This window comes from Phoenix dactylifera, chromosome 1 (assembly GCF_009389715.1).
Source record: "Phoenix dactylifera cultivar Barhee BC4 chromosome 1, palm_55x_up_171113_PBpolish2nd_filt_p, whole genome shotgun sequence".
In the NCBI taxonomy this organism is placed as follows: Eukaryota; Viridiplantae; Streptophyta; class Magnoliopsida; order Arecales; family Arecaceae; genus Phoenix; species Phoenix dactylifera.
In genome coordinates, this window is record NC_052392.1 from 29,371,068 (window position 1) to 29,442,562 (window position 71,495).

The 71,495-nt window shown below is 39.7% G+C and overlaps 5 protein-coding genes across 7 annotated transcripts in view; 3 read left to right on the forward strand and 2 right to left on the reverse strand.

Moving 5' to 3' along the window:
* The first annotated feature begins 10,724 nt into the window (after window positions 1-10,724).
* Window positions 10,725-11,426, forward strand: LOC120111699. The gene is made up of 3 exons (XM_039129554.1): window positions 10,725-10,910; window positions 11,019-11,294; window positions 11,379-11,426. Exons 1-3 carry the CDS (start codon window positions 10,725-10,727, stop codon window positions 11,424-11,426), a joined length of 510 nt encoding a protein of 169 aa, XP_038985482.1.
* Window positions 11,427-19,264: 7,838 nt separating this feature from the next.
* Window positions 19,265-26,702, reverse strand: LOC103722413 (DNA replication licensing factor MCM3). The gene is made up of 16 exons (XM_008812964.4): window positions 26,569-26,702; window positions 26,368-26,480; window positions 25,901-26,109; window positions 23,790-23,920; window positions 23,457-23,695; window positions 23,088-23,324; window positions 22,795-22,949; window positions 22,513-22,721; window positions 22,213-22,375; window positions 21,890-22,095; window positions 21,406-21,465; window positions 21,213-21,305; window positions 20,813-20,973; window positions 20,020-20,088; window positions 19,792-19,933; window positions 19,265-19,595 (listed from the first exon to the last, which is right to left on the reverse strand). The coding sequence occupies exons 1-16, from the start codon at window positions 26,632-26,634 to the stop codon at window positions 19,539-19,541; spliced, it is 2,310 nt and encodes a 769-aa protein (XP_008811186.1). The 5' UTR covers window positions 26,635-26,702; the 3' UTR covers window positions 19,265-19,538.
* A 6,650-nt stretch (window positions 26,703-33,352) lies between these two features.
* LOC103722414 (S-adenosylmethionine decarboxylase proenzyme-like) lies at window positions 33,353-36,801 on the reverse strand. The gene is made up of 3 exons (XM_026810524.2): window positions 36,669-36,801; window positions 35,656-35,672; window positions 33,353-35,530 (listed from the first exon to the last, which is right to left on the reverse strand). The coding sequence occupies exons 1-3, from the start codon at window positions 36,795-36,797 to the stop codon at window positions 34,465-34,467; spliced, it is 1,212 nt and encodes a 403-aa protein (XP_026666325.2). The 5' UTR covers window positions 36,798-36,801; the 3' UTR covers window positions 33,353-34,464.
* A 12,890-nt stretch (window positions 36,802-49,691) lies between these two features.
* On the forward strand, window positions 49,692-53,726 carry LOC103722421 (protein STRICTOSIDINE SYNTHASE-LIKE 10-like). The gene is made up of 3 exons (XM_017846500.3): window positions 49,692-49,963; window positions 50,055-50,321; window positions 53,074-53,726. The coding sequence occupies exons 1-3, from the start codon at window positions 49,692-49,694 to the stop codon at window positions 53,582-53,584; spliced, it is 1,050 nt and encodes a 349-aa protein (XP_017701989.2). The 3' UTR covers window positions 53,585-53,726.
* Window positions 53,727-61,758: 8,032 nt separating this feature from the next.
* LOC103722415 (probable inactive ATP-dependent zinc metalloprotease FTSHI 3, chloroplastic) overlaps window positions 61,759-71,495 on the forward strand; it is a 16,895-nt gene continuing 7,158 nt past the window's right edge. For 2 of the 3 annotated variants that reach the window (XM_026810523.2, XM_008812969.3), the window contains exons 1-5: window positions 61,759-61,903; window positions 61,999-63,076; window positions 66,339-66,662; window positions 66,750-67,050; window positions 68,978-69,193. In XM_026810523.2, coding sequence (XP_026666324.1) covers window positions 62,033-63,076; window positions 66,339-66,662; window positions 66,750-67,050; window positions 68,978-69,177 — 1,869 coding nt within the window. In that variant the 5' untranslated portion in view covers window positions 61,759-61,903; window positions 61,999-62,032 and the 3' untranslated portion in view covers window positions 69,178-69,193. Of the gene's footprint in view, window positions 61,904-61,998; window positions 63,077-66,338; window positions 66,663-66,749; window positions 67,051-68,977; window positions 69,294-71,495 lie in introns of those variants that run through there. The other variant, XM_008812967.3, reaches the window with a different exon arrangement.

The window sequence follows — 71,495 nt, forward strand, 5'->3', positions numbered from 1 at the left end:
GTTATTGAGGTAAAGAATTGAATTTGCTTACTATCACAATTTTATTTTTTGATTTAACATTGTTATAACATTCTTTAATTACTTTGGTGTAGAAAAAGTTTTTGCTCCCTAAAGAGAGCCATGATTGGGTGCTGAAGTCCGTCAATCGCAAGTGAAAAGAATATAGGGCCAAATTAAAGGCGGACTGGAAGCACGATGGTATGACAGAAGAGGTGGTTGCCCATGTTTGTCCTTCTGATGTAATCCCTCATCAGTGGAGGGAACTTGTCCACTATTGGTTTCCCGAGAAAGCTCAGGTTGTATATATTTTTTCAATACCTTAGATTGTATTTACTAATAATTTAGATTACAAATTTATATTGCTTATTCTTTTTTTGGGAAAACATATTCCAACATTGGTAGAGTTGCACGAGCCTCTCAGGCTGTTCCTCATACTTCAGGCTCGATGAGTTATGCTCGACGTAGAGCTGAATTTGTAAGTTTTTTTGAAACTCTTTGAAACTATTTTAAATTGTTCTATCATATAGCATGTATCATGATAACTAGCTTGCCAATATACTTTTTGTTGTAGATGGATGATAATGGGAGGGAGCCTGGTAAGGTGGAGTTTTATAAGATGACTCACACCCACCGAGATGGCAGTTTTATTCGAAATGAGTCAAGAGATATAGTTGTATGTATTCATCTTTGAATCTTTCAACGATAGTTTTATTAGTTCTATTATTGGCATACATTAATATGACTTTTTCTTTTGAGAATATAGGACAGGACAACAACTCTTATTTCAGAGCGCGTCGAAGAGTCATCATCATCCGACGCGACCAGTCATGTCGAAGCTCAGGTGCTCGCTAAATTATTGGGCCCAGAGCGTTATGGTAGAGTGAGGGGTCATGGTGTTGGAGTTACCCCCACTCAGTTGTCTGCAGTGGGCATGTATACAAGAAATGCTGGAGAAGGCAGTAGCAATGCAGAAGTTAGTAGACTTCGGGCAACAATTGAAGATATGAAGGATCGCCATCAGGCAGAGTTGGCAGAGTTGAAGCAGAACCAACAAACTTTGCAGTCTCAGCTTGAGCATATTTCATCTATGTTACAGCGATTTCTCCCTCCTCAGGTAAATAACTATATGTATTTGATGACTTTGCATAATTATCACTTATTTTGCATAAGTTAATGATTTTCATATTCCTAACTTTTAAAGTTTCTTTTTTTTTTGTTGTAGATTCCTGATACTTCAACAGCTCGTAGAGATGATGATGGCGCTAAATCCGGTCCCTGATATTTTTTAGACTGTTATTTAAGGAGTTTTATATGTATCTTTTTTATATTTTTCAAAGAACATTGTAATTCTAAACTTATTAATCATATATGACAATATGAATGTTTTGAATGATCTAAATATTTGTGTTGATATAAATGTAATGCAGGTTCATATTGGCATAAATGTTGATTTATGATATGCATGTGTTTTTCTAATAATTTTTTTTAAAAAAAAATTCCACTCCCGACGCTTTAAAGCGTCGTTAAAAACAAAACTTGGCATGGGTTTCTCCGACGCTTATAAGCGTCGGCAAAAAATCGCAAAAGTGGTAGTCTATGCCGACGTTAAATCGCGTCGGCAAAGGACCTACACCGACGCTTTTTAAAGCGTCGGTAAATACAAGGTTTTGCCGACGCTTTCCTTTCGCGTCGGCAAAAACTTTTCCCACTCAGGTATCGTCGACGCGTTTACAACGCTTGCTCTGGCGTCGGTGGGGTTTTTGCCGACGCTAATAAGCGTCGATAAAGGCCATGAAAAGCGCCGGTAAAAGTTACTATTCCTGTAGTGCAGCCGTCTCGTGGTGCTTATCCGTCCATGATTCTTGCAGGCGGTGCAACCACTCAACTATTCGAAAGCCTATAAAACCTCTCCCCCTCATCCCTCTGAGTGCACCGAGCCCTCTCCTCCCTCTCCTCCTCCGATGGCCTATGTGCCACCCTGGCCGAGCACCACCTGAAACTCTGCTCCGAGCTTTGTTCCGAGGTTGCTTCTTCCTCTTCTTCTCCTCCTCCCCCTCCTCGCCCCCGCCGATCTCCCTCGTCCTCCTCCTCTGCCGCCTTCTTCTCTCTTCTAAACTCGGACCGCATTTGGTCCATGGACCCTGCCGCCTGCGATGCTCGGTGGCGCTCCCTCTACGACCTCTCCTATCCTCTCTTCGCGAAAATTCTCGCAGAGTTCCGGCCCCTTCCCCTCCCCCTCCCCGTCAACCATTCCCTCGCCCTTGCCGTCTCCCGCCTCTCCTGCAGCCTCTCCTCCCCTGCACTCAAACCTTAGATTTTTGAGAAGGAAAGGGGTCACTCACGGGGGAAATCCTAATCCTAATCACCGAATAAACGGTTATTTGATCCAACCCAAGCCATATATTAAACAGGTCAAACAGGTCAGATATTTAAAATATGTATCTGATCTAATTAATAAATAGGTTAAACGGGTCAACCTGTTTATGACCCAAACCTGTTTAGGCCAAACCCAAATCTATTTATGGCGGGTTGAATATGGGTCGAGTTAGCGGGTCGGGTCATATTTTGCCACCCCCAGCTTTCATGATATATTCAGATTTCATGATATACTTAGGGTACTTATCTAGTGTTTTATTTTACCAGAGACACTGATAGGAGTTGGAACTCTAGGGCTAAGGTTTAACTATAAATATCTTGTAATACTTGTTATTTTTGAGAGAGAGTGAAATTATAACCGTTTCGCTCCCATATACGTAAGCATATTGCCGAACCATATAAAATTTTTGTGTTTAATTTTTTTTCTTTTTTTTATTTAATTTTTTCATTCTGTTCGTCGTTTAGATCCTACGATTTCACCAACAACTGATACCAGAGACCATCAAAAAAAAAAAAAAGGTTTTGGGCTGCCGCAGGTGCTATTCTTCGTGTTGGCGTTTCTCTTCACGTTGGGGGCTAGAGCGTGGGTTCTCTCTCGAAGGCCGCGAAGAGCCAAGAGAAGAGAAAGGGTCGGGAGGCTTGCTTCACGTGGGGGAATGGGCCATCCTTTCCATGAGGGTTCTTTTGTTCTTCACGTGGGTGCTCCGTGCTGATCTTCACGTGGCGCGTTGTCTTTTCCCCAAAAGCCGAAGGAGAAATCTCTTCCCGTGGGTGCAAGTGGGTCCAGCCCACTTTGGGTGGCCCAGAAAGAAAACTAGGGCATCTCCTTTTATGTTTTTTGGCAGAGTCGCATGGGAGTGCGCACGAAGGAAAAGAATACCCGTTAAGAGAGAACAAAAGGGAGGCTTGCGGCTGATGAAAAAAAAAAGACTCAAAAACAGAGGCTGCGGCTGAAAAAAAAAAAGAAGAAGAGGGAGCAACGGCAGAGAAAGTAAAAAAAAAAAAAGCAGATCGCGAGCGAAAATCTAAAGCTTTGTGCGCGCTATACAGAAGAAAAAACGGGTTTTTTTTATGTGATATTGGATTTTTTCCAATTTGTTGAGAACTCAAGTTTTGAGCATAAATTTGAGTATTGTAAACTCTATATTTATTATAGTGGATTGATCGAATTTGTTCTGCAATTTTTTTTCCTCTACTCTGGAGGATTTTTTCATATAAATTTGGTATGTTTTCTTTCTGCTCTTAAGGTGTTTGATATATTGTTTGTGTGAATATTACTTTTAGTTAGTTTTGGTTTTGGCTTAGTTTATTCTACAGTATTCCTGTTTTTGCTACAACAAGTAGTATCAGAGCCAAGATTGTATGGGTGTAGAGATATTATGGGAGTAGATGGAGAATTCTTCGAGTACCACGATGAAATTTAGTGCTTTTAATTATTCTATTTGGAAACCTATGATGGAGAATTCTTTGAGAGCTGCGGCCCTTCTTTAGTCCTTGCACGGCTCATTTTCTTCGAGCCCTGCTTCTCCCTTCCTAAGGATTTACATGAGCCCATTGAAGATGCTAATACCAAGCCAAAGAACATTAGTGATAGTGACTGGAAGAAGATACACAGAAAAGCTATTGGGTATATCAGACAATGGATTGATCTCAGTGTGTTCCATTATGTATCTCAAGAGATATATGTCTACAGTCTTTGGATGAAGTTAGAGGGTCTCTATGAGAGAAAGACATCCCAAAACAAAGCCTTTGCAATTAGGAGACTTGTGAATTTGAAGCTGAAAGAGGAAATATCTGTTGCTGAGTATTTAAGTGAGTTCAAAGACTTAGTGAATCAGTTGACCACAATTAAGATAGTGCTATGGTGAGTTGTAGACATTATTACTACTGAGTTCGTTGCCTGACAGTTGGGAGACTTTAATGGTGTCATTTAGCAACTCCGCTCCGATGAGGTGCTGCAATTTACTCTGATGAAAGATAACTCATTTAATGAAGAAACAAGGAGAAGATATATGGGTAAGGACAGTGCACATGCTCTTGTTATAGAAAATAGGTGAAGAGGTAAGAGCAGAAATTTTAAGGGGCGCGGTGTTTCCAGAAGTCAGGCAGTGCAAGAGGAAAAATCAAGTACTTCTACTGTAATAAAGAGGGTCATATGAAGAAACACTGCAAGGCTTAAAAAAAGAAATTGAAAGAGGAAAAGAATCAGAAGAAGGCCAACAATGAAGACACCACTGCTTGTGTTTCAGATGAAGTAGTGGCAGTTCTTTATATGGGAGAGGACCAGTGTTGTCATGCTGCAGATCCTAATATGAAGTGGATAATTGACTCAGCATGTTCCTGTCATATCACTCTAAGGAGAGCGCTCTTCACTACTTACAGAGTAGGTAATTTTGGCAGGGTGAAGATGAGAAATGATAGTTATGCTGATATTGTGGGAATTGGTGATATCTGTTTTGTTATCAATATTAGATGCTCTTTTACACTCAAAAATGTGCGACATGTTTTAGATATACATTTGAATCTGATCTCTACTAATGCTCATGATATAGCCGGGTATGAAAATTATTTTGGCAACAAGAGATGGAAACTATCGAGGAGGTTAATAGTATTTGCTAGAGAAAAGCTTTGTTGCACATTTTACAAAATACAAGTAAAGTTGTGCGGTGGTACAGTAAAAATGATTGAAGATGATGTTTGACCAGATCTGTGGCACAGACGGGTGGCTCATATGAGCGAGAAGGGATTGCAGATTTTGGAAAGAAAATCTCTCATTCTTTTCCATACATATTTGTCATTGAATCTCCGTGATTACTATTTACTTGGCAAGCATTATAGAATTTTTTTTCTATACTTGACGAGCAGTGAAGTGGATCTTCAGATACTTGAGAGGTAGCTCCAAATGTGCTTAACTTTTGGGGGCTCAAAACTAATTTACAGATGCAGATATGGCATGTGACCTTGATGGAAGGAAATCAACTTCACAATATTTGTTTACTTTTGCAGGAGGAGTTGTATCTTGGCAGTCGAAACTGCAGAAGTGTTTTGCCTTATCTACTACTAAGGCTGAGTATATTACAGCTACTGAAGCAGGAAAAGAGATGCTTTGGATGAGACGATTTCTCCAAGATTTGGGTTTGAAGCAAGATGAGTACGTAGTTCATTGTGACAGTCAAAGTGCATTAGACTTGAGCAAGAATGCTACATATCATTCACGCACGAAGCATATAGATGTGAGATACCATTGCCTATGCCAGGCAGTTGCAGAGCAGTTAGTACTGCTACAGAAGATTCACACTAATAAGAATCTAGCTGACATGATGATGAAAATTGTAACCAGAAAGAAGCTAAAACTTTGTGCCAGATTGGCCGGCATGGATTTTAATTAGCAAGTTAGAGTATAGTTTTCTCCCTCTGCGGGCTGGAGGGGGAGATTGTAAGTGGGTCCAACCCACTTTGGGAGACCTAGAAAGCCCACTAGGGCATCTCCTTTTGTTTTTTTGGCAGAATCGCATGGGAGTGCCGTGAAGGAAAAGAATACGCGTGAAGAGAAAACAAAAGGGAGGCTTGCGGCCGATGAAAAAAAAAGACTCAAAAACAGAGGCTGCAGGTGGAAAAAAGGAAGAGGGAGCAACGGCAGAGAAAGCAAAAAAAAGAAGAAGGAGAGCGCGAGCAGAAAATCTAAAGTTTTGCGCGCACTGTACGGAAGAAGAAACAGGCTCTTTTTCTTGTCCCTTTTTTTTGGTGTGGTTTTTCACACAGAGATTTAACAAATTAGGTTTTTATCTAAGAATTGTATTGGATGCTATAGAGAGTTGTAGTATTCATTATTAGGGATATCATTATATTCTTGGGTTCATCACATTGTGCTAGTTTGGGTGAGCTTATTGTTACTCTTAGAAAGGTGATATTGGAGTTTTTCCAATTTATTGATAACTCAAGTTTTTGGCATAAACTTGAGTATTGTAAACTCTATATTTATTATAGTTGATTGATCGGATTTGCTCCGTGATTTTTTTCCTCTGCTTTGGAGGGTTTTTTAATGTAAATATGGTATGTTTTTTTTCTGTTCTTTAGGTGTTTGATATATTGCCTATGTAAATATTGCTTCTAATTGGTTTTGATTTTGGCTTAATTTATTCTGTAATATCTCTGTTTTGGCTACAATAGTGGGTTCCTGTGTTTCTCTGTTTGCGGCGGCTCCCAAGGAAAGAGGAAAAGCCCCCGTGCACTACGCCACTGCCGAATGCCCCGCCGACGTCATCCAGGACCCGGTTCGTGTAGGGCTCGTGTGACGTCTCCGGCGTTCCCATACAGTCCAGACCCTAAGACATCTTCTTCCTTGTGTTCGGCGGATCCCGAGAGGCAGAAAGGGAAAAAACTCCTGAGACAAAACCGACGAAGACCACGCCTATGTCCGTCTGCATCTGCGTTGCCGCTGCAGCGTCCAGATCTCGTGGAGGAGGACAACTACATGAGTGTTTCCCCACGTCCATGCAGCATTGCCCACTTTTGATCAAGGAGCATGAGATAAGATGATAGGGGTTTCTTCTGCGAAATTCGATGTGATAAAGTTCGATGGAACTAGAAATTTTGGGCTATAGCAGATGAGGATGACGGATCTATTAGTACTGTAGAGTATGGTGAAAGCCCTGTATGGAAAGAAACCAGATGGCATGGGTGATGCAGAGTGGAAGAAATTGGAGGCTAAGACTGTTTCAAATATATGGCTTTGTCTGGCTGATGATGTGATGTATCATGTCATAGACGAGGAATCTCCGGCGGCAATTTAGTCAAAATTGGAGAGTTAGTATATATCAAAGTCGTTGATAAACAAGCTTTATCTTAAGTAAAAATTGTACGATCTTAAGATGGCAGAGGGTGCTAATTTAATCTAACATATCAACATGTTAAACCAGAGTATCTAGGATCTGCAGCATGTTGATGTGAAATTCGAAGACGAAGACAAAGCGTTGATGCTATTGCATTTTTTACCTGCTTCTCCTACGTACAAAAATTTAGTTACAACTTTAACATGAGGAAAGGAGACCCTAGAGTTAGAGGACGTCATTGGAGCTTTATTAGGTTTTCATCGGAGGAAGAAAACCAATGTTTAATTGGGGGCATGATGATGAAATTTATGATATTAAAATAGTTGCACCTGACCCGTCTAACTGAAGTAAAATTTTTGAGGCGACAAGAGGTAAGTAATATGTGAGAAACTAGTTTCAACACCGCACCACCGGTGATTAAAATGGTGGTATTTGGACACCATACTAGCAGTGATAATAGTGGTGTTTGGCACTTTGTGCGACCCATGCCACTGGGTTACGTGGCCATAGCCCGATTTTTGATTGCTGAGTTCTGTTTTTGGCATTTCTTCTGAAAACTATAGTATGTTTCAAAAAAAAATATGCATTATTCGAGAAATGATTTATTTTCCAGCCAATGCCTTGTGCTTTTAACTAAATTATTTGGCATGATTTGACTTTACTTTGGAGTATTATGTTTCTTACTGAACTAGTATAACTTATTATTATGTTTTCTCTATTTTTTCAGATCCACATGTATATTGCTTGGGACTTGGAGAGTGCGCTAGATCTTGTAGAGACCCACGTTTGAGTTGGGCCGGCCTCTGAGCAAGGGCGGCCCAACTCGTGAATATGGGGGAGGGAGTCTCCCGATCGTAACGCTCTCCCTTCCCTATTTTCGGAAAGTTTTCCCCCTCCTCCCGAATCCACCGGGAAGGAGGATCTTAGGGTGATAAAAACCCTAGCAATCGGGCTGAGACCTCCTCCTCTCCCTAGGGCATCAGCCGAGAGGCTTCCACACACACAAAAAAAAAAGAGAGAAAGAGATTGGGTTTCTACCGCGGGGAGGATCGGAGCTTTCGCCGTCGAGTCGGTCGGGGGAGCTCGCCGGAGGCAGGGTGAGCATCTTCTCCTTCTTCTCCTTCATCTTTGGCTATTATTTCCTTGGAAGTGAGGCCGGGAAGCCGCTGGGTTGATGGAGAAGCCGATGCCTTATTCTGCCTTCTCCTCTCTCGTTCCGGCCGGCCGTTGCCGGGCGTGGCACCGCCGGCACCACCACACAGGCCGACGACCAGGGAGCGTCGCCGGCCGTGGGCCGCCTACTGCCGAGCGCCCGAAGAAAGAGAGAGAGAGAGAGAGAGAGAGAGAGAGAGAGCCAACCCTTTCTTCTTTGATATTTTGTTGACAGAAGGAAGAAAGAGAGAGAGAAAGAACAATTCTTTGTTTTTCTTTCTCTCTAATTGCTCTCTTTTATTGCTTTGTTTTTTTTCTCTAGTTTAATATAGGGAAATCATGGACTGATGGTTAATCCTGGGGTGTTAGATACTGGTGGACCCTTAAGAGGATCCATCGGGAGTCTTGGGTTTTTATATGTCTTGGATAATTTTTAATGATAACTTGGTTCTGTAGGAGAACAATCTATTGGACGAGAAGATGCTGAGCAGAGTCCTGCGCATTCCGGTTCGTAGATCGCCGTGAGGGCGGGTGATTAGTTGTTTGAGTTTTTTTATAAAGGGTAAGAATCCTTGTACGCCAATCCTACATGATATAGATATTTTTGCACTATATATGTTTGATATGCTATGATCCAGACAAAGCAAAATAGTTTTATATTAAATTATATTTTGATCGTGTTAGCTTGTGATTGGTATTATGATGGATGCATGTATGTGTATAACCTATACCTGTATAATTGTATTTATGGATGTGGTGGTATGGACTAACCATGTTATATTGATTGCCCTGTCACGGGCCAGAAACGTGACCATGGTTAGTCTAGGCCGAAAATAAAGTGGAAAAGGGAATGGATGTGTGTTTGTGAATTGATTAAATGAACAGGGACTTTGGGCTTATCTCGTTATTATTGATTGCCCCATCACAGGCTGGAAATGTGATATTATCGATTGCCCCGTCACAGGCTGGAAATGTGATACTATTGATTGCCCCGTCACAGGCTGAAAACTGTGACACTATCGATTGCCCCATCACAGGCCGGAAATGTGATACTATCGATTGCTCCGTCACGGGCCGGAAACGTGACCGAGATGTAGCCCAAAGTCGGAAAGATAATTGATCCGGATCGAGTTAACATAGAATGGAAAGAAAAAGCATTGAAAACAGTCATAATGATTTATAAGCTATTATATACTATATCATTCTTGTGTGGCTGGACTTTTTTTTCATTGATGTTGGATGTACATAATTATATTGATTATTTGAGTCTTTTGGAAACTGTTTATGATTTCATGAAATGTGCATCGATTTGTCGTGGTTCTCAAATTCATATTATTATTGTGTTGGTATGGATGTGTAGAGATTCTTACTGGGCTGTAAAGCTCACCCCCTCTTCTTCTTTTCGTTTTCTCTTTTCAGAGTTGCAGGATGCATAAACATGGATGGGTTGGGCGCGGGGCGCGAGTATCAAAGTCATTAGCTAGTTAGTCAGTTTATCTTTCTTTGATGTCGATGTCGATGAACATTTGAAGATCTTGTAATTGAATCAAATTGATTATCTGGACATGTTGAATTTGTCAATTTGAATTAATTAATTAGTTGTGGATTTATTGGATTTTTGTTTATCTTAGGCCTCGCATGATCTTTAGGGCACTGCTCTAGGGCTCATGCGGCCGGTCACGTACCGAACCCGGGTGCTGGGATCGGGGCATGACAGAGTGGTATCAGAGCTTAAGGTTTAGGTTCAGGCGAGTGTGAGTGAGAGAAAAATATCTGATGACTTATTAAAGTACCCTCTAGATACATTTTCTTTACAATCTTAAAATGTTAAAAGTAACTTGTGTAGGTTGATATGGCACGAGGGAGTGGATGTGGGCGTAATAGGAGGCCGACTCACTTTGCTTATGGCTCTGCTGCTTGGACGCCCTCCGAACAACAAGAAGGTGCTCCACCCTCGCCGGCCAGGAGTATGCACCCGCAGGAACACCACGTCAACCCTATTGGTAGTGCTCTGGAAATGGGAACCCCAGAAACTCCAAGGACAGGAACCTCGGGTGAGCCTGGAATTCAGCCTAATGAACCACTGAGTGCTTCTCAGATGATGCAAACAATGATGCAACAACAAGCTACTTCCCGTTCAGACATGATGAGAATGATGGAGATGCAACAACGCTTCATGGAACAACAGCAACAATTTATGCAGCAACAGTTACAACATCAGCAGCAGCAGATGACTCCTCAGTATGTACAGGGGGCTAAAGTCGGCAAGAGCATCATGTTAGTTTGGCAGAATTCAAAAAGTTTGCACCTTCAGCTTCTAAAGGCACTTCTGACCCTTTAGAGGCCGAGACTTGGCTGAATGAAATGGAAAAGGTTTTCAATGCTCTGAGATGCCCTGATGAGGATAGGGTTACTTTTGCTACATTTATGCTGCTGGAAGAAGCGGATATTTGGTGGAATGTGAAAAGAGAAAAGATGGGACAGAATGCTGCATCTTTGACTTGGGAAGGATTTAAGGAGCTTTTCCGTGACAAGTATATTCCCCAAAGCGTGAGACGGTAGAAATTTCGAGAGCTTACCCAGTTAGAGCAGGGGAATATGACAGTCGTAGAGTATGCTGTAAAGTTTGAAGAACTGGCCAGGTATGCCCCATGACAGGTGGAGAATGAAAGAGAACGAGCTGAGAAGTTTGAAAGTGAACTTAGAGCCCGAATCAGACAACAGGTGTCTACCTTCGAGCTTTCTTCCTATAAGGATGTGGTTAACAAAGCTGTGGTAGTTGAAAGGGGCTTAAATGACACTCAAGAAGAGAGGGAAAGAATTTGGAAAAAAAGGAACAGACAAGCTGAGCTACAAAATAAGCATGGCAGAAATACTGAATCCAAGCCCAAGAAACAAACTACTGTGAATGATAAAACTCAGCACAAGGATACTGTAAAATGCTATAGATGTGGCGGCCCCCACTATCGAAGAGACTGTCACTGGTTTAATGGGAATTGTTTTTCATGTGGCCAACAGGGCCATAGGGCAGACACTTGTCCTAATCGCAGAGAGCAACAAACTTGACAGGCATCTCAGCCTATTCAGGGAGCTCCAACCAACCAAGCAACTCAGAATGAACAACAACGAGGAGGACAGCAGAGGCCTAGAACTCAGGGGTGAGTCTATGCTTTTACACAACACGATGCTGACGCCTCTAACACCGTGGTGACAGGTACAATTGAAAACTCATCCATGAATGCCTATATTTTGATTGATCCTGGAGCTACTCATTCTTTTGTATCTGCTGATTTTGTCGGAAGAAATAGTACATTGATTTCTTTGCCACTAGAGACTGAATTGTGTGTCTCCATCCCTAATGGAGATGTAATCTTAGTTAACTCTGTCTGCAAAGATTGTATCTTGAATATTGAAGGCAGAAAAATGAAAGTAGATTTACTAGTCCTAGAGATGAAGGATTTTGACATAATCCTTGGGATGGACTGGTTGGCAGCATATCATGCCACTATTGACTGCTTCGAGAAAATAGTAAAATTTCAAATTTCTGGTCAGCCAGATGGTGCTTTCGAAAAATTGTTCTCCCAAGTGCAGGAGAATCGCACAAGTAGTATAACTCGAAAGTCCGAGGTCGATTCCTCAGGGAACGATCTATGGGTTATTAGCTTAATTTCAGATTAATTGATTCAATAAACTTGTGGATTAAGATGATGGTTCGCAAATAGAAAATAAACCAGTCAATAGAGAATCGAAGTTTGGATAGATTAAGATGGTGTAGGGATCCAGAATCTCCTTTAATAATATCAAGTTCATGCGATAAATTCTATAATTCTTTTGTTTTCTTTTAAAAATTATAAGCAAATAAAATTTAATTATTGAGTATGTTCTTGATAACATGAATTCTCTTTTTAAGCATTCAACGTGCCTTAGAACGTCTACGATGAATCAAATAATTGAGGAAAACGTGTATCAATAAGCATAAATCATAAAAGAATTTTTAACATATAAGAATCATAACATAATCAAAAGATAGATCGTATAAAAAAAAGGATTAGAATTTACATCATGAACTTGGTACACCAAAGGATCTTCCTTCACCCATCACCAAGGACTTTAGCTCATCATCTTCCTCTCTCTTTCTCACTTTTTTTTTAATAACAGAAACAGGGCATCCCCTGTTTCTCTCTACACTTTTTTTTTCTTTCCACTGCAGCAGCCCGGCTCCACTCTTCCTCCCCCCCCCTTCCGTTTCTTCACCCGAATGAATGCTATATAGATGGCGTTTGATCCCTTCTGAGCGCACGCGGTGGAGATGGGCGGATGGAGGGGGATCTCGAACGTTGATCGCGGGCGGATCCGGCGCTGATCGATGGCTCACTTCACGGGATGCTGGGAACTTGTGAGACGAACAGGATGATCCGGGAAGAAGTTGGGCGGTGGATCCGGAAGCAAGGGAGCTGATCACGGCCGCTGGGTGGTCGCCGAGATGCTCATGAATGGCTGGAACGGAGGAAGAAGCGGCCGCTGATCTCGGTTTGCTGGATGGTTGCAGGCGGGATCAGCGGGATGGGCGTGGGAGAAGAGCGGGATGCTGGGGGCTTCACGGGTGGCTCGCAGGAGGATAGGCTGCACACGGTCGCTGTGAAGGAGGAGGGCGCTGAAGGATGAGGAGCTGAGCTGGGATTGGCTTGGACCATGGACGAGGCGGTGATCGCATGGACGGCTGCTGGAGCATGGGAGCGAAGGCTGGCTTGATTCGCGGAGAGGATTGGGCGCGGAAGGATGAGGAGCTGAGCTGGGATTGGCTTGGACCGTGGACGAGGCGGTGAGACGCGTGGGAGGACGAGGACCGGACACCATGGATGAAGCGGACGCTGGGACTGGGAGGTTGAGAACGCGGTCAAGACGGGAAGGGAGCTGATCACCGGTGCGGATGGAATCAGGATGCTAGGATTGGGTGCGGGAGATCAGATCACAGATCCTGGCTCACGGACGACTGGAAGCTTGGGTTGCATTGCGGAATTTGGGGAGTAGCTTGGGTGCACGGAAAAAGAGTCATAGACTCTGTTCTGCAGTTGGGAGGATGCATCCTTTTTAGATGAATTTATATAAAATAATATTAAAAATTATAATAAGTGTTAAGGATAAAATATTAATCATGCAAATGTTAACATCTATTATTTATCATTATTTTGCTAGCATTAGGCTAAGTTAATTGGTACTTAGATCGCACTTTTGTGCTCTCATCACCAGAGTTTACTTTTAGTGGCAACAGAGTGTTACCTCCGCCAAAAGTAATCTCAGCCATACAGGCCAAGCGACTCCTTCGAAAAAGTGATGAAGGATTCTTAGCCATGGTAGTGGGCACCCAGCTGGAAGAACTCAAACTAGAAGACATTCCTATTGTGAGGAAATTTCCAGATGTCTTTCCAGAGGATTTGCCAGGATTACCTCCTGATAGAGAGGTTGAATTCTCCATTGATTTGATTCCTGGCACTGGACCGATTTCTAAGGCCCCATACCGAATGGCTCCAGCTGAATTAAAAGTGCTAAAGGAATAACTACAGGAGCTGTTGGACAAGGGTTTCGTCAGGCCTAGTATTTCTCCTTGGGGTGCTCCTGTACTATTTGTGAAAAAGAAAGATGGCACTTTTCGGCTTTGCATAGATTATCGAGAAATAAATGGAGTAACGGTGCGGAACAAATACCCTTTACCGAGAATTGATGATTTGTTCGACTAGCTGCAAGGGGCACAAATCTTCTCAAAACTTGATCTACGCTCTGGATATCACCAGTTGAGAATAAAGGCTGAAGACATACCGAAGACAGCATTCAGAACTAGATATGGACACTATGAGTTTTTGGTTATGCCCTTCGGGTTAACAAATGCACCAGCAGCCTTTATGGATCTTATGAATCGGGTGTTCAAACCCTACCTGGATCAATTTGTGGTAGTATTTATTGATGACATTCTAATCTATTCAAAAAATCCACAAGAGCATGAGGAGCATTTGAGGATAGTATTACAAACTCTTAGAGAAAACAAGCTTTATGGCAAGTTGCAGAAATGTGAGTTCTGGTTAAACAGTATCACCTTTCTCGGGCACGTGATCTCCAAGGATGGCATCTCTGTTGACCCAAAGAAAGTGGAGGCAGTAGTTGATTGGAGTAGACCTACTAATGTGTCCGAGGTGCGCAGCTTTTTGGAAATGGCGGGATACTATCGGAGATTCGTTGAGGGATTCTCTCGTATTGCCATGCCTCTATCTCGTCTAACCCAAAAGCAAGTAAAATTTGAATGGATCTAGGAGGAGCGTGGGATGGCCACTTATCACTAATAGAGTTTGCTTACAATAATAGCTATCAAGCAAGTATATAAATGGCTCCTTTTGAGGCGTTGTATAGCCGGAAGTGCCGATCTCCTATTTGTTGGGATGATGTGGGCGAGAGGAAATTGTTGGGCCCAGAGATAGTACAACAAACTGTTGATAAGGTGCAAGTGATCAGGGGAACGACTCCGTACAGCTCAAAGTCGCCAGAAGAGTAATGCTGATAATAGAAGGAGAGAATTGGAATTTCAAATTGGAGATCATGTTTTCTTGAGAGTGTCACCCACAAAAGGTATGATGAGATTTGGGGTTTGTAGCAAATTAAGCCCTAGATATGTGGGTCCGTTTGAGATTTTGGACAAGGTTGGGGAGGTGGCGTATCGACTGGCTTTACCACCGACTTTATCCAGCACAATGTTTTTCATGTGTCAATGTTGAAGAAATATGTTCCAGATCCGAGTCATGTGGTAGCATGAGAACCATTACATCTTCAGAAAGATTTAACCTATGAGGAGTTTCCGGTACGAATTGTGGACAGAAAGGATCAAGTACTACAACATCGAACCATTCCTTTTGTGAAGGTATAATGGAATAATCATACGGAGAGAGAGGCTACTTGGGAGCTCGAAGAAGAGATGAAAATCAAGTATCCGCAGCTTTTTAAAACCCCAGGTATGAAATTTTTTTTAGGGGGGGAGAATGTAGAGACCTACGTTTGAGTTGGGCCGGCCTTTGAGCAAGGGCGGCCCAACTCGTGAAAATGGGGGAGGGAGTCTCCCGATCGTAACGCTCTCCCTCCCCTGTTTTCGGAAAGCTTTCCCCCTCCTCCCGAATCCACCGAGAAGGAGGATCTTAGGGTGATAAAAACCCTAGCAATCGGGCCGAGACCTCCTCCTCTCCCTAGGGCATCAGTCGAGAGGCTTCCACACAAAAAAAAGAGAGAAAGAGATTGGGTTTCTACCTTGCCGTGGGGAGGATCGGAGCTTTTGCCGTCGAGCCGGTCGGGAGGAGCTCGCCGGAGGTAGGGTGAGCATCTTCTCCTTCTTCTCCTTCGTCTTTGGCTATTATTTCCTTGGGAATGAGGCCGGGAAGCCGCCGGGATGATGGAGAAGCCGATGCCTTGTTCGGCCTTCTCCTCTCTCGTTCCGGCCGACCGTCGCCGGGCGTGGCACCGCCGGCACCACCACACAGGCCGACGACCAAGGAGCGTCGCCGGCCGTGGGCCGCCTACTGCCGAGTGCCCTTTCCCCCTTTCCGTCAGGAAGGAAGGAAGAAAGAGATAGAGAGAGAGAGCCAACCCTCTCTTCTTTGATATTTTGTTGACGGGAGGAAGAAAGAGAGAGAGAGAAAGAACAATTCTTTGTTTTTCTCCCTCTCTAATTGCTCTCTTTTATTGCTTTGTTTTTTTTTCTCTAGTTTAATATAGGGAAATCATGGACTGATGGTTAATCCTGGAGTGTTAGATACTGGTGGACCCTTAAGAGGATCCATTGGGAGTCTTGGGTTTTTATATATCTTGGATAATTTTTAATGATAACTTGGTTCTGTAGGAGAACAATCTATTGGACGAGAGGACGCTGAGCAGAGTCCTACGCATTCCGGTTCGTAGATCGCCGTGAGGGCGGGTGATTAGTTGTTTGAGTTTTTTTATAAAGGGTAAGAATTCTTGTACGCCAATCCTACATGATATAGATATTTTTGCACTATATATGTTTGATATGCTATGATCCAGACAAAGCATAATAGTTTTATATTAAATTATATTTTGATCGTGTTAGCTTGTGATTGGTATTATGATGGATGCATGTATGTGTATAACCTATACCTGCATAATTGGATTTATGGATGTGGTGGTATGGACTAACCATGTTATATTGATTGCCCTGTCACGGGCCGAAACGTGACCATGGTTAGTCTAGGCCGGAAATAAAGTGGAAAAGGGAATGGATGTGTGTTTGTGAATTGATTAAATGAACAGGGACTTTGGGCTTATCTCGTTATTATTGATTGCCCCATCACAGGCTGAAAATGTGATATTATCGATTGCCCCATCATAGGCTGGAAATATGATACTATTGATTGCCCCGTCACAGGCTGGAAATGTGACACTATCGATTGCCCCATCACAGGCCGAAAATGTGATACTATTGATTGCCCCGTCACAGGCTGAAAACTGTGATACTATCGATTGCCCCGTCACGGGCCGAAAACATGACCGGGATGTAGCCCAAAGTCGGAAAGATAATTGATCCGGATCGAGTTAACATAGAATGGAAAGAAAAGGTATTGAAAACAGTCATAATGATTTATAAGCTATTATATACTATATCATTCTTGTGTGGCTGGACTTTCATTGATGTTGGATGTACATAATTATATTGATTATTTGAGTCTTTTGGAAACTGTTTATGATTTCATGAAATGTACATCGATTTGTTATGGTTCTCAAATTCATATTATTATTGTGTTGGTATGGATGTGTAGGGATTCTTACTGGGCTGTAAGGTCACCTCCTCTTCTTCTTTTCGTTTTCTCTTTTCAGAATTGCAGGATACATAAACATGGATAGGTTGGGCGTGGGGCGCGAGTATCAAAGTCATTAGCTAGTTAGTCAGTTTATCTTTCTTTGATGTCGATGTTGATGAACATTTGAAGATCTTGTAATTGAATCAAATTGATTATCTGGACATGTTGAATTTGTCAATTTGAATTAATTAATTAGTTGTGGATTTATTAGATTTTTGTTTATCTTAGGCCTTGCATGATCTTTAGGGCACTGCTCTAGGGCTCATGCGGCCGGTCACGTACCGGACCCGGGTGCTGGGATCGGGGCGTGACAAATCTTTTGAAGATACTTTTAGTCATTAGAGTTTTAGTCAGTCTAGTTAGAATATTTTATTTGGTTTATGTTAGTAGTTAGTAATTGTTGACTTTTGTCACATTGGAGATGTTGTAAGAATTATTTGAATAAGATGTTGTCTAAATAAATTTTCAAAAATGATCATTGCTTTGATATGATTTGTAGCCTTGCATGCCTGTGTGGTTCGCCATACAGGTATGTAGCATCTTTCGTGCTCTGGGTTCGGGGCGCAACAGTATCTCTCATATGAGATGAATAGTCATACCATATAGTTGATCAACTTCTACTATTTGTTAATGATGGAATTATTTTATATCGGATTGAAATGATATTTATATTTCATAATTTTCAATGTTGTTGAAGTTCAATCTGTAGGTCTAGGGTCATGTTCTAGGGTTATGTGGCCATGTAACATAGCCAATCCAAATGGGCGGATTTGGGAGCTGACATATCAAAAGGCAATAAAAAATAAAGGAAGAAAAAATAAAAACATTTTGAGTCATTTAACTTATGAAGGAAAAAATCTAGTGAAAATATGGCACTAAAAGCCTTCATTTGCCTCTTTTATGATGTGTTTTTATTACATATTCATCTATATTATGTGGGTCGAAAGTAACTCTTTCCTTTGTCTTGTATACTGAAATGAGTTAGATTTATAAAATATAGATTATACACCTTATTTTATCTTGTCAGCCTTAGCATGTGGCCATAGAGAATTCGCTAAAACAAACTCTCCGCCCCCTCCCCCCTTTTTAAGTTGTGATAATGCATTTGGATATGTGAATTAATATGAAGGCTGTCAATATATTGAAGACAGATTTCCATTCAACTGATTAATTAGCATCCCTTTAAATCTTGTCCACAGGGCAGTGGTGGGCCTGTCTTGATGACAGAAAGCTGGTCCTATTGGATATGAAAATATATATAAATTTCTTCAACTTGGCTGTTCATTGTCAATATACCATACACCTTTTCCGCTACATATATATTGTTTACATCTCATCCTAACCAATTTGTATAGCTGATCTAGGTGTATACCACATAAATAAACTAGATAGTTTGGATGATTTGAATAGGTTGTCATATGACATCTAATAGGCCAAATGGAGCTCAGGTAAGGTAGACCGGATGATTACAAGAAGAATAAAGGTTCAAGGCAAACGATGCTAGGACATTAGGTTTGAAGTCAATCCATCCTTGTAATGATTGATAACTAGATCTTATTACTTTCAAACCATGCATTTCCCCATCTCCAGACTTACTACTTTTCTTTCATATTTCTTTTCATAGCTTTTATGATCATCTTTTAATTAAGTCACAAAAATAAACGGCAGTAGAGGTGGCAGCTCAATTTCAAGTGGCGTCAGCCCTTGCTTCACCCGATTTGCACCCAATTTGGGCCAAGTTTCCACATTCTGTCAAGGCCTTCTGCCACAGCATCGGGAGGCAGAAGCTTAAAAAAAAAAGTCCTGTTTGGAAGAATAAACTCCAGCAGAGTAAACAGCTTGTGAGAGACCAGAATTGGAAGATTGAGATAAAGAAGACCCCAAGAGGCTTGAAAATTTCTTGAATAGGTAGGACATGGCTGCGGTTGCATAGACTAAAGCAAACACTGAGTTAATGCATTCAACACTCAGCAATCAGGTGAAGTTGGAATTCCAAGAGCAATGAGCATAAGTAATGCTAGAAGATGAAACACCCTTAATGAAAGTACCCGATTGGAATGAAGGAGCTGCATTACCCGCCTATCCATTATACCGTGCATCTTAAAGACCAAGTATAAATTACAACCATGACAAAAGTCTTACAAACAAATGGTTTGGACCTTGGCAAACCCAAGCTTATCCAATTTTCTTAAAGAACCGCCGAGAGAAAACAGAACAATTATATATTAGATCGACAAGTTAAGATATGGATAATAACCAATTAAATCTTATGTCAAGCACCACACTTCACTCTACCATTTCTGATAGTGATGAATTTCGTTGCTACTCAGATAATTCGAACTATTCCATCCCTTATCATTATTCTGTTAGAATCCTGCATTCTCTGCAAAAAAAAAAGAAAAAGAAAGAAAAAAGGTAATGAGGAAACTGGGGAACAACCAAAGCTACTTTGGAATCAAGCCACAACATTCGTTATAACGAATAAGACTAGAAGATATTTCTTCATAAAACAGAACATGATTGCATTTGAAGCAGGATATACCCAAGCCAGTAGTACAACACTCTGTTGAAGTACGTACCTCCAAGATAGATGTTATCTGGCGTCTTGTGTAGGGTGCAGCTGCTTCCCGGTTAACTACCTCCTCAACTTCAGCAATAGAGATTTGATCCAAGTGATTCGCAAGCACATGCTGACCCAGGATGGACTCAAACGATTCTATCCTGCATGTAATAAAAACGAAGGCTTAATTTTGCTCATAAGAAGGTACATGTCTGAAAAGATCCTAACGAGAGGTGGGATAGGGAACCTTTCTGGAGAAATGTCATCACTTGCTGAAGCATGGTCTACATCTACATCCATAGGGTCCATTCTTGTGCTGATTACAAACAGAGAAAAAAAAGGAATGAGTTTCACTTCTAAAATACCGGCCAGAAGAGAGTAGAGGTAACTTTTTAGTCTTTCAGTAATGGAGTCCTTAACAGACATTTATGAATGTCAGTTCTCCAAAATATAAGAAATCTTAACATGGTCCCTTCGATGAGGCCATCTTAAGGGTTAGATTAGAATAGACCAAAACTGAAGACTCTATTTCCTGTTATATATTCTTTATGGTGGGCCTTTTCCTTGTAAAAACACAAATTTTTGCCTTGCAAAGTTGATGGGAGATTCCCTGCTATTATAAATCTTCTAAGACAAGTTGCAACACAGCAGAATTTTAAATCACAGAGACATACTGGATGAGCAATGAGAATTATTAAGAAAAAACCTAGAGGTTTATTAATCATTGAAGTATTCAATAATAAAACAAGGATTTAGTCGCTTCATTTTTACATTAGTTTACATTGACCACTCTTGACTAGTATAGCTGATTAGATGAAAAGTCAAGATTAACATGTCCTTTTTTGTAAGTCACTCTAGCGAGCTGCAGAATAAAGGAACATACTAGTGTTATTTGTGAAAAGAAAGGCATGTCACCATGTTGATTAACCAGAACCTCAAAGATCAAGGTTTTCAGACATCTAATCTAGTGGATGTTAAGAAATGAATTAAAAGCATGTATTGGAAAAGAAAAGAATGATGGTTTAGTTCCATGAGCTCACCTTCCACCATCAACATTGCCATCATTATTGACAGCATCATGATCAGCTTTCTGTTTCATCTCCAATTCTCTTTGTTCACGTTCTTCCATGTCAGTCAACTCTTTGTGATATATAGCAAAATTAAGAACTTGCAGAGCAGCTTCAACATCACACTTCAAAACCTACATTAAGAGAGTAAATTGATTCCTCTACCATAAGTTGTTTGGAAAGGTGAAAAGTAATAATAACTACTTCAAAACCAAAAAGGTGCATTGCTAAAATATGGCTGAGGTGATTTAACTGTACAAGAAACGAATGGCGGGGAGCAAAAGAAGCACCAAAAAATTAGCTACTCAAATAACATAATTTCAGAGTATTAGATTCTACTTGATTAATTAAAATAACTGGTTGAGACAAACACCTCATTCCTCAACTTCAGTTTGGCATGAGCAGTTGAAAGACGAATTATGGTCTCTAAGGTTCTTGCAGTGATTGGTAGTGTACCACCTCCAGCCTGTAAATAAAATATAATATGAGATACAGTTTGGAAAACATATAAATACTATATTCAACAACAAAAGTTAACCACATCATCTATTTTTTGCATATCCAACCTTTGAATTTGCACTTGCATCCCTAAGTTCCGCATATGAAGTTGCAATATGGTCAGATGCCTGAGCATAGACAACAAAAGAATGCAACACTGGACATTAGAAATCAAACAAATTCTAAATATTCATTATTGTGAACAGCAAGATGAACTCCAATAGGAAATATTTAAATGAGATTTGAATAGAAAACAAATTGCCAACTGCACAGACAGTAGGCAGCCATCACAACAGGAATGCACAACAAAAAATTACAGTGACAGTCAATTTGACTTAAAGTTGACATCCCCTGTCCCCTTCCATCAGACTACCATTTACCTGAGGGAAATGGTAATACTTGTTTGCTTGGAATATTTCCAAATGAAAGATGTTACTTGTATTGCATTGCAGGCGAAGTTTATGGAACTTAAAACATGAACATAAAGAGTTACCCTTTTTCTCAGAGAAAGAGAGAGAGAGAGAGAGAGAGAACACAAAGAGGGCACTTTACCTCTTCTGTGAGTTTTGGCTGAATCCTATTCTTAGCATAATGGATGTACTTCTTAAGAAACTTGATTGTGAGTTTCTCATGTTTTGATTTCTTCCCTCTTTTCCTTTCTTGCCCATGAAGCACACGATCATATTTGACAAAGATAGATGCATTAACATCACCATCATCTTCTTCAGTATATCTTGTTTTATCAAGGGTTCCCATGCCTGTAACACATTTGAGCTCTTTAAGGTGGACAAGTAGTGGTAGTGGAACATAATACACACACACACACACACACACACACACACACACATCCAAGATAATCTGAAGTACAGCTATACCTCCATCATTTGCACAATATCTGTGGATGCGAGAGACATGCTCTGAAATCTGACGGTCGATTTCAGGATCCATTTGATCAAGGACGATGAAAAGCAAATCGAAACGAGAAAGTAAGGAATCTGGAAGTCCAATATTCTTTGTTGGAGTCAATGAGCGATCATACTGTTGTTCGTCCACAACAAATTGGAATCAGATAAAAAAAATAAGAAACAATTTTCTCAAAATAAGAACAAAAGAAAGCAAATACTAAGTTTGAACTATCAGATAGCTCTGGAAGATGTAACTGAACAAGAACTTACAGTCCCATATATAGGGTTTGCAGCAGCTACTACACTACATCTAGCATTTAGTGATGCATGGATTCCTGCCTTGGCAATTGTTACTGTCTGTTGCTCCATAACTTCATGTATGGAAACACGGTCTTGATCATTCATCTTGTCAAACTCATCAATGCAAACAACACCTCGATCAGCAAGAACCATAGCACCAGCTTCAAGTCTTCGTTCCCCTGGCACATGAACCTAGTGAGAATTCTAGAAACACACGGAAAAGAAATTTTCTTGCACTTTTTCAACATGTACCAGTCTCCTGATCAGAAGTAACAGCAGCTGTCAACCCCACACCAGAGGAACCCCGACCAGTGGTTGAGATAGCCAATGGGGCAATATTCATAACAGCTCTCAAAAGTTGGGATTTGGCAACCGATGGATCACCAACCATCATCATGTTTATATCCCTGTAAAGAAGAAGAAAGAAATTAGACTTAAACATTGGGGCATATGAGAATGAGTGAATGATAATAGACAAAGAACCAAACTATTGAAATCAAAGAAAGTAGTTAGCTAGATCATGATAAATTAAAAGAAATTCGTACCCTCTCAAATGGGTTCCGTTCTTTAGGTTCTTTTCCACCCCACCAAGCATCAGCAAGATAACCGCTTTTTTAATCCACAGATGGCCATATATGGATGGTGCAAGTGAATTCCCAAGTAAATCGAATGTATCATTTCTCTTAGCTATTTCTTTCATTCTCTTTAGGTCTTCTAGAGAATATATTGGAGCATTTGCCTCTTTGTTGAGAAGAGAAATGTTGTTGGCTATAAGAATGGTCCTATAATGAATATTAAATTTATTCTTCGTGAGAGAACGAACTCAGCTATAACAGTATATGCTTTGTTAATATATATGTAGGAAAATATAAGAAGGCAAGCTGAGACAAAGCATATATAATAATTTAGCCCACCTAAATACCCCGTTCAAGCTACCCTTGCTTTTACCAGGCAGAGCCTTATATACCCCAACAATTGCAACACGATCACCAGGCTTGCAAGAATCAACTAGGTCATCTTCTATGATGACATCAACAGTTCTTGGTAGTTGACCAGGAGCAGAATTTTCAGGTACCTCCTGCATTGATAGCGTTTGATGGTCCTTGTATTCACACAGTCCATACTCAGTGACCAGCAAGTTTCCATTTTCATCCTGAGCAAGAATGTTAATTTAAAGAATACATTAGGGCAACAATTATTGGAAGAAAAAAATCATTACTCCACGGGTCCAAATAATAAGTATTTACCCTTGTTGGATACACAGAACCTGTAGGCAAGCCCACAGTGGATGTAATGTCCCTATATTCACGAGTAGTGAACTGCCCTGTTATAGGGCAAAAGTGAACGCTTTTAACGACCTTTGGCCTTACAAGAGAGCCTTCAAAGTAAAACAAATAGGTGGTCAGATATATGAACATAATGTTGGTCTTTCTAGGGCTACGTACAAGACTATGATCTAAGCGTTCAAAAGAATGAAAAAAGTGTAGAGATGCCCTTAAAATAGTACTAAGATGAAACATCAAGCAAACATGAGCATACAACAAGAACTCTGTTATGAGTGACCAAATAGTAGGTTACCAAGCCCAACAAAATAGAATAAGTCCGAAGACAATTTCATACATGTAACTTGTAAGCTACCATACAAAGAATTTAGTGATTAAATTTCTTTTTCTAATGCTTAATTGGTCAATATAAATGGCACAGGCTACACAAGAGCATACATCAACATGCAAGCATGCACATACATGAACTAATTTATTCTAAGGCATTCTCGCAGCAAATGAAGAAAGCCTCCTTTTCCTATTTTTTTGAAAATAGAGTTGCTTATAACTGGTTGTGACCCTATGGTCTCAAAATGAATCCTTCATCTGGATTTTAAACTAGCATGAATTAATTTATTCCGGGGCAGCCTCACAGCAAATGGAGTAAGTCTCCGTGGTTTTTATTTTTCGGAGAACACAATAAGAATGCCACCATTTGGGTTCAAACCTAGATACTTTCCCAGCAAGATGGGGGTATCAACCAGGTGACGTAAGTCTACTGGGCTAATTGAGGAGTAATATAAAATTTGATTATATCTTCAAAATAGTTGACAAATGCTTCATAGACATAATGATGATAAAATGAAACACTTAAGATGTTATAATATAACTGCATGGGCATTTGTCATCTGATGATTAACGCACCTAACTTGTAAGAGACAGCTTTCAAGTAAAAGAATAAAACACAAGGCATAACCAGTGTAAGGCAAGTAGGATATGGTGCAGCAGAAAATTTTAATATTGCATCCATCCTTGGTTTTACTAAAAGCAAATCTGTTTTTTGAAGAACTCAAGCACCTTCATGATCGCAACTAATAAACTAACCATCAGATGTTTTTATATCTAAGGCCATAAATTACTTAATGGGTAAGTTACATTGATGGACTTTATATGTTGTCTCCCCAAAGCAAAGTGTCAAAAGCATATACAGCAAATAGGGATGGTCCCACTTTCAATTCTGAAATGTGTGAAGCTCTTTTCAATGACTCTACTCTTCATTTCTATGCACTTATAAAGAATTCGTAGTTGCATACTCTCAAAACTAGATTGAACTGTCAAAAAATATTGAGGAAAAATGTCCATAAATAAATAAAAACCAGCTAAGATCTCGCTAAGCAAAAGAGAAGCAAAGATGGAAGCTTCTTTTCCATGAGATCCTGCCTCAATAATGTGGTATGGTGATCAGAGCAGTGGTTATATAATGGTCCTCAATCTTCATAGAGCAACGAATTTCATAGTACTACCCCAGATTAAATAAAATTTTAGGATATTCCTAAGCCTAGAAGCATAGTAAGGGATAACATGCAATCACATTTGTTAATAACAAGTCATAAATAATGATGAAAACATTGGCTTTGTATTGCATCACAACGTACAAAGTTGATGCCTCAATCTCTCATGCTATAAGATTAACTAGTTTTGGGATTATACAGATATGCAAGGTTTTTAAGAGCTCAAATATACACTTTGAGGGAGAAAACGAGTCACCATCTTTTTCAGATTGAGGATATCCAGAATTTGCTCCAAAAGGATTCTCTTTAGCCTACATTGAAGACTGCAACATCTACCTCATGGTGACACCAGATTCCCAGTTATCATCATTTGTCATCTATTAGAAAATTTTTAGAATAGACACTAAATAAATAACTTAACACATAACAGGTGTAAATGTCATCTGATTATAGGTTAGAGGCCATCCAAAAATCCAATAACTTAATTAATAAAAGCAATCCATTTTGCATACTATCAAGGCATTTGATTTTGAAAAGGCATGGAACTACAGATAGCGTTTAAGGATTGGGATTGGAAATAAGTACATTTCGTGACAATGCCTTCGACGCAGACCATGGAACCAATGAAGGAGGACATGAGATCCCTAGGAGTGACTTTGTGGAACCCAAAAGGCCCGCTGAAGCCAACAAGCACACGTTCCCCTTCCTTCAGGTACTTCGGATCCACATTTCGAGTGACCTCCGTCAGGGCATCAGAGATCGGCTGCATGTACTCCCCAGGGTTGCGAATCAGCCTGAATACAAATCAAACACCGTAAAAAAAATTCCAATTTACCCGTTAAATTGGTACCATCGCAGGGTTTCCACAAGATCCAATGAACCAGAGTGCAAAAAAGATTTTAAAAAATAGATTTTTTGTGCAAAAGGGAATCAAACATAGATATACTACGGTAAAATGGCATCGATTGAAAGGACTGGAGGAAACAAGCAAAGCAATTTTAGAGAAAGATTTAAACAGAGATCTAATAGGGTAGGGAAGGGAAGATTTTGACCTTCGGGCGAAGTCGAGGCTGAAGTTGCGAAGGTCATCGATGCCGACAATGAGGCGGCGGCGCTTGTTCTGGATCATGTCCCTTATAGTTTTCATGTAGAACCCCTTACCCACCTGAATATTTTACGAAATTTGCATAAAAATTACAGAAAGAAGTCATCTTTAGGGTAGATCCAAACAAGAAAACGAGAAGGAAACCTACGTCCTGATCCAAGAAATCCAAGAAGGCTCGCTTGTGAGCGGCCATGGCTTCCTCGTTGACGTCCATCTCTTCCAATCGCGAGAGATGCTGGTGTTGGGGGGGGGGTGTTGGGGGGGTGATGCTGGTGGGGGATTCGTCTCTTGCCGCCGGAACTAGGTTTTCTGGGTTTATGTCTACCCTTCCGTTTTGGCGGGAAATGGAAGGCGACGCGAGTGATTTTGGCGGGAAAGCACCTGGGAACACCGATGGCGTGGTCCGCAAATTTCGACCATCGATGATCGTGTGGATCGCGGGGCTGATATTGGAAGATCCTGGCCGTCCAAGGATGGATTCACATGAATCCCAATACACCAGCGTCATGTATCATTACTTGGGGCGACCGTATTCCATTTTGTGGTCGAGAGCGTGGAATTGGGGCTTGGTTCAAAAAAAAAAAAGGGCAATGCTGTTTGAATTTGTTAGTGTTATATAAGTATTCAAGATATTGGTATATAGCTGGCGTAGGATAAAAGTTTTTACAAATTTTTATATATTTTTTATTAAATTCTATAATTTTTGCTAGAGTCTAAATCTAGCCAAATTCAATCACAAATGTTATAAGTTCAATTATAAATGCCATAATCAGCTCATGATCAGTTTAAATAAGCCCGTGCAACAGTATCTCTTTCTCGCCAGAACCACTCTGATACCATTTATTTTAATCTAAAGCTTCAATAAAAAAGAATAGCCATAAGTTATTTTTTTTTAGATTTTTTTGACTATAGGTAAGTATCTAACATCCATAGATGTGGGACTAAATACATAGTTGCATGGATCCTCACAAGTTCATGCTAAGTATAGACCAGTTTATCTTGTGCATTGAGGTGCAATGTATTCTAAAATGGTAAAGGTTATAATTATTTATTTTAAATCTATAAAATCCTATCAAACCATCAACTAATGGAGACGGTTTGGGAAGGGCTAGTATTGATGATTCAAAAATCAAACTCATTTAGACAACGTGGTAAAGAATGATTCAAAATTATTACTCCTGTTGAAAAACAAATAAGGTTTTGACCTTGTCAAACCCTTGCATCCACATGTCTTTGGATCTTAAAAACGTGGTGTCATGGTTGGTTATAACAGACCATAAACTTCTTTTGGATTTTTTGAAAGACTTCTGAAGTGAAACATTCCCATCTTCGCTCTTTTAAAGGCTCTATAAAAAGAGATCCTTTATACCAGTTTAATAATGACATATGAATTAATAGTGATTCAAAGATAGAGAGTTAAAGAGAGAGATAATGTGGCATTGTGAGACAATCCTCTTCATTGAGGGATCATCTCTAGGGTAACCATTCTCGACCCCAGGATTTGAAGAGTGAAATCAACAAGAAGACTCTAGTAGCCTTTTAACCAACGTGGAAAGGACATCTAGATCGTGATTATGTGATGATCGTAAACTGTAAGACAAGCAACAGGTCCGAGTAATTTATTATTTTGCTGCATAAGATAAGCACTGTGATCTTCACTTGTTTGATAATTTACATTGGTATCAAAGCCATGATCTGCTTGTTTTCACCCTCATGGATGTGAATGAACGATTTCTTGTGCCATCATTTGCCTTTTGGATGAGTTTGTAATAAAAAATTTGCATAACTTATGTATTCGGATTTCTTATTTGAGGCTCCATTATGGCATATTTTTGATGAAACTCTTTACATGTTTATGTTCCTTATGATGTCAGTAACATGATACTAAACTATCTTGAAGTTTCATGCTCCATAGAGGGAAAAATTTGAAACATTTTTTTTTTGATTGCTCATATGAGGTTGAATGTTTCAAACTATTTTTAACATGATAAATGTTAAAAAAACAAATGATTTAATAGTTTGATAGAGGGTTTCAAGAGCTTCAAAACAACATATCATATGCGTAATTTGGACTTGAATTGAGTAAGTTATGGCTAATAGAATATGCGGTCGAGATAAGGCAAACCGAAAAAAAAAGTGCTAGAGGTTGAAGACGATAAACAATGGCATTCGCTCTATTTTTTTCTTCCCAAGTGGGAGAGCGGACGTCATGTGAGCATCGCACTCTATTTTTCCTATGTGGGAGAGCGTTGTGGCACTATAGACAAGTGGCCGATAACTTGTGAATATGGAACAGTGGCACTCACTCTATTTTTTTTCTTCCCAAGTGAGAGAGCAGATGTCATGTGAGCGTCGCGCTCTATTTTTCCCATGTAGGAAAGCATTATGGCACTGTTGACATGTGGCTAATGGCACTGTAGTGTTAGATGTATGCCCTAAAAGCCAATCTAGCTGATACATTACTTTTTCTAAGATATAGTTTTATACTTGATTTTGTTATTATTTAATAATATTGGGCATCTTTTCCATTCATATTGTGTATATGTCCATGAATCATCCAAGGAATTAATAAGATGATGATACATATTCTCAAAAGTTGAAAATTTGAGGTATGTGTCATTGGTGATTAATTCCTAAATGCTCTTGATCGATGGATCATCATGAAGATGGTGATTGATCCGATTAGTGCATAGATCGCTTCTTTTTTTGGATGGACGAGTCTCGGGTCGACAGTGTAGGGACACTGGAGTGGTAGTGCAGGTGCTTGTTAGAGAACAAGGGTACCGAGCGTGAGCAATGAAAGAAGTCACTTGGATGTCTATCCACTTGTCAGTAACTTACTTGATGCTGCAGTAGTATGACTGGTCTTTTGACATGCGGTGCCTCGGCTATTCACAATGAAGTTATTGTAGTTTGACTACACATATACATGGTCTCTAGCCATATAGACCATGTGGTACAGATTAGCTGCAGTAGGTTTACTGTAGGAGTAGAGTGTGCACCTACATGGAATCCATCGACGTTAGTAGATAAAGAGTGGTCCTATATAATTTATAAGACTGAGTTCGAAGGACCTCGGTCGGGGCAGTATGTACAGTGAAAAAAGAGTTTTCTACTATCGAACTAAAGTCGAATAAATCTTGATATATGACAGACGATGGGGTTTGATGAGTTGTCCATGACCTCCGTCTTGTCGAGATCCATGATAGAAGGACTGTATCATACGGTAACTGCACCTAGAGATTCATCTGCTCCATTCTGTTGGGTTGCCACTATATGCTGCTAGGTGTTACTGGTAGATAGTGAGACACACAGGGATTATCTTGATGGTCAATGATCCCTAGTGAGATGAGTTGGAATTGTTCCAACCCATTGAAAAGAGTTTCAATAATATTGTAATAGGGATCACAATATATCTCACTAGCAGACAAAATATAACCTATGAGATCACACACATGAGAGATTTTGATCGATCTGATGGTTAGATTGCGATTTGGAATCGCAATAGATCATGATTATCAATTTGATTGATAGTTGGTTTAACCCACTAAGAGTTAGTGAGTTAAAGAAGAAAGAATTGCAATTTGATTGATTCAATTGGGTTAAATGAATTGGGCTTGACCTTATTAGATAAGGTTTAAGAGTCTTACTTGGAGTAGGACTCCTAGAGTCTTAATTAGATTAGGACTGAAAATCTTAATTGGAGAAGAATCCAGATCCTTATTAGATAAAGATGAAGAATCTTAATTGCAATAGGACTCCTTATTAGATAAGAATTAAGAGTCCTAGAGTCCAAAATTGAGTCATGTTCTAAAAAAAAATCAAGAGTTATACTTGAGCCACCTAATCCTTCGTAGAGGAGGATTCATGCATGCAAAGAGGAGGGCCGCACGCCCTCCTTATTTTTCCTTTAATTGGCGTGCGTGAGCTCTTAAATTTTAGGAGCTCCACGCTTAGGGTTTAAGGGGGCGGCCTCTTCCTCTCCCCTACTATCCTTCTTCCGCAAGAAAAAGAAAAAGAAAGGGGCAGCCCTCTTTCTCTCCCTTTTTACTTTTTCTTCCTCTTGAGAGCAATCAAAAGTTGATTATTCGAGAAAGAACTTCATCCATCAAAAGTGATCATAGCACCCCGGTGAGATCTAGGTGCTTGGATCAGTCTATTCCTTGTATGGATATCTGTAGAGGTCGGACGCATGTGCGGCTTCAAGTGAACCTTTCAAGTTTTTCACGGTCATCAAATTACGGTAAAAATTTACCCGCGCAAGGTAAAAATACGATCTTTTCTTTTGTTTTAATTTAATCTATCCACGAACGATTTTTGAGATGAACAACCGTGCACGCATCTTCTGCTGCGATTTTTGTAGCATGCATGGTTTTCCAATAGTAGTATCAAAGCCATGGTTTCGTAAATTAAAATTAAGATTAAGATTAAACGCATGTTAGATCTGAATGTTTAAGGATTAAGCTTGCTGATATTTCAGCTTACTGATTTTTCTGCATGTTGATTTTTCTGCATGTCTTTGCCAGTAGTGCCATCCTCCCCGCAGGCTGTCTGTATGGGTGGGTTGTCCCTTGCTGCTACGTTCTGTTAGGCGCCGTAATCTGCGTTGATGAGATTACGAGCAATTAGAATCATGTCTTATATGATTAGCGGATCATATGATGACACAGTCAATTAAATATTCAGATCTGTGTTTTAATTCATGCATGAGATGCATGTGATGATAATCATTGATGAATCCCTTTGTTCTGCAATTTTCTGTGATGTTGTGTGATAACATGTAATTCAGAAATTCAGATGCCTGCGTGCATCTTGCATGGCCCATTAACCAAATCAAGTCTGCATCAATAACCGCTCTACTACATGACTAAAATAATAAAGCCTAAATAACCATATGATCACAAATTAATGGGCTTCTTAATATTCATTCAGACAAGTAACAAATTAAATTAAAATCAATTCATAATCAATGGAAACCTATTTTTATGATTAATTCCAACAGATGCAACTGTAATCTTGATTACCTTGTGAAGGCAACATGACTGCAGGTTAAAAAGAAACTCAAATTAGAAAACTGTGATTTTTTTTTTCAGCTTTAAAATGACCTACGGTCATTGTCAACCCGGTTTTGCAGCCATGAGCGTGCATTCAGGACTTTTTATGAGGTTTGCATGGATGGTTTATCCACGGAATTACCAGCTCCTGGCTCGCCATGGCCCTCATGAATCGTTTCAGCTTTATCAGTTATTGGTCGGGCAAAAGCCCAAGGTATTTATATTGTTTCTGCGAAGCTCTCTGAAGGGATTGACTTTGTTCTATATCCGAAAGTTAGTGGTTGCCACTGGATGTTCGTTTGACCTAGTAGTGTAATACTAATTTTTGTTGCCCGATACTGCCATGCCATGGATCTTGTTGAGGCTCATGTTACTCAAAGCAGCAATCCTGAGATAGCTTAAGCCTTTTACAAGGTTCTACATAAAGAGGTGGATGCATTCATGGGCCATAAGAACTCTGGTTATCATCATCTTATGCTAGGAACTAAGTGCCAGTCCCATTGTTAGTCTATTTCTGCTTAATACATCAAATTAACTTTGACAATCTGCTAATTTCTGACCCCATAAATATCTATCTATATATATATATAAAGAGAGTATTAAACACATGGGAGGCTGGTTTTTTATAAATGCCTTAATCTGAAATAGTCTAAATAAAGCTACTCTTCATGCGTGGCTCATATACAGTGGCACAAAATTCTAATATTATGTACTGACTATATAGTGATGACACATTAGTTTGGTCATGCAAAGGGATTCACATCATTGATTACTAATTTTTGTGCAAGGTCAATGTTGGAAATGTCTAGTTCTCTGCTATTGGAATGAAAAAGCTTAAAAATGCTAGCATTATTTGTAGTCTAAGTGACAATGATTCAGGTTATGACTGTTTTCAAACAGATACCTGAATATGAAAGTGGCAGAGGTGCGCAAGTAACTTCTAGGTGAGCTTCTTCAGAGCTCAAAAGTGTTTTAGTGTTACTCAGAACTCAAGCTTCATATTGGTCAGGGAGAACCAGGATTCAGCATTGCATCAAACCCCTGATGTCAATTTACTCAGATACTATGGAATCCAATTTACTCATGCATGATTTGTTTTCTTTCTCCTGGAAATTTAACAAGCTGTTTCAATTTTAGAGTCCCATTTTGGGCATGATTAGACTCCTTACCAAATTGATATGCACGTTTTAAGTTAAGTTTTCATGTATAATGAGCTAATCAGTGGTTGTTGTCTTTAGTTTGGCCTGATCAACAACTTGATATGAATTAGCTTGTGTTCATGAAGCCACAATATGGTTTTGTAATCTGTGATGTGCTGCGATCCCAGATATTTCAGAACAGGCAGCATGGCTTTTTCCATCTATATTCAGTATCAGTTTTGCATATTCTGGTATGCTACAAATTTTCTTTTACATCGAGATCCTTTAAAATTAAACATCTCAGATTTTCTTCTCACTGTTTTTATGAACATATACCTCGGATGTCTTTCTTTATTTGAACTTTCAGTTTAAACCCAAGACCCCTTCTTAGAGGTTATTTAGCTTCCTCTAATACATAAATCTAACTCCAACAGATTGCATCTGGTAGTTTTATTTTTCTGGCAATCTCTTTGTAGAGATTTACAGACAGGGTGGAGCAATGTGGCACTCACTTAGCACCATCAGAGGACTGATTCGGATTGAGAAAGTTTGCAGTGTTTTGTAGAGACCTGAGATGGTTGAGCAGACCAGAGATTCCAGATTACCGACAGATGTTGCATATTATTTCTTACTATGTTGTCAGAAAAGAGCTAGGCATGTAAGCCAAAACATTTATATTACTGCTAAACTGATCATCAATGTGCTAGAACATTTTGTGTCAAATTATTCAGAACTAAGTAAAGGCAATTAAAGTGTGGGAATGATCATAAAGTGGGATTATTTGGTCATGGAGCCCAGCAGAATCTGAACTAGATGTTGAGATTGTCATTGAATTCAGATATCTGATGAGAATGGAACTGCTGAATAGCAGATGTCATGGGATCTACACAAAACTGGTAACAGCCAAAATGTCCAATTGTTGGCCAAGGAGCCAATTCATGGACGAGTCTGAGTCACCTGTTTAAATGATCTCAGCGTGCAGGCCATCATAAGCAAATGATATAAACCTTTGTTCTGCACCAAACTTTTCAGAATTTTAACAAACCTAAACTACAGCCTTGCCCACAAGAATCCAAATCTCATTCAGCATAGAATTTCAGGATTGTAACTTCAGCCACAAACCATTTGATCGGTCCATCATTCCAGTTGGTTCTTAATTTCACTACAAACTAAAGTGGAAGAATCTCTCGCAGCATGGTTGTTACTAACTGGATGAGGTTTTTGAACATCAGAAATCAACCTGTGTCCATACGTGCATTCAGAGAGGAAGTAGGGTGGGTTTGAGATTTTGGTGCTTCTTAGGGTGTGCCATGTTGGAAAATGATCTGATGCCAATTCATGTTCATTCCCTTTCACACCATAATGTGTTAACTGCTATTGATCATCATACAGTTTTCTTATAGTGCTTTTCCCGAACGGAGAAGGAACCATCATAGAACAGAGAGACAAAGATAAATCCATATAGACACAATGCTGATGGTGATTGTGCATTATCCGTGCCATTCTGCAGTAACTTAACTAGCTGAATTTTTTGCCATATGAGTGAATGAAGAAGATAACACCATACCGTAAAACACAAGATCAACAGGATGAACACTTATCTTGCCACAATGCTAATCCACCATGATCACCAATGAAAAGAAAGAACCTATAGCAGCAACAAAAATCATTTCCCACTCAGACATGAGCTTGCTAGTCTAGTTTCAATTCACCAATTCAAATGCTGGTAAACACTGTACAGAGTTATATTTCCATGATATAAAGAGTTTCAGTGATAACCTGCATAGGATAATTCCCAAAAGAAACCCTACCAAAGACAATATGCAAGTCAGCATATACATGCAATGCAGTTCAAGCATTTGCCAGTTCCTCTTCTCCTCCTTCCCAGCAACCCTTAAGAATAGATCTTGGCGACCCACAATCACTGATCCTGAAACTCTGGAAAACCAAGCTACCCCCATTTCCAAGCTCCTGATAGCTTTTGGCCCCGCTGACATAACCTGCTATATCAAAGCCAGATCCCAATAAATATCCCTCACTGTCTGCATGAATCGCAACAGAGAGTTCCCTAGGTTGGAAACATGCCAAAACTCTTGCAATCAGTTGGCTCATGTTGACTGCTTCAGGGTCATAACCCATTGCTTCAAAGCTTGCATAGCTGAAACCATCTTCCGGCGTGACGTGAATTGTAGACATCGCAGGTCCTTCGATGGCATTCATGGAGTATCCGCAAGGGTCAAACTGAAAATCACATATCTCAGAGCCAGGGAGAATATTACTAATACCCGAAGCGATGGTCATCTTGGATGCTGAGTTGTGCTGGCTCTTGTAGAAGACTGAAGCAAGCTTCTTGTCCAATCCGGTCATGCACATTTCCACAGTGTAGAGTGGATGGTCTGCTGATTTAGCCGAGGCAGAGTAAACATGCCACTTCTGAGACTTAACCAGACTACTCATAACATACGCCTTGCTGCCCAGACCAAGCCTCCCGAAATGGCTGTCAAGGATGGCAACTTCTTCTGAGAAGCTGTGGTAGGGGAACGGCTGGGCTTGTGGAAATTTGAAGCTCCCATGGGTGTATCTCACAGATTTTACTGAGAGTGATAACTCTTTGGCTAGCTCAAGAATGGGAGGGACCGACGAGAGCAGCTTTGTGGTGCCACAGGTCTTAATGATAATCTTGTAAGAGTATATGAAGAGACTGGACTCTGATAGAACATAGGAGTCAACAATTTTGTTTGACAGTGATGCCACTATCCTGCATTCTGCCGGTTTCAGTATACCATCAATTTGGGCTCTGGAGAGAGATTGAAGGCCATTTCCACCAGGGTCAGCAAAGATGGATGGCTCGAAGAATGAGATTTCAAGTCGCTTTTCACAGCCCTCAAATCCTGGTGCAGAGATGGGCAAGGCCATCTCAATCCACTAAGGAAACAACTAGCTGCAGAATGAAATTAAAGGAAGATCAAGGGAGAAAAAGAACACTATGAGCAAATATAAGTTATTGGGCACCGAGGGAGACTACACATGGAGGGTCATCAGGAGGGCTTCCGAGCACACTGCACACAAAACACCAAGGAGCTAGCATTAGAGTTGAGAAGCAGATTGTAGTCATGTGGATTAGCCCAAATAAATATACAAAATATCAGTCAGCCAGAATTTGAATCTCCAAGTCCAACAGAATTCGATATTACTCTCCTGTCAAGGAAATTTAACTTCCAAAACTAATTTCTGGAAAATAAAATTCTATGAGAAAAGGCATCCAAATTTCAAGGACATTGGAATAGCAGTGAGAAGATTAGCACAAGTGGGATATAGTTCTTAATCTCTTAGGGAAATATGGTGGGGGCACCACAACCAGGGTTTGAACCCTGGACCTCTCCGAAATGGAGACGAGTGCCAACCAGCTGAGACAAGGCTGGGTTGGCCCGTGGTATGTTTCTTGTGATCATCTATTTGTATCATGTTGATTTGTTGTCCAGCCATATCACTGCCATAGAGTTATTTTTTCCATCAGTTTTCTGGGTAGGCATTTGCATCTCAGAAAACTCAGCTGTTAAAGATTCCAATTCTTCAAAAGTACGAGAAGGTATCAACTCTAACTTAGCGTCAACTTTGCCATATTTCTCTTCATTTACTAAATTTTATAAGCCTCAGGAGAGTGACATCTGAGACAACTTTCAAACACAATTTCAAATCAAAATCAACTTATTATTTTTAACTTATTATTTCAAATCAAAATCAACTTTTCGTAAACCCCAGGCAAAATTTTTGGTAAGTACCAAGAAAACCTTATAAGGTCCACAGGAATAGTATTAGCAGTTGGTAACCTCTGGACTTGAAGATGATCTGGTATTTCCTAAAGAAGTTCAACTGGAGCGGAAAACATATTTATCAGTCAACAGGAAGTCACATAATAGCTATCTACATGCATTAATTGATTACAAAAATTGACAAATAATCACTGCAAAATGTTTCTTACACAATATATCACAACTATAAGCATTAAAAATGGATATCATTTAGGAAATAGAAAGGAACACAGTTGAACATACGTTGGAATATGCAGCAGATCTGAACCTCTTGATGCCACCGTGGGGACGAATATCTTCAATGCTGTAGCCTAGAGGAGCTTCATAGTGTAAATATTTATTACTCAATTCGTCACCATGTTTTGCCTCCATTAAAACATTCAGTCTTGCCTGGAGAAGTCATCAACCAAAAAGGTGAAAAAGTAAAGAATATTTCAGGATAGAAACTATGGGCAAGGAATCAAAAATTAAATTAGAGAGGCTTCCAATGAGTTTACAGAAGTAACTCACTAAAACCCAACCACATATTTCTATTGGCAAACACAAGAAAAATCATGAGATAAGGAGCAAGACAGAGCAGCACTGCAATAGGAATGTTTCTTCTGCACTTGGGTGATTAAATGATACATTACAAAATATAAATTAGTTTCCACAATATAAATCATCCCCATAACTTCTCTAAATCAGAGTCTGCTACAATATAATTTGATGTCACATCAACTAGGAAACAGGAAGTATTTTTAGACTTGCCAAAATATTTTCCTCTCTGTTGGCTTTTCAATGATCAATAGCAATGAATTCTTTATATAAAACGGCATGCTCATAATAATCAAGAAGAGACCAAAGAATATCAAGAAAAAGGAAGAGATGCATCATATTTCATACGTGATGGCAATGAAGATATTTACAATGAATCAGTAATGGCTAATTGCGACTTCTAGTTACAGTCAAAAATACCATTAGAAATAAATACTAATGGGATAAAACAAAGAGCAATCGTTGATATGGGCCAAAATCACCAGCCATTATTCTCTCTCATGCAAAATAAGTTATCATCAACATGTTCTCATTAGAAATTTATCCCATACAACGTACTCATACAACAAATGACCATTTGATTCTTTATTTCAATTAACGATTTCATAGAAGTGTAACGATATAGGACCTCACTCAAAAAAGCTAGCCATGAGGTATTGTTTCAATTCTTGACCTTGTATAACTATCCAGGATCTTCCAATGAATAGTTAGAAGATATCTTAAGTTCCGACATCCTCGTCAGGCTAAGGTTTCAAATTCAATTAGATTCAATCACAAACACACCAATCCCATTTTAGCCCTAGTATTCTCACCAAGTTAAGGATCCAAATCTATTTAAATCCAATCACAAATACACAACATTCAGCCATGGTTAGCCTCAAATAAGCTCGTGTTGCAGTATCCCTAATCTACATAAGCTATGGGCTGATTCCACTTTGATATCATTTGTAACATCTTAGGACCTCATCCAACAAAGCTAGCCCAAAGGCATTACTTGGGTTCCTTGGTTCATCAAATAGTTGATGTGGGACTAAAATGGGTCCTCGGAGAAAGAAAGAAAAATTTGCATCGAAGAGACAAAAGTATCAAACAACCTGTCTTTCCACTCACAAGAAACTTTTGCTTTTTTGAGAGGATTTTCCTCTGAAAACTTGGTATGCTCAAAACTACTGCATAACAAACCTAGAAAAATACATCATATTACACATAAAAATTTTAAAAAAGAAAATAAACACTAATGAGAGGGGGTAAACCGGGATCATAAGTTATCATACCAATCTATGCTAAAACATTTACCATGCAAGATTTATAAAGATTGACAGATAATGTAAAAGTTCTCCATGCAGGACAAGCAAAAAAGATCTAAGCTTAAAGAACAAAAGAACGAGATGTTGGCATAATCGCCAAAGCTTCCAGTAAACCATAAATCAAGAATTCTTCAAAAGATCAAGAAATTCAAAGAAGAAAAAAGCGAAGCCGAGAGATCACCTCAAATAGAGAGAAAACCAGAGCCCGTAGAAGCGCAGCAACTCTCGGTGGAAACCAAGAATCCTGTGAGGAAGAAGAAGAACGAAGGAGAGACGATTACTCCAAGGCCTAGGGCCACTTGGTTCTTCTTCGACTCGTGTTTAAAGAGAGGGGTACCCTATGCAATTTATAGTACTGCATAGAATGGACTCCTTGCACTTCGACACTGAAGATTGTTATAATCACGTAAGTGCCACTCCTAGTCTAGGAGTCCTTGAGTCTTATGGAATCTTACGGCATCACACTTTCTTGTTATTGGTCTGATGAGCTGCAAGGCAATGAATCATCAAATATCCCTGTGGATTTATAACTTGGAATGCATTTAGCTTGTCATGAAAATCTCAATAAACAATTCAAGAGTTATGTATTGCCAAATTGGTTTTGTGTACCCGTAATGTCTCTTGTTTTTCTACGAATGGTTTTCAGCAATCGCTATCCTTGTTTCAGACAAGCCACATGTTCAAAGAAGCAAATTCATCATTTTAATAGTTGATTTGTTTGCATTGCCAATTTATAACTTGTGCATCACCATTCCTCATGCATGACACCAAATAAAAGCAAGCAAATTAAATCACTTCACAAAGGCATTGATCGATAGCGTTTATAGAAATTACGGTGCCTCTGCGACAAAATTTGCTAAGTTTACTTTATGGTTTTGTTTCTGCTTTATATTTATGTTTATGTGTGTTTCTTTATAATTATTATCATCATAAAATTAAGAACAAACCCATGATCACATCAAATAACCTATAATTGGTCCATCATATGGGATCCTCTGGCATTCTATTAGGTCCATTTTGGTCTTTTCCACTATTATAATTGTGGACTAAGCTGCACCACACACGTAAACGTGCATGCATTGCGTTCCATACTATTTATTCCATCATGGAAGGCCTTAGCTTGGAGATCTCAATGGCATCCAAACTAGGTCATGAGTTCGATTCTGCTGCCCTGCCAGAACTCTTTAAGGCCAGTCCTCAACAATGATTATTATAATCATAATTTAAGCTCCATCTAATAATACATTGACACGTAGGCATGAATGTTTTCATGTTAACCAGTGCCAGCAAAGCATCAGAAGGTCACTGAGACAGGGATTATGTGTATCTGAGTCAGACCCACCAAACATCTGCCAAAGTTTATGGATGTGGATGCTCCCTCTTTAAAAGATTAACCTTCACCACCTTCTAAACGTCAACATTATTATATATATCTTAGCTCTCCACAGCACATATTGTTGGAGTCAAATGTTTAGATGATTAATTAAACATAAAATCAGCTAGTTGATGAAGTGCATTAGCATTGATTAATATAGAGAGAAGAATATAAAGCCAAAAAGAAGCTAAACTCCAAACATACGGGGATTCCTTCTGATCCCTATGTGATGTTAGCTAAGGATACCACCAATAATAACACCATTTTACTTCTCAAATCTTATCTCGTCTTGAGCTTACAATGACAGGACAAAAATAATCTCATGCCCTAAACACATGTTTCCGTCTTTTACTTTGTGGTCTTACCACCATTTTACTTTTCAAATCTTATATCGTTTTGAGCTTGTGAACATAGAATAAAACTAATCTCATGCGCTAGGCACTTGATTTTATCTTTTATTTTGTGGTCTTACCACAAAGCTCATGACATTTGGTATGAGAAACAAGATGTGGCCATACGCTTGGTAAGATTACAACCAAAGATGTCATGCAATATTGCACAACAAATGTGGGACTGAAAACAAACCTCCATAGGTGGAAATTCTATCACCAATAGCATCACATAGCTATATGGGTCCAAATCCAATCTCAAACATTATGGTTGACTAGTGATCAACCCTAAAAGAGTCCATGACCACTAGTCACATATGGTCATGGGTTGGGTTCTTACTTTGGTAATGATCATAGACCTTAGCTAAAATACTAACCCGAAGATATTACCCGAGTTTTTTGGCCTTATATAAGCTCCCATGATTTTTTCGACACACGATCGATGTAAGACTAAATATATTCCCAAAGATATTACTTGAGAATTTTATAAGTTCATGGTTTTCTATGTACCCTTCGATATGCTTTTTTAATGAAAGAGTAGGAGCTTTAAAAAAGAAAAAGAAAAAAGAAATACATTTCCAATCAACTATAGCAAAACTTACGTCTTCTTGAGCTGATAAGCAACCATTTACTTTTTTCTCCATTAAACAACATAATTTCCAATTCTCATTCTATATCAAAGTTAATGAACAATAATGAATTGGTGAAATGGAGCTTGTGATCTCTATCAATTAATTGGCAATGGAAGACATTAGATAAGATAATGAATGCAACAAAAGAGTGAAAACTATAGCATACTCTATATGGTAGAGGTATATGAAAGGCTGAGCAAATCTCAGCTGAGTTTTGATCATTTTTAATGAGTTTTTGAGTATAGACCCTCCTAAATATGCAATATCAGCAATATCCTTACAAAGTTACTATTTGTATATACATTCATAATTTTTTCTTCTTGCATATCTACTTATTAAGGATATTTTAGCAGTTCAAGTTTAAACTACTCATTTCTTAACGATGTTAGATGGCATGGATATATATGTAAAAAAAAGAAAGAAAATGAAAGTTATAGATATAAAATAAGTATTTTATAAGGGTATACATACAAATAGTAACTTCGCAATCATATTCGTGCAATTTTATATATTTAAGAGAGTATATACTTAAAAAACGCTTAATCTTACGAGTTACATGTCAGTATAAGAATCTAGGTCGAAGATTTATATCTCCTATACAATTGCTCATTAAAATTCATGAGGGAACTATTTAGACTTAATCACTGCTTATTGGTAGATCTTCTTGTTTGTAACAATTGTAAAATCTGCAAGGTAGGAATCTAGGTAGAATACTTATATCTCCTATACAATTGCTCATTAAAATTCATGAGGGAACTATTTAGACTTAATCACTGCATATTGGTAGACCCTCTTGTTCGTAACAATTGTAAAATCTTCAAGTTAAGAATCTAGGTAGAATATTTATATCTCATACACAATAGCTCATTTAAATCTGCGATGGAACAACTTAGACTTCATTACCTAAAGCTGCTTATTGGCAGACCACTTGGTTGTAACAACTATACTATAAGAGGCAGTGGTTTTCCTCCTATAATCATGATTCCCATCAGAGTTTCAAGATGTACAAGATCATCCAAAATTATCAGGGCACATGACATGGCACGGCTGGCAAATTAGAGTGCAGTGTAGAGTAGTTTTGAATTTTGAAATACAAGTTTTTAATTTGAAAGTTTAAATGTTGAATTTGAAATCTAGATGGAGCTTGGCTTTGATTGTATATGGGCTTGGATTGGGCGAAAGCAGATCAAACTTTTGGAACAAGGTAGATGTTATGTGGGTTGGTTTCAATTGTGTTTGGGCCTAGATGTTATGTGGCTGCCTCTTTTCTTTTTCTCTCTCCCTCACCCTGTGTCTTTTTTTTTTAATTCTTTACTTTTTTTCGTTAGGCTTTATTTGTCTCATTTCATATCACATTCTTTTGCAAGCGGACTACCTATTTACATCAAAAATTTGATTGACTCCACTATCAAACAATTGATGAGAATCATGTGGTCCAACTTAAAAACAGTTCGAAGTGATCGTCTACAAACTCATATATAACACAATGCAAAAAATAAGCATGAGATTTATGTGAATTCTAGATAATAAATAAAACATGTATGAAAGAAACCATTACTATCGCATGGATAGAATTGCAACAAATTAACACTAGATTAAATCTTGCAAAAAATTTTCATTTATAAATGAGGATTTGCTTGATGCTTGAAATCATCTACATATTGGAATTCAAAAAGTAAGCAAAAGATAAGATATTGGTGGATACCGAAATATAAAATTTAAGCTACTGTTTCCTATTTTTTTTGGGGCTATAGTAATTTCTTCATTTTATACGATATTGTTGATCCCTATTATTGGTCTAAAATTTGGATAACTGGGGTGTGCTAGAAATCGACTAGCAATCTGAAATCAAGGCAAACATCTTCTACAACTTGGACTGACTTGTCTGACAAATCCCTTGGTACTTCTTCCTATTTACAACTGCTGAGTGCATTTGGTGTATTGTTTCAAGAGCGGCTGCTCGTTGGTAATTCGTGCCGTGGATGCTAGCTCCACGGCTAACTAAATATAGTGCTATAGGATTGCTCTTGACCTAGGGCCGGCTCGAGCCTTAGGCGACTGAGGCGGTCGCCTAAGGCCCCCGGCCCCAAAGAAGGCCCCCGCGGCCGCCGCGCCGCGTCGCTGCCCAAAGAATACCCCGCTGTGCTACACCGCAGTTTTTATGGCACTGACGGCAGTGGCACTGTAGCAGTAGCTACCGGCCTACCACCTATGACAATGAATGGGCGACACTGGTGAGGTAACAGGCTACGACAAGACAACGGACGAGTCTCCCCCCTTCTCAGCTTCTCTGCCAATGCTCTTCTTTTTTTTTTCGAACTCTTCTCGGCTTCTTCTCTCCCCCCCCCACCCCCACTCCCCAGACCCCCTTCGGCCCTTCCCTTCTCTGACTTCCTTCTCATCAGTCATCCCGAGCGGCGGCGATCGAATCCATCCACCCTTCGCCCCTTCGGAGTCCGGAGAGAAGTCGATTGATCAACAAATCAAGTCCTCCTCTCCTCCGCTCTAATCCTCATTCCTCCATTCCTCCTCTCGATCTCGTCATTCGTCTCCGGTTCCAAGAAGGTAAGAACCCATCATCCCGCGGCTCCATTCCTCCTTCACGGCTTCACCTTCTGTTTGTTTTGGTTCTGCCGTTCCGGTTCTAGACCTTGACGGCAGCCACCTCCCGGCTCCCGATCGACCGGACCACAAGCTGGTAAGCCCTAAGGCCCCTAACTCCTAAGCCCTAAGGCCTCCTCCCCGGAAGCCGGAAGAGTGAAGACCTTCTTCAGCTCTTCCCCGGTTGATTTAATCCTGCATTTTGAACCAATTTTATTTGGATCGACTGATCCTTTTTAATCTGACATATGAAAGAGTACATGTAACTAGAGTATATTAATTTTATCTGAATAGGGAACTTGGTAATTATCATTTGTTTGAGGCTATTTTGGGTAAAAATGGAATCCTACTGAGAATTATCATTTCCACTATCCCTGCAAACTTTGATCGTTTGAGAAAAGTGCTCATACTTGTATGCTCATAGTTCCATTTTCTGTCTTTACTTGGTTTGCTTTTTGTTGCTGAAAATTCATTAGCATTGCATTGGTTCTAGGGGAGTCTTTATTCATTGATAACTGAACACCTGTCTTACCGATCAACAAGAGATGACCTTAATAGCTTCTGCTCTGAGCCTCTCGCCTATCATTTTCATTATTGATTGGTATTATTCAATCCATATGATGGAAATTTAGTTCTCATCTTTCCATTTTACCAGCTGATTGTCTCATGTCCAGCTACTTGTTTAGATAATAATGCAATTACTTCATGCTTTGTTAGAAGAAGGATTTTATGATAACGCTTGATTGTAGCTCATTTGCTTGAATATCTTCCTCTGCCCCCCAATCTCCCCACCCCCCAACAAAAAAAAAACACAAAAATATAGGCATTGGTCCATATGTGCAATCAAATTTTAGAACTTCTGAAAGAGTGTGTAATTAACTGTATGATTGTTCAGTGTTGCTCCTTGTATTTCAGCCCCGGGTATTAAGCTTGGCATTAAGCATATGAAAGCTTGTTGCCTGCTGTAATTTCTAGGACATGATTTCATTTTAAAAAAAGGGTTTTCAGTTGCTGAATTTAGGCATATTCAGATATCTAATTTAGGCATCTGTCTGTTGTTTATTGATCTGTTGGGGCAATTTATAATTACTTCCAAGGACTAGCTTAACTTGTATTCTCTGTTTTTCTGTCTGCTTATATTATTGATAATTTGATACTCTGTTGTTCAAGCCATAGTTTCTTTCTTTCCATTATTCAAAAAGGCAAGCTGGAAGTAGTAGGAATTTTTTTTTACAACATAGGACTTTATTCAGAAAGCTAGTAGCTACAAATGCTGAAATGAACAATCAATAATAACAACGCCAAAACGCATTAAATGGTTAAATGTAGTAGCACCTCCCCAGTCCCCAGACTGCCTATGAACTGTTGCCAAGTATGTCCCAAGAGGAGACCACCGGACAAAACTCTCTGTCCAACTCAAAAGTTTGATTAGCAATTTTGCATCTCAAAAAGCTAGACGGATTATTTTTTAAAATTTTTTTAAAATATTTTGCACTTATTAAAAAATTATTTTTTAAAAAAAGGCCTCTCTTGGTGAGTTCGCCTTAGGCCTCCAAATGCATTGGGCCGCCCCTATCTTGACCCTATTAATAATGTTGACCAATGTGGACTTTCTACAGTCGACAGTAGAGTAGGTATATATGCTTAACACGCTGACCAAGCCATGTTGAGCTGGGAGATCAGATTTCCAGTCATGGGTCTAAAACTATGTAAAATTCCCATCTTAATTCTATTTTAATTAGATGGGGGCTGGAGATATCAACTAGTCAATAATTTGATATTGCATTGTGATCCTTAATAGATATCACATTGTTAAACACAGCTCAACTGCATACATGTACCTCGTCGCACCAAAGTATCATGTTATACTACGCATGACACAATAGATTATTGGACAAGATGGCTTCAAAAGAGAAGTGTTGATAATGTAATTTCACATATAAATTTATTTGCACACATTCTTGAAGTAACAACTATTATTATCTCTTCCGAATCCACGTAAAAACAACAATGTATGAGGACCATAGAAAAGAAATTCACTGCGGGAATCATCCAATGAAATATAGTCTTTCTAAAAGAGAATCCAAGATAGACTCGTGATGGACGGGCGAATTAACTCAAAGTCGAAATAATTAAAGATTTTTTTTTCAAAACATAGAGAAGAGCAAAACTCAAGTCCAACTCAAAGGCGGTGATTCCTTAGTCCACCGGATAGGGGTTGCTGTCAGGTACGGTTGGGTTTGACCACCTCTCAACCCCAACATACACCATTTAGTTTTCTGCTTTGTGTGTGCGTGGGTTGGGGTACCAGCCCAAAAATCAGGTTAGGTCTACGTATGATGAGTTTCACAAGATACACTACTCCATGAGTTATGTTAAGAACATAATATTCATTATGATTTTTATCAATTAGTTTGGATTGAGCATAGTTTGAATTTTGATTTAGGTCCCTAGTGGATTTTATTGTTGGATAAACTCAATTTCTTTGATACTCGATCACAAAATAATTAACTAATGAAACAAAATTAAAAATAATTTAAAAATCAAATTGAAAAGATTACAAGAATAAAGCTATACAGTATATATACTAGATAAATTATTGAGTCTACGACCAAGCTAGTAATCTCTAGTAATTATAGCATGAGACTTGGGTGCAAATATATCTTTATCGGGATTTGAAGAGTTAGAAGTATTTGGAGAGGCCTACACGCAATTATGCAAGCATAGCCTAAAGGCTGCTCTAGCTAAAAAGCAAAATAAATATTGGGTTCAAATTAGATCATATTTGAAAATCTATTTCATATTCTATCATCATGTGATTTTTCTTTATTTTATTTATGATTTTTTAAGTATATACCTTTCTACATATATGAAATTATGTGAATATTTTCGTAGCATTGCTAGTTGCATGTACGCGATGGCTGGGACGCGATGCTGGGAGGAGCGGATCCGTGGATGATGAATATGGACGGGAGAAGAGGCTGGGATGCTGGGATTTGGGGGAGAATCACGGGCGGCTGGGACGCTGCAGATGGGATTTGCTGGCTAAAGAAGAAACGGATGTGGCCTGGAACGGACGGAAGAGGCTGGGAGCGTGAAGAGGGCAGACGCGATCAACGAGGGTTCACGAGCGGCTGGGCGCGATGCTGGGAGGAGCGGACGGTCGGCTCGCAAGTGGCTGGATCTTAGGAAGGGAGTTGATCATGTGGATCCGGATGGACGTGGGAGCTTCATGGTATGCTGTGACTTGATGTTTGGGCTCACGCGTGATCTCATGGGATGAGATACGTGGAGACTGATTTGAAAGGATGTGGACGGTTGGTGGGACTCCACTGTTAGTTTCCTTACTCTATGTCTTCAAACCAGGCTCAGTTCTGTGATTCTTGGATGGTTGGTGGGAATCCATCATATTCCTTCTTGGATTTGGTAGCTCTTCGAGAGGCGAATTCGGAAGCAGGGAACGTGGGAGATGGGCTGATATGCGTGGGCTGGATGGGAAGTCGTTCGGGGGCAAATGTGGTTGACCAGGTCATTGGGCCTGCGCTATTTGTACCAAATGCGCATTTAAACTTTAATTTATAATAACCTGTGCCAAACAAAAATATAATATTAAACCAGTGAATTTATCATTATATGTTAACAATAATATTCATTTAAGCAGTATGTAGATCGCACTTTTGTGCTCTCATCAGCAGTCTAAGGCCTACAGCAGACAATGGCGCGGCCAACCCAACCGGAATTCGGCCAGCACAACCCCCATTCTCAGTCACCGGCACACCATATGTTTGAGGACTCCCAAAACTAAGCTCTCTCGAGATCCCTTCGAGACCCCAATCCAGAGAGAAAAGGATGCGCCAACCTTCCGAAGATTGAGCCCACTCGAATTTCTTCTAGTAGCCAACCCTAGAAATTCCTCAAAGAGCATACTCTTGAGATTAGAAGACCGAGCGCACTCGAATTTCTTTTGGTAGCCAACCCTAGAGATGCCTCGGAAAACATACTCTTGAGATGAGAAGATCGAGCCTACTCAGATTTTCTCTAGTAGCGAAACACAGAGATGCCTTCGAAAGAATAATCTGGAGATGAACGGAGGCACTGACCTCTGAAAGACCGAGCTCACTCGAATTTCCTCTGGTAGTCAAACCTAGAGATGCCTCTAGGAGCACACTTCGAAGACGAACGGAGACACCAACCTCCCAAAGATCGAGCCCACTTGAATTTTCTCTAGTAGCTAACCCTAGAGATGTCTCGAGGAGCATATTTTCGAGATAGAAAGATCGGCTACTGCATCGAAGGCTCGACAGGTCAAGCAACCTCTTCAGGTCAAAACCGGCTGCCGCGCTAAAGGTTCAACAAGTCATGCGACCTCTTTAGGCCCATAATGATCCAAAAAAGAGAACCGGCTGCTGCACCGAAGGCTTGGTGAGTCAAGTGACCTCTTTAGGTCCATAAAGATCTGAGTAGGAGAATCGACCTCCGCTCCAAAGGCTTGGTGAGTCAAGCGACCTCTTCAGATCCATAATGACCTATATAGGAACCGGCCGCCGAACTGAAGGCTCAGTGAGTCAAGCAATCTCTTCAGGTCTATAATGACTCAAGTAGAAGAACTGACCGCTACGCCGAAGGCTCAACGACAAGAAAAAATCGAAGTTGGGTACTCCAAAAAAAAAAATCTGCTTTCAATATCTTCTGGTACATATATTAATCTTGGCAGAAACCGAGCAAAAAGAGTTACAACCAAAGGTCGAAGCTTGCAATGACGACTGGACTCAAATAAAGAGCAAATAATAACACAACACAAATCAAGGCCAAAGTTAGGTACTTGGAAAACTCCTCGCTTTCATTAAAGTTGTATCCTTTCACACTGATCCCAATAGAGACCAAACAAAATGAGGCACATCAAGCTCGGCTCACTCGAGCAAAAAGAAAAGCAAGCAAAAATAACATGGCGAAAGACTTCATTCTTCGCCCTTGTCCCATCAAAGTCGCCGCCTTCACCAGTGTCGCCATCATTGATATCGAGGATGGAGAAGCTCATCCCCAAGAAAAGCTGCAGAGCTTGAGCTCGGCATGCTTCGATGCCCTTCTTAAAGGCATTAGCCGTAGTCTCCGAGGCCTCTTCTGAGAACTCCTCTGAGGTGCAGTTCTCTTCGACTACTCCCATGACCTTCGCCTTGGCGTGAAAGGCATGCTCCCTGGCCTCGGCAACCCATCAATTAGTCTCACTGGCCCATCGCTCGGCCTCCTCGACCTACCGCCCGACCTCGTCAGCCCATTGCTTGGCTTCAGTTCCCCGTTGTTTAGCCTCTTGGGCCCTCTATTCAGCTTGGGACAGCTTCATAGAAAGGTCCGTCGCTCTTTGATCTGTAGTTTGAGGGCCATCCTATTCACAGACAGTTGGGCCTTCTTCAACCCTGCCTGGGGCCGTGCGGTCGAAGTGCCGGCTTCCACCGACCTGGACTCATCCTTGGCTAACTTAGCCTTCGCCTCGGCTACCATGGTCTTTGCCTTGCACAGCTCGGCCTGCTCAAAGGCTGCTTTCCATATCCCCTCAAGCATCGAACTAAGCTTTATAGACCTCTCGGCTTAGCCACTCTGTCTCGCTGACCGCATGGGAGCAAGGAATAAGAGTCAGTAACCAAAGTGAAGGGCCACATGAAGGTCTCGCCCTTAATCGAGGTAACTACTCAACTTCCATCACTCAAACCAGAGTATTGTTCGGCCTTGAAAGTGGAGGGCAAGTGGTGAGAAAATTACTGGATTAAATAGAGAGGTATGTTTGGAAAATCACTTAAACAGGGGAGTATTTTAAAAAAAATCAATTTTTAATGTAAATTTGACCAAATAAGATTTGAATATTGGAAGAAGAGCCAGGATTAAATTTCAGAAAATTAGGATATTCCTATTCCCCTCTAATATTGGAATAAAAATGCAACTCCATAATTGCAATATGGGAGTCATTTATTTCCATTTCTCTCAACAACCAAACATAATGCGTGATGGATAACTCTTCTAAACATCCCACGCGTGAGGTGTCCCTCATCTCACCCGACTGCAGTGTCTCCCATGCTGTTTCTCCCGCTCCATCCTCAAAACCACAACAACAACGTCCCCAGGTGGATAGCCGTAATGTCAAGGATCCAAACCTTTCCTCCAGCCCCGCCGGTCGAAATCTTGAAACCCCCGGCGTACCAAACATGCATGTCTGGTTAGGTGACTAACTTTATGGCTAGTTCATAATTGCCACCATCTCCAAACATCGATCCATTCGCACGTTTCTCCGTAGATCCATGGAAATCAACAGTGGATTCGAACATATTAATGGCAACCGCTGTCTCGCCAACCACCCTTCAGAACAACGCTCTCTTCTGCACCTGATCTATATACATATGTCCACCCCTCAGTGGCATCCTCTACGAGTCACCATGGAAGCAAAGCTCTTGAGCACCGATCCCACCACACTGGCCGTCCTCACCCTCTTCGCTCTCCTTGCCTTCACTTCCGGCTTCCAACAAAAAGCCATGGACAAGCTTCTGAACTTCGATAGGCTCGTACTCAGCTCCGCGGTCGGCCCCGAGAGCCTTGCCTTTGATCACTTGGGCGGAGGTCCCTACACTGGGGTCTCTGATGGTCGCATTGTTAAATGGCAGGGCCAAGGCCTTGGTTGGGCTGACTTTGCCGTTCATTCCAAGTATAGGTAACAATGCTAGCTAGCTTCTTTGAAACACATTCAGAGACCAACAAAAGAACGTTTCCAGCTTGAGGTCCATCTTTTCCTTTGTTTTCAGGGAGCGAGTTTGTCATGGCTCTAACGATAGTATGTTGGAGAGCATATGTGGAAGGCCATTGGGTTTGCAGTTTTACAAGGCGACAGGCGATCTCTATGTTGCTGATGCCTACTTTGGGCTCCTAGTCGTCGCGCCGAACGGAGGGGTGGCGACGCAGCTCGCGACGGGCGCCGATGGGCAGCCATTTAACCTCGCTAATGGTTTGGACGTCGACCAGGAAACCGGGGTGGTGTATTTCACAGACAGTAGCACTAGATTCCGCAGGAGGTGCCTGGTTCTGTTACCCTAAAACCTAATACACCTTTAATTTTCTTGCTAAAGGGCTGTTTAGCTAGCTATACTTTCAAGTGAAAAGGAAAAAGAAAAATAAAAAGTTAATTCATGCGAGATAAGCTAGGCGCCTATGGCCTCACGGTAGAGTCGAGGTAATGCATGTAGGAATTTGGAGAGTCCTTGGGGAGTTCGCATTGTAACGTAGAGTTATTATAGAGATGGAGTGCGGTCTGAAATATTTTACTGGGCAATAAAGTCATTAACCAGTTTGTCGGTAAGTCAAACTTGCTTCGACGTGGAAATTAAGAAAAATCCGGGATTTCCTATTTTATCGCGTTCTCTCTGGCATCCATTTTAAACAAGAAACTCCAAAATCAAATCCGAGCGAAATTTCTCTTTCTAACGAAATTCCATCAGTTTTATAATTTAAAAAATATAAAAAAATACTAGTTGAAATATAATATGTAGTACGTAATCAGATAATATACTTTTAGCAAAATAGTCATCCAACATCACAATACATATTTTTAGGTAAATCAATCTATAGTTTTCAAAGTATCGTGTTCACCAAAATATAATATATTATCTAGTAATACATACTTGTCAACTTTCTGATACATGCTATAAGCTTTTTTGATAATGAAAAAAAATAAATTTGGAGAAAAAGAAAGAGATTTGGAGAGAAAAGAAGGTAGGAGAGATGACTTGACAAAAAAGAGAAGGGATGGAAAGAAGCTTGACAAAAGAAGAGAGGATGGGCAGATGGCATCTTTTCACACATGCAATTTTATTGTTTTGTTTATTTTTTTTTAAGTTGTAGGACTAGCGGACTCTAGTAAGAGTAGGAGTCCGTTCTAATTGATTTTTAGGTTTTCTTTTTTAAGATGTACCTAAAGGAAATGTAGCAAAATAAAAAATAGGTATGTACAATGCTCTTTGATGTGCGCACTAGTGAATTTTTGTTTGCACTAGTGAACATAGATCTAAATTTTTTTTGGTAAATGCGTAGTTCTAAAGTCTCGTTTGCATGAAATTTAAAAGTATTTAAATCTAACCTTTTCTTTCCGCTATATTTTCCTACTCTGTTGGAGCTAGTGGCAGAAGATTGACTCATAAACTTAGGGTCACCTATGTGTAATTCTCATAGAGAGGCACACGTAGGAGACAAGTGAAGCATATAGTAGTGTCTTAGGTCTGCATGGGTCTATCTAAGAGGTTGATATATTCAATAGTTTTGAGATTGGAACTGTGGAGCCTGTTAATATCGTAGGGCTCCTTAAAGATCTAATGCCACATTGGCCATGTTCAAGCCACTTCGGCTACAGGTGTGTTGCATGCGCATGAAAGATGTATCTTTTGCATGCAAGAAGGATTCATCTTCTTTTGTGCGAATCTACTGTTGGATCAGTGCAGGATGTGATCCAACAGTTTTTTTTTTTTTGCGCATGAAAGGTGCAACCTGAAACTTGGTGCACGTCAAATGGATGCTAAATGAGATATTTATATGCTATGAATAGATAGGTGGTTCATGAAAGGCTTTATTGCCCGTATTACCCTCAACGACTTAAGGATATATAAAGATTTCTTGCTCATGCACCATTTCACCAATGTGATTTTTTTTTTTTTTTGTTTCAACTTATCATAGTAAAATGCTTGCATAAACATATAAATTTTAATGGAAAAATCTATACTACCAATGCATTGATTTTTTTTAGAGTTATCTGCTTCTTGTTTGGAAAATTTATGCCATTAATGAATAATTTGTCTGTTAAGTGTCTGTCGGAAAGGGAAGCAACAAAAGAAAAAAAAAATTACACATCAATCTTATGCTTTTCTTTGAATATGATTTCCATGTGAAGCTTTTTCTCTTTTTCTTTTTTTTTTGAAAAAATTATGGTTGGGAAGGGCTCTAATCTTGCCAGTTATCCATACCTATCGTAGCCCTAAGATTGGGAGGGGCTCTAATCGTGCCAGGTATCCATACCTTTCATAGCCATTCTAAAACCAAGCAAACCGAGCCGAAGCACATGAAACTAGTGCTTTATTAGCACTGGTCGGAATCAAATCCTGGACCAATCGCCGGTTGTTTCACTGAGAGCCAATGCCATCCGATCAATCTCTCATAGGTAATTTGTGAGAATGTTATATTCAGTCACCAAGGAAACGGTTATGCATCATCATTGCATCATATGCTTATGTTAGCTCATCTGGTGTACAAGTTGGTAGGTCTAGTTCCTAAATGCTATAATGACCAGACTTGATTTTGGAACCAACTTAATTGCTTGATCTGGATCACAGGACCATGCTTGTGCTCCCAAACCTAGACATGATTCACAAACATGCACTAGGTTCGTGCTTGACCTGCAAGCTTGAACCTAGCTTGGAAGTTGGCCTGACTTGAACCCAACTCAAACCTAGCCGAAATTTGCATCTAAGGCATGGCGTACGGTTGTTAAGTTAGATCGATCCTGTCTCGGTCCAAATCTTAGACCTACCAATTGAGTCAGGCCTAGCCAGGCGATCATGGTTGCGTCTGACTCGAACAAACCCTAAATTAACCATACCTTAGAGTAAAAATTAGTGATTGTAAACTTTTGTTACATGCAATTTTGGATTTGAAGCTGGTAGGTCACTAGTCGATCGTCCTAGAGCGAGCATATGAGATGCACACACTAAAAGATGCATGAATAGCTTATGACTTCCTTGTGATGATTTCTTAAGAGATGATGCTTTCTCCTCCTTGTAGGGACTATATATTGGCTGTGATCATGGGAGACGCCACTGGAAGGTTGATGAATTATGATCCCAAAGCCAAGAAGGTGACGGTGCTCATCAGAGGCCTCGCCTTCCCCAACGGATTGGCGATAAGTAATGACACCACCTTCCTTCTCATCGCCGAGACCGGCACTTGTAGGGTTCTCAAGTACTGGCTTCAGGGACCAAGGAACGGAACCTTTGAAGTCTTTGCAGAACTCCCTGGTTACCCTGACAACATTAAGAGGAACCCGGGGGGAGAGTTCTGGGTGGCACTCAACCAGGACAAGGTTCAGTTAAATGGCCAAACAGCCTCAGACTTTGGGAAGACTGGGGAGCCATCAGAGCATCATCCAGTGGCATTGAGGTTGAGCCAAGAGGGAAAGGTGTTAGAGGTGCTGGAGAGAAGGGCAGCGACCTCCGTAAGTGAAGTGGAAGAGAGGAATGGAACTATGTGGTTGGGTTCTGTAGACATGCCTTATGTTGGTGTTTACACTCTTTAGTCCATTAAACTTTGTTTATGGTTGGAAACTGCCACTGAAAGATATATTCCTACATATGTTTCTAGTTTATTAGCAGAAACCCAGAAGCAGGGATTGTATTTGCAAATCAGGTCTTGATTAATATTATTATCTTTGATTTTCTGTTTACATGTAAAACTTAAATTTATGAGAATTTATTCTCTTAAGAAATTTATAAGAATTGAGCAAGTACCTGCTTGAAGAGTAGGGAGAGCTCTCCATGTAGCATCATGAAGCTTATAGTTCTTGATCATATTATTATTATACCAAGTGGTATTGAATGGCACACTCGGCCGAAAATTTCCATTTTCTTACTAATAATATCGTAAATAAGCTGTCAAAATTTATGTCGATGCATTCAAGGGGTGTCATTACAGGGGTTTGGTTTGTTCAATAATAATGGGCAACGTAGAAAGTCGTCAAATATCACATTTTATTATTTTCTCACTTGATAAATTTCTTTTCACTTTTTGTTGGTGCACTTCTATTATTTTCTTACCTTGAAGAGCGACAGTTGAACCATAAGGATCGTATTCAAGAAAAATAGATGCCTGTATACATCTGTGGAAATTAAAAAACGAGACATCGTATCGGTGATCTTGATGGAAGGATTTGTGTTACATCTGTGAACGGCACACTCGGCCCAAAATTTCCATCTTCTTACTCATAATATCGTAAATAAGCTGTCAAAATTTATATCAATGCATCTAAGGGGTGTCATTACAAAGATTTGGTTTGTTCAATAATAATGGGCAATGTAGAAAGTCGTCAAACATCACATTTTATTATTTTCTTACTTGATAATTTTTTTTCTTCACTTTTTGTTGATGCACTTCTATTATTTTTTTACCTTGAAGAGCGACAGTTGAACCGTAAGGAAGGTATTCAAGAAAGATGGATGCCTGTATACATCTGTGGAAATTAAAAAGCAAGACATTGTATCAGTGATCTTGATGGAAGGATTTGTGTTACATCTGTGAACGGCACACTCGACCCAAAATTTCTATCTTCTTACTAATAATATCATAAATACGCTATCAGAATTTATGTCGATGCATCCAAGGGGTGTCATTACAGGGGTTTGGTTTGTTCAATAATAATGGGCAATGTAGAAAGTCGTTAAACATCACATTTTATTATTTTCTTACTTGATAAATTTCTTTTCACTTTTTGTTGGTGCACTTCTATTATTTTCTTACCTTGAAGAGCGGCAGTTGAACCATAAGGAAAGTATTCAAGAAAGATGGATGTCTGTATATATCTATGGAAATTAAAAGCGAGACATCGTATCAATGATCTTAATGGAAGGATTTGTGTTGCATCAAAAGATAATTTTACTAGCCATACCCGTTTGCCTATCTAGTAATTACTTTGGATTTGAATCTTGAATGGTGCTGTAGAGCCAATCACCAGCGCCTCCGCTTTGAGCTGAAGATATGCAACTTCCCAACAGTCTACAACACTTACAGTAACCAACTTAGTTGTTACGAGTTGTTGTAACATCCCTTGACTCAAGGGACTAAAGGATAATCTCTGTAACTAGTTCTTAGCTGTATTCGTGTATATATATATCATGCAATCCTTGAAGTGGTGTGGAAAAACCTTTCAGCAAAACTGCTATTCATACTTCTATATGGTATCAGAGCTTCCATTCTCCACTGAGTTTTCTCTTTCTTCTGACCCATGTCTGTGCCATGGCTGATTCCTCCTCCTCGTCAGTGCATTAGTCTACTTTTTCTTCCACTGAATATTCCCTTGTCGCCATCAATGCCTCAACCCAGGTTACTGCTCGACTTACCCCAGCCAACTTTCCCTCCTGGCATTCCCAGTTTGAGTCTCTTCTTCTTGGGTATGACTTCTATGGTTATGTTGATGGCATGTTGTCTCGTTCAGCCAGTTCTTCCTCCAACCACTGGTTTTGTCAGGATAAACTCATCCTGAATGCTATCCTGGCCTCTATTTCTGATGCTGTGGTACCCCTCATCGCATCATCCAAAAGCTCCTGCGATGCCTGGAGCAAGCTGACCAAGCTCTATGTCAGCCGCTCCCGCACGCGGGTCATGCAACTTAAGGAGGAGCTTACCCTTCTTTAGCATGGTGACCACAGTGTTTTTGTCTACTTACAATTGGTCAAAACCATTGCTGCTGAACTTGCTCTAATCGATTCTCCCTTGTCTGATGATGACATTACTCTTTACGTTCTCAATAGTCTTGGTCCTGAATTCCGAGATATTGCTGCTCCCATTCAAGCTCGGGAGTCCTCTCTATCCTTTGAGGAACTTCATGAGCTGCTTGTCAGCCATGAAGCCTATTTGAAACGGCTTGTGGCATCCTCTCCGGCACTGGTGGCCACTGCTCATTCCACCCAACGCAGGTAGTTTTCTGGTTTGCGTTCCTTCAGGCGACCATTCTACCCCTCTCACACCAATCCAGATCACAAGGGTGACTCAAAACACCGATACTCCAAGCAGCGGTATGCTCCTAAATGCCAGATCTGTGATTGTGTTGGACACATTGCCAAGCATTGCCCCCAGCTACACTCTTCCGAGCCCACTGCAAATTGTGCTTCTGCCTCACATCCAACTGACAAGCGTTGGCTCATTGATTCAGCAGCTTCCCACAACATCAGCACCAAACTTTCTAATCTTCATCCACATTCCTAATACGACGACATTGATGAAGTAGTTTTTGGTGATCGTTCAGGTTTGCCTGTGACTCACGTTGGTTTGTTGACTTTTTCCTTTTTTGCTCGCCTGTTTCATCTCAATGATACTCTCTGTGTTCCTGATCTTCAAAAAACCTCATATCGGTTCATCAGTTCACCAGGCAAAATGATGTTTTCATTGAATTTCATCCCTCTTTTTTTCTTATCAAGGATCGGAGGACGGGAAGCTTCTTCTATAAGGACCGTGTGACAATGGTGTGTACCCCCTTCTAGACTCGTGTGAGCGTCAGCCGTCTCATTTGAAAACTACATTCGTTCATGAGAGGATCTCCTTGGTTGGCTGGCACAGTCGTCTCGGTCATCCTTCTCCCAAATTTGTTTCGCATCTTGTTAGTTCCTTTTCGCTTCCTGTTAACATTTCTATGTCATGTTCCAAACTTTGTAATGCTTGTGCTATCAATAAAGCTCACAATTTGCCTTTTCACTCCCATGGTATGACAAGTAATGCTCCCTTTGAGCTTCTCTACACTGATGTTTGGGGTTCATCTCCCATTGTCAGTTTCACTGGTCACCTGTATTACATTATCTTCATTGACCATTTTACAAAATATGTATGGTTCTTCCCACTCAAACAGAAGTTTGACAACCGAACATTATTTCCCCAATTTCACCGTATGGTTACCACTCGTTTCAACACCAAAATTTATAGCCTTTACTCTGACACTGGTGGAGAGTTAGTTGCCTTGCAATCCTATCTCTCCGAGCATGGCATCAGCCATTACACATCGGCTCCTCACACTCCTCAACAAAATGGTGTTTTCGAACGTCGTCATTGTCATGTTGTTGAAACAGGCCTCACCCTCCTCACTCATGCTTCTCTTCCACGAGAGTTCTGGTTCTATGCCTTCGCCACTGCCACTTATCTCATCAACCGGATGCCCACTCCATTACTAAAATATAAGTCTCCTCTGGAGGCTCTGTTTGGTCTGCCACCTAACTATCTGAAGCTCCGAACCTTTGGTTGCCTTTGCTATCCGTGGCTTCGACCTTACAACACTCACAAGTTACAGCCCAAATCCCTCGAGTGTCCCTTTGTTGGACACTCCACTAATCAGAGTGCTTACCTATGTCTTCATCTTCCCACCAAACGCCTCTATGTCTCCCGTCATGTTCAATTTGATGAATCTGTATTTCCCTGCAAAGAGTCTGTCTTCACCCATCCACTTCAGTTGTCTCCTGTCCGGATGCCTTCTGCTACCGCCTCACCTGTGATTTCTGTGCCATTGGAGGTCTCACCACTGTCGACATGTTCTTCTACTGATGCTTCCTCGTCACCTTCGGCTGCGTCTCTTGCATCATCTTCTTTCACTATGCCATCTTCACTCGCCTCCTCCACTGATCAGTTTGCTGTTGCTCCTGAGGAACAGCCTACGGATCCCCCCCAGCCCGTCAGCATCCCATGATCACTCGCTCCATAAACAACATCTACTGTCCAAAGTGGTTGTTTGTTGCCACCAAATATCTGCTTCCTACACCCATTGAACCAACTTGTGTCAGCCAGGCTCTCAAGGATTTTCACTGGCGTGCTGCAATGTCTGAAGAAATCATAGCTCTTCTCAAGCATGGAACCTAGGATCTTGTTCCTCCTAGTGCTGGGCAGAATATTGTGGAAAACAAATGGGTGTTTCGGGTGAAACGAAATTCAAATGGCTCCATCAATCGGTTCAAAGCTCGCCTAGTTGCCAAAGGGTTTCATCAGCATCCTGGGGTTGACTACTTTGAAACCTTCAGCCCTGTTATCAAATCTGCCATCATTTACCTTATTCTCTCGCTTGCTATTATCAAAGGTTGGTGCCTTCGATAATTGGACGTGAATAATGCCTTTCTTCATGGCGATCTTGTTTGAATCTGTGTTCAAGAAATAGCCTCCTGGGTTTGAGGATCCCTCTAAACCATATTTTGTCTGCAAGTTAAAGAAGGCCTCAAGCACGCGCCCCGCTTCTGGTATCAGTCTCTCCGAGAAGCTCTTCTTAGTTATGGTTTTCATCTCTATTTATTCATCTTTCAAATGGCTTTACATGTTACTGCCTGGTATACATTGATGATATTATTATCACCAACAGTAATTCTTCCATTGTTTCCGACATCATCTCTCAATTGAGTGCCTGGTTCTCTATCAAAGACTTGGGTAATCTTCACTACTTCTTGGGCATCGAGATCATTCCACCACTCAAGGCCTTTTTCTTTCACAGTACAAATATGTGCATGATCTTTTGGCTCAGGCCAACATGGATGGAGCAAAGGCAGTTCAAACTCCTCCTTCCACCAGCAACTCTCTCGTTCTTCATGATGGTTCCCCTCCTGCTGATAGTATAGCATATCGCAAAATCATCGGTGGTCTTCAGTATCTCGGTCTCACCCGGCCAGATATTGTCTTTGCTGTTAATCGCCTCTCCCAGTTCATGCATCGGCCTACTACTACCCACTGGGCTGCTGCTAAGCAATTGCTCCGGTATTTGAAGCATACGATCTTTGATGGGATTCATCTCCAGAAGAATAGTGCTCTGGAACTTCGCACCTATACAGATGCTGACTGGGCTGGGGATCATGACTCCAGGATCTCTATTACAGCTTTCATTACCTTCCTTAGTCAAAATCCCATTTTCTAGACGGCTCGCAAACAACGTGCCGCCTCTCGCTCGTCCACTGAAGCTGAATTTCGAGCATTGGTTGGTGCAACATCGGAAACAATTTGGCTGCACTCTCTTATCTCTGAGCTTGGTCTCGAGCTTCCGCATGCTCCACGACTCTTCTGTGATAATATAGGAGCCCATCACTTTAGTCTTAATCCGGTTCAGCACTCTCACATGAAGCACATTGAGATTGATCTGCTCTTTGTCCGTGATCTAGTGCAGAAAGGTAAAATAAGAATTCATTATATTCATACTATCGATCAGCTCGCCGATCTATTGACAAAACCTCTGGCTTGTCATCATTTTTGGCTGCTCAAATCCAAGATTGACCTTGCTGATGGCACGTCCATTTTGCGGGGGCATGTAGAGCCAGTCACCCAGTCACCAGCACCTCCGCCTTGAGCTGAAGATCTGCAACTTCCTAACAGTCTGCAGCGCTTCCAGTAACCAACTCATTTGTTACGAGTTGTTGTAACATCCCTTGACTCAAGGGACTAAAGGATAATCTCTGTAACTGGTTCTTAGCTGTATTCGTGTATATATATATCATGCAATCCTTGAAGTAGTGTGGGAAAACCTTTCAGCAAAACTGCTGTTCATACTTCTATAGGTGCATCCTTGTATTAGAAGCAGGGTAACTATAATATAGGTAAGGTTCTCTCCCTTCCTCTCAAGAGAAAAAGAAGAGAAGAAAGAAAAATTCCTTTCCCCCCTTTGATTGATTTGGTGACAACTTTACGACATGATCTTGGGATTACACATTCTAGCATAAGAAGCCTCTAAACAACGGTCTATCCCCAAAATTCAGAAATTTGAAGATAGGTTCTCATCCTCGAGATGATCGGCTATCCTATTTAGCATTCAATTCACTTAGCATTTACTAATTTACGGCATAATATTCCTAGTAGCTAAGGTGCTTCCAAAAAAAAAAAATCTTGATGTCATCGGATATTAAAATAGCTTCATCATTTATTTCCACTTGAATTAAAACAAATTTTAATTCCAAAATGTTTCTACACAACCTCTTTAGGATAATCGTTTGACCCTTCTGGAATTTTAGTTTAGTTGAATAAATAAGTTTTCTTTCTTCTTTCCACTCTTTGTTCTTCACTATAATGGTCACTTATATGCATTCTTCTTCTTCTTGTTTTTTTTTTTTGCCTCTTTTTCCTCCTCTCATATTTATCACGCTTTTGGGTGTACAACATGATTATTCACAAGGACAGCTAAATACTTGGGAACTTAGTTTGCCCGTGCACAATTTAAGTACACCACCAACTCCTAAGAAGAGCTTTAAAGACCTGTGCGAATAAAAGAGAATACATACAAACATAGGGCTTGTCCGAAAGAAATAGGTCGATGTACTTCATATCATGTTTAATGATCTTTGCTCATAAAGTATTTTATTTTATTTTTATTTTTTAGGGAACAAAAATTGCTTTATTTAGTTGTGGGAACAAGACACAGCAACCACCCGCCAGCTACATGGCACCCGTTAGCTACAACTAGACGCATTAAACAGTGGACCAACCAAAAGGGTCCTAACAGCAACTTCATAACAAGCACCAAAACTGAATTGGGTACAATTAGTACCCATCGAATGCTCTCTACATATGGAGGATCACTTAAGAGCAGAGTCCTACAGGTCGCCCATATTTATCGAGAGGTAAATGGGGCAGCAGATTGTCAATCACTTTCGAGATATTATCTTGAAGTTTGCTGATTTTGTTTGATGTAGATACTCTAGAGTTGTCTAATTTATTTATTTTAATGAGAATAAAAATACTAAAATTATGATGTCAAGAAAACAACAGATGCGAAGAATGGACATGAAAACTATGGACAAATGGGTCATGATTAACCACGCAACTGAATGACATATTTCCACACAACCTAGCATCGAGCTGATTGTAGATTGGACCATGATTAACCACACAGGTCCGGGTCTGATCGGGTCCAATTTTTTTGTGCTTTTGGGAAAAAATTTGGGCAAATCTAATTTGGTCATATCATAATTATGAGGTGCTGGGTGACCCATGACTTGAAAGACTTTGCAATTGAGCTCCAGTTAGAACAGATGACCCATGACACACTATTTTTTATCTATATGACTGATTGGACGGAACTCGGTGTCTCCCAGCTCCCCTCTCACGAGGACAAAAAAAATTCCAGACCTTCTTCCAAAATCCAATTCCATTACAGAAAACTGGCACATGACCCATATTCAGTTGCAGTGTTCCCTCACTTTCTCCCTTCAAAAGTTAAAAGAAACAAAAACCAAAAAACAGAAGGAAAAAAAAAAAAGGCAGCTACCGAGACACCAGAGGTCTCAACAGTGTAATAGATCGGGAGAGAATCCTGACGGGCCGACGTTCCTTTGGATTCTGTGAACCCATGCTTGTTGCTAACTTGCTATCCTCCAACACTGACCAACAGTATGCCGGATCCAATTTAAGTAGTTGTAGCAATGCTTAACCTATTTAATCTATTTAACTTGATTCAATCTATTATAGATCAGGAATGGTTAACCTGGGTACAGAAATAATTATAAATTTTAAGAAGGTAATCATGCAAATTTAAATTTTAGAAGGACATTTATGCAAAAAATCCTAAAAAAAACTCTATCACTAAACTGGTTGGACTTGGGTTGACATATTTTTGATCTCATTTGTATCTGGCCCGGCCTAAATCTAAGTGGGCTAAGAAGGCCCAACAAGTCCATAACCTCAGTATTCGTCGCTGAATTAGGCCCACTCAGCTATTCCAAATATCTCCTCCGAGACAGATATTAGGTTTTCCGTCGGTGAAAACGATATAACTCGCACTGGATAAGCCTCGGAGATGTAAGAAAAAAAACGAGCCTCTCTCGTTGCTCCCTCCTTAATCCCAGGAGCGGAGTTGAAGGAGGGAAGCCCTGTTCCTGAGTCTCCATCCGAAACAAAGGTACGTAGACATCCTTCTCCCAAGATTTATTCACCAACGTTTGAGAGGTGATAAGAAACAAGAGGATTTCGTTCATAAGGGTTCTTGTGATTCAGATTAGGTTATTCATTTGGTTCTCAAGGGATATATATGGGGCCTATCTCGTTGATTGCTATCAATGGAGCTATGCGTCCTTATAGCTGTTCTTTAAAAGATCAGCCAATGCTCTTGTACAGTAATGGTTCCAGATTTAGAGTGCGAGTAGGCAAGCTCTTGCCTCTAGGGATGAAGCATAGGGATCTTTCTTCTTCCTATTCGCTTTCTTGTTTTAGTTCTCAATTGGATTCTTTACTGGGTTTTCGTAAGAAATCCCGAACTGGGATGCAGTTTGCTAAGCCAGTTGTTGCGAAGGTTGATGGAAATAGCAAAGAGAGCTGTACCTATTTGGGAATGAAAGGGAAGCAGAATTCAAGAAGGTGGTTTTCTCTGAGATTGCGCCCGAGGCTGCGGTTGCTTTCATATAGGTTGAAGAGAATTCCGATCAGGGAGTTGATAGAGGATGCCAAGACCATGTTGCACAGGAATTCGAAGAGGGTTACTTTGTCGACAACGGTTTCTTTTGCGCTAGCTGTGTGTTTCTTATTCTTGAAGTACACGGCGGTGCCTGCCTCAAAGGTTGTTCCATATTCTGATTTGATATTGAATCTTCAGAGCGGGCGTGTGTCGACTGTTCTTTTTGAGGAGAGTTCTCGCAGAATTTACTTTAACATGCGTAGTGATAGCTATGAGAGTTCAAAGTCGGTAGCGGAGGCATCATTGTCTGCTGATGTTGCATACGAGAGTGCATTGACATCGTCGGAGAGCACAGTGACTGCTGGTGGGAGGAGAGCTAGTTCTACTCCAAAGTGGCAGTACTCTACGAGAAAAATTGACCACGATGAGAACTATCTTCTTGGTTTGATGAGAGATAAAGGAACCATGTATAGCTCTGCTCCTCAGTCTATACTTACATCACTGAGGAACATTTTGATCACAGTGATTTCCCTATGGATACCATTGACTCCTCTAATGTGGCTGCTTTATCGGCAGCTTTCAGCCGCCAATAGCCCTGCAAAGAAGCGTCGCCCTAGTAACCAGAGGGTTAGTTTTGATGACGTGGAGGGCGTTGATGCAGCTAAGGATGAGCTTATGGAGGTAAGTTTTAGTTTTTTCTCCTCTCGGCTGAACATATTGTCTTAATTAACTTCTAAATTTAAGATCTGAAATTAGGAAGTTAAACTGTTAAAGGACTGATTGTACATAGAGCTCGAGTTTGGCCTTTTTGTTTGATAGATGCTAGCATGCATTGTATAAAGAACTAGCTAAGAATTGTTATACGCTTATTCCACACCTTTCCCATGCTCCATCCTGGATATAAAATAATGCCATAGCTAAACCACAAAATTTTTGGATTGCTTAATAATTAAATACACCCCACTCGTGCATGTATCTGTTGAATGTTACGTAGTGGAGACCACCCGCATATGTTGATTGGAAAAAGCATGGATGCATATGGTATCCAATTCTGCATTATGCTTTACAGTCAACAAGTTTTATGTTGCAGCTTAAGCTTGAACTAGCTGAACTACCACCAGGACAATGTAATTTTTTCTACCAATCTCATTATGACTTGAGCTATCTTGCACTTTCCCGTATTTGAAATCTGCACGTCTCACAAAAACTTCTGGCTGATTGTTAAGCAGCTGATACCATGTTATGCCATCTGCTTGTGAAATTCAGTTGGTTCTTTTCTCTTTCTTTCCTTTTTTTTTCTTGATGAGAAAGGTGGGAAACTCATGCAATCTATATTTTGTTTAGGCTACTTTGAAGATCAGGCTCTAGTTAACACATTGGATGGCTAAAAGATATCCTACTGCTATATTATTCTTTGTTCGGCCAACAATTACACAACCCCCCAAAACACAAAAAAAGGAAAAAGAAAAAGAAACAAAACTTTAAGTTATATTACCAAACGTTCGCCTCTAAACTTATTTTGCACACGTTCAGAGATCACTATCATGGTCAGTCTTGGTTACATAACTTCTAGCTCCCAGTGCCCAGAGGTGATGCCTGCTCGTTGGACATTGTTAAATCTTTCTTTCACCTTTGCAGTTCATAAGCTCGCATTTCTGTAATCCTAATTTTGGAAAAGTCATTACTGAATTCTGATTCAGATAAGGCTTAAGCTAGAAAAGACTTTTGGCTTGGATCATCGACATCCCTATCAAAGGTAAATTTTATTTAAACTTACTGTTAGAGGTCAGATATTGAAAGTTATTTAACACCTATATATGTAATTAAACATGACTCTATTGGTGCACTCCAGGGCACAATATACATTATGCCATAACATACTGATACAGTATTTCCAGTATATACCAGAATTGAACTAAATTTGTTTTTATAGATCTTTATGAACTATGCTATATTATAATGTGGTAGAATGATACAATACGATGTGACACTGGCTGATAATGGTTGCGAAATATCACATAAACCATTTAACCAAATCAACCCAAAGTCATATGTATTATCTGAGCAAATGTTGTTCCTTATGTTTTCCTTCAAATCATCCAATCTCTTGCAAGTTTCTTTTCCTTTTGCAACTTTCAGTTTGATATTATATCAGGCTATTTATGCTAATTTTAGCGTTGAACTTCATGAGATAGTGCTGTGCACATTATACGGCATTCTCATCGATAAATAAAATATTTGTTTAGTATGGTTCAGATTCAGGAAATGTCTTGGTATTCAAAGCTAGTTTTTTCTCATACAAACATAGCTATAGATAGCCAACATACAAGAGGAAGTATAGGCATATCATAACTCGTAGCTGTATGTGTGTTTTTACGGAATGCCAACTGTAGATATTGTGACATTGTACTGCACCTTAACTCACTCTTTTCAAGCTGGACAAGGTTTGACTCCATTCAAGTAGCAATAATCTCTTTTAGTAGCTCTTCACCTTGTTTGCAAGCTTCCACAACCATTTCCCTAGCACTATGTAGTGCTTTATTCTTTGATAATGTTTGAAGGTCAACACCATCTTCTGACTGAAATTTATCATTGACTTTAACCATGAACCATAACGTGCCATTTCTTGATTTAGTGCTGGTCTTCATAGATCATTAATTTTAACTCTAATATGCTAAGTCAAGGAGCTTTACCATTCGAAAGATGAAGCTAGGCTGGCAAGCATGGTGCAGTGAATGGGCTAGGTTGGGCCTAGACCCATGTGAGCTGGGTCCAAGGTTTGCTGTGCCGCTTGGTACGAGGCGTATTGTACTATACCAGAAGAAAATCGATACGAAACACACATTTAAGTCAGTACAAATTTTGTACCGCTTGTACCGAGGCGTACTACCCTATACCAAAGCGTATCGAGGTACATACTGGTTCGTACCGAAGCATACCAAGATGAAAATTGAGAAAAATAGTTAGAGAGTGATTTCGGCACAGAGGTGTACCATACCGTAGTGTACTGAACCGATAAGGTACTGATATTGTAATCGATACCAAGATTGTGGACCATGGTTGGGTCAGTCATGGCCTTGCTTGTAAATATTTTTTATAAGTTTAAATTGATTCTTACTCTGAGTCTGGCACCAAATCTTGAGCATATGTCAGTATCTGGCACATGATGCTGAGCCCCAGGTCCAATTCCAAACCCTATCTGTCCCTAATCCTAGGTCCTAACTGGTCAATCCTCTTAACTCCTATTTATGTTTCTAACATGTTTAGATCTGTTATTTTCCCACATTTTTGAGATCAAAATTTATGAAATTGTTAGTCATATATGACTCTTCTGCAACGAAGTTAGCTTTAAGGGGTTGCCCCACAATGGAAATGATTGGGCTTCATGACAGGTTGAAAAGGCTTTGTGAGGCCTCATGTTCTATGATAGAACATTAGAATGATGGATGGTGTCTTTTCCCATGCTTAGAAGGAATAGACAATTGGTAAAAAGCATCCTCCTTGCGAGTTACAATTTTTCTTCTTTATATAGCTTTAATCACCTTAAGAATATTTTTCTACAAACCTGGGAAAGCTTCTTTTCAATGCTGTGTTTACCCCCTTCAGCATGATTCCCATCCTGTTTCTTAGTGGAACTCCAACAAACAACTAATTAACCTTTCAAGTACCATGTAATCTAAGAGTTTTTCTATTATATGTCTGTGTTTTGGGTGGGTATGATACTTGTATGGATCTCTCTATAGGAATATAGTGTAATCTTGATAATTAATTGCAGTACAAGTTCAATAATTTTTAATCTAGGTGATTACTGTTTGTAGATAAGCTTATTTGATTCTTCAGATAGGAGATGGAAGAAACGTTAACTATGCTTATAGAAAAAACCTATTTTAACCTATTTTTTACATTCCTTGTCATCTTCTGATTAAATAACATTGTTTCATAGGTTGTTTGTTGCTTACAAGGATCAATAAACTATGACAAGCTTGGAGCAAAATTACCTAGAGGTGTGCTGCTTGTGGGTCCTCCAGGAACTGGAAAAACATTACTAGCCCGTGCAGTAGCTGGAGAAGCAGGAGTTCCATTCTTTTCAGTTTCTGCTAGCGAGTTTGTAGAATTGTTTGTTGGAAGAGGAGCAGCACGCATAAGAGACCTTTTTAATGTGGCAAAAAAATGTGCACCATCTATAGTATTTATTGATGAGCTGGATGCAGTGGGAGGGAAGCGTGGTAAAAGTTTTAATGATGAGCGAGATCAAACATTGAACCAGGCATCCCTTTTAAATTTCCAAACCTATTCTTTTACTTCTTTGACAATTCATTTCTGTAAACATGACTTGGTTTATGTATCTTTCCAGTTGCTGACAGAAATGGATGGATTTGAGTCAGACACCAAAGTGATTGTCATTGCAGCAACAAATAGGCCAGAAGCATTAGATCCAGCTCTCTGCCGACCTGGTCGGTTCTCAAGGAAAGTTCTTGTTGGACAACCAGATTTGGATGGGCGGAAAAAGATTCTTTCTGTCCATCTAAGGGGAATACCTCTGGAGGAGGAATCCCAGATTATTTGCAACCTTATTGCATCTCTCACCCCAGGCTTTGTTGGTGCTGATCTAGCCAACATTGTAAATGAGGCTGCTCTGCTAGCTGCTCGAAGAGGTGAGGTCGTGTGCTCTTTTAAAATCATCATTGAGTATATTGATTACCGTTTGAGTTATCATATGATTATTTTTCCAGATCATTTTTTTTTGATACCATCTTGTGGATACATTGCTAGAAGTTCTGAGGGAAAAACTGTAATTTGCTTTCATTCTTTCTAATATTGGTATGTTGTTATACCTTTATCCTCGCGTGGTTTTATTTGCCTGTGTTTTGGTCTTTGCTTGGTAGATGATGCAGGTGCAACAAAATATCTTTATGAAAGATGAGGAGAAAAAAATCACAGGAGAACACCAAGAATGAGATATTGATGAAATTTCGGCTGTCTTTCCTTGTTCATAATGGTTATAAACTGCACATTATGTGTATCATGAACCCAAATTGATGAATCTAACAAATTCTTTATTTTTGTTTATATATTTTGTATTTTTTTTAATGTTTGGTTCATATGAAGAGCTTCATCCATTATTGGTTCCTAGTTGTCGGACATGGTGGTGGGAATTTTTAGGGTTAAGAGGGGTCAAGTGGGGGAGAGGGAGAAGTTTTGGGAAGAGAGAAAGGAAGAGTGAGGTTGGGGAAGTTTGGTGGGTTGAGCCTCATCTGAACCCTAATATATTACTGGATCAAACTGATTTGAATTATCCTAGTGGGGTCACTGAACAGGAAGTTACCTACAAGATGTGGATGATCAGATTGGATTTGGATTGAATCTGGGTCCTGAGTAGATCGACATTATTATACCCGATTATTAGGAAGGCTATCAAAGCTGAATGTAAGGTTCATATCCAAGTCCAAGAGATCACATATAGCCACACTAAGTAGGAGCATGGGCATAGGACTAAATGGGTCATTTGTGAACAAGATTCATTTAATTGAAGCATTTGACGTGATAAACCACAATCTGTATTAGTTAGAAACTACATATTATTATGACCAAAAGAAATTTAAAGACTGGACAACTAGTGTGGGACAGGCCTGCAAAGAAGAGTTAGGCTGACTTTAATATGTCTTGAAAGTGCTAATATAAGATGGTTATGGTCTTAAAATATTTCTTATATTGTGCCTCTAGAAGTATTTTTCTTCTGACACTTCGAGCGGAAACTTGAATTGGATCATTTGAAGGATTAGAGGCCTTTTTGTTGTTGTTAAATAAATTCTCTCTTGTCCATTAAGATGAAGTCATGCTGTATTCCTCTCCTTGTACCTTTTGTTTATTTCTGACTGTTCCTTGTTAGTTTTGTTCTTAAAAAAAAGAAAAACTGGCTTCTTTGGTTATCTTTTCTTCTTCTTGGCTGACTGTACCCAAAATTCAACATCATATTTTATGATGTTAGAATGAGCTGAGGGGTATGATCACATGGAAGTGGGACTGCTCCTGATTGTAAGAGGCAACCTTGGTAATGGATGTGCTGATCTGGTTATCCTCCTGCTCTATATTAATAACTATCACCTACCTCAGCTAATGCCATCTGTGTGTAATATGAGAAAGGTGGAAATGTGAGGGGATATTTATGGGAGTTGAGAGGGAAACCCATCGGTAAAAGTGTTATAAATTTATATGGATAGGAAAACTATGCCATTTCATGGATACGGAAACATGCAAGGAGATGGAGATTCAAAAAATGAATCATACAGCTGAAACTAATAGTGCTATAACTTTGTTACTTGAGTGGAGCTGCATGCTAAATAGTAAACAGAAACTTCTCTAAGCCTGTCCATGGGTGACCTAGATTTTGTAATCTTTGGCTGACATATATAGTGCGTACATTGTGTGTGATCATTCATGTAATAGTTTTGTTGTGACATGGTGATTGTGCATAAGCTTCTTCATCTTTCTTGCTTTTACTGCCATCTCATTATTTTTTTGATATATTAAAATATTCACAAACTTTGTAGATGGCAAATCTGTAGCTTTCTTGATGTGCAGGTGGTGAGACTGTGACCCGAGAAGATGTAATGGAGGCAATTGAACGAGCTAAGTATGGAATTAATGACAGACGATTGACACCCAGTACACTAAGCAAGGGTCTTGGTAAATTGTTTCCATGGATGCCTTCTTTAGTGGGAAGGGATGGACCACGAGATGATGGTTTAGGAAATGTGATGGGCTACCAGGCTTTAAGCTAATGGTAATCATGTTGAGGTATGCTGGTGCTTTTAATGTTGAAGTATAACATGATGTTTCAGTTAAATTTTTCATTGCAGTTAAGAAATGTTGACGTACAAGCCATTGTCTCTGGGTTTTCATTGCCATTACATTATTAGGTCTCCTTAGAGCAGTTATGTGGTAAATCATATATAATTTAAAATATGAAGATGCAAGAAGCAAAACCATGTTAATTTGATCTTTATTAATTTTTTATACTTTGATGATGAGGGGCAAATATAATCCTGATTAGCTTAATAGCATACTTCCCAACTTTGAGCCAAGTTCTTTAATATATATACACCAAATGAAGGCTTTGCTTGCACAGAGCTATCCACTCGCCACAAAAGGTGTATAACCCATGGATTACTCAAATCAATGTATTAATTAAATCCTTCTCTCATTTTTATTATCCTTAATAAGGTGAAAGCCATGTATTGATTAAATCAACGTATTAATTAAAGTCATGTATTAATTACAGGATATGGAATGATGGTTTTTAACTGCTTGCTAGACGCTAATAAGTGATGAGATTTAAATCCTTCTCATATTCCACATTATCATTAATATGGTAACTGCTGTGTATTAACTAAATCAATGGGACAAGAGAGCTGATATTGAAAATGTAAACAAATAATTGCAGGTTATAGAATGATGGTTTTTAATTTGTTATATAAACATTATTACAATTAGAAAAGAATTTATGTAACAATTGAAATAAACGTATCAACCATTCATAATTTATTTAATACAATAGAATACTTATATATGACAGAAGAAAATATGTAAATGAATGTATTTAATTTATTTTGAAAATATATTTAATATCGTATATAACAATTATATGTTTATAATTTACTTTTAACTCAAACTCAATCTAGTCTACACATCTGTGTTCTTGAAATTTATTATAATGAATACTCTAGCCTACACTTATGTAATTTACTCCACGGCTTCAAGTAATAGTTGTTACAATGTTGTAATGGAGCCATAATGGTTTTGAAAAATCTATATAATATTTTAAATATAATTTATTGGACTGCTATATTATATTTCAGTAACAATTTGAAAACAAATAAAAAAAATCTTATTTATGCATCGCGTGGGTTAGATGCTAGTTTTAAATCTAATTTCTTTACTGTTGGTGATGTTTTCTAGATGTATGTATAATGTGATAAAGAAGAAACAAATCAAAACCCTTTCTGATTAGATCTTTACCCTTATGATTGTTGGAGGTTGTATTATGTGGATATTATAGGCAATGGTTATTTATGGAAAACCATCTGAAGAAGAATATGAAAGTCTTATGCTGCCATGATTAGAATCGTGAGATGAAAGGATCTATCTTTTCTACTTGACGTGTATTACTATTGTTTTTCTTCCTTTTTTTGATATAAGGGAGGCAATGCCTCCCAATTTTTGAAAGGAAGGAAAGAAAAAGTGGGGTTGGGGGGGAGAACAGATTGCCCAGGAGGCACGAAGTCACCAGCGAGCGGATCTTACACCAAAGTCTAGGGAAACATAAAACTTGCTGATTACATTAAATACACCAGCCAATCATCAGATATAGGGTAGACATTAGAACTGTAGTATGCGATGCCGATTTGTTTGAAAAATTCTGGCATTCCATTCCTTCCGACAGGTCCACAACAGTTCCTGCTGCTAGCTGATTGAAGGCAGGATGCATGTCCTTAGGAATGAAGCTAGGTCTCCAGCTTGTGCATGGTGCCTTGTAGAGCTTTGTTTTGGTCAACTATTTGATGGTCTACTGCCATGTATTGGCATCAAAAAAATTTTTCTGTCTTCTTCAGATGGATTATGCTTATATTTATTTATTTATTTATTGTGATGATGGAAGAAAAGGAGGGATAGGGGGCTGGTTGGTAGGATTACAGAGGCAGTAACCTTTTCTAACCAAGAAGTGCCTTGTGCCTGGCAGGACCGCTTGCTTCTAATAATCTGTTCAAAAAATATACCAAATCTCCAACATACCCATAAGATATTCATATGAGCATTCATCTTTGGATGCGCTAGTGAAACTTTAGCTCTTACTCATGAATGATCTGATCATTCAAATATAATTGTCCTATACAATAATGCAGTAGATGAAATTGACATCATGCAGTCTGCCAGCTACCAGTCACATACATATTGAGGCTGCATTACAAAGTTGAATGCTTTTGCTGAATGATCTGCACATGTTGTTAGAATATGAGTGCAGAGTCAAATCCTCAATACGAAATGTTGTTAGAATCTGTTCACCTTGCCATAAATCCGTTCCAGAAAAATTCAAGGCTCC

What these genes read in the sequence shown, in the direction of transcription:
- LOC120111699 (XM_039129554.1), top strand. Translation starts at nt 10,725, where the DNA reads ATGGAAAAGGTTTTCAATGCTCTGAGATGCCCTGATGAGGATAGGGTT. An exon ending in ACAAGTATATTCCCCAAAGC is followed by an intron (nt 10,911 to 11,018) that starts GTGAGACGGTAG and finishes GCCCCATGACAG; the next exon opens with GTGGAGAATGAAAGAGAACG. An exon ending in AAACTCAGCACAAGGATACT is followed by an intron (nt 11,295 to 11,378) that starts GTAAAATGCTAT and finishes TGTGGCCAACAG; the next exon opens with GGCCATAGGGCAGACACTTG.
- LOC103722413 (XM_008812964.4), bottom strand. Translation starts at nt 26,634, where the DNA reads ATGGACGTCAACGAGGAAGCCATGGCCGCTCACAAGCGAGCCTTCTTG. An exon ending in AACGGAACCCATTTGAGAGG is followed by an intron (nt 22,950 to 23,087) that starts GTACGAATTTCT and finishes TCTTCTTTACAG; the next exon opens with GGATATAAACATGATGATGG. An exon ending in CAAACCCTATATATGGGACT is followed by an intron (nt 22,376 to 22,512) that starts GTAAGTTCTTGT and finishes GACGAACAACAG; the next exon opens with TATGATCGCTCATTGACTCC.
- LOC103722414 (XM_026810524.2), bottom strand. Translation starts at nt 36,797, where the DNA reads ATGGAGGCAAAACATGGTGACGAATTGAGTAATAAATATTTACACTAT.
- LOC103722421 (XM_017846500.3), top strand. Translation starts at nt 49,692, where the DNA reads ATGGAAGCAAAGCTCTTGAGCACCGATCCCACCACACTGGCCGTCCTC. An exon ending in GCCGTTCATTCCAAGTATAG is followed by an intron (nt 49,964 to 50,054) that starts GTAACAATGCTA and finishes CTTTGTTTTCAG; the next exon opens with GGAGCGAGTTTGTCATGGCT. An exon ending in AGCACTAGATTCCGCAGGAG is followed by an intron (nt 50,322 to 53,073) that starts GTGCCTGGTTCT and finishes TCCTCCTTGTAG; the next exon opens with GGACTATATATTGGCTGTGA.